Source organism: Amborella trichopoda, chromosome 3 (genome assembly GCF_054954075.1).
Source record: "Amborella trichopoda isolate Santa Cruz 75 chromosome 3, AtrichopodaSantaCruz75HAP2 v2.0, whole genome shotgun sequence".
NCBI lineage: Eukaryota > Viridiplantae > Streptophyta > Magnoliopsida > Amborellales > Amborellaceae > Amborella > Amborella trichopoda.
Window position 1 is genome coordinate 809,699 of NC_142338.1, and position 50,880 is coordinate 860,578.

General features: G+C 35.3%; 2 protein-coding genes and 1 non-coding gene across 3 annotated transcripts; 2 read left to right on the plus strand and 1 right to left on the minus strand.

Annotated features, from left to right (window-relative positions):
- Positions 1-417: 417 nt before the first annotated feature.
- On the plus strand, positions 418-22,950 carry LOC18439648 (Insulinase (Peptidase family M16) family protein). Its single transcript, XM_006849808.4, has 25 exons — positions 418-818; positions 3,277-3,535; positions 4,710-4,954; positions 5,135-5,333; positions 5,567-5,614; positions 5,823-5,930; positions 6,097-6,285; positions 6,520-6,822; positions 7,256-7,357; positions 8,525-8,659; positions 9,262-9,486; positions 9,947-10,150; positions 10,802-10,972; positions 11,777-11,926; positions 13,162-13,299; positions 15,452-15,679; positions 15,816-15,968; positions 16,267-16,396; positions 17,122-17,242; positions 17,917-18,037; positions 18,150-18,230; positions 20,381-20,482; positions 21,372-21,525; positions 21,956-22,108; positions 22,555-22,950. The coding sequence occupies exons 1-24, from the start codon at positions 652-654 to the stop codon at positions 22,045-22,047; spliced, it is 3,825 nt and encodes a 1,274-aa protein (XP_006849871.1). The 5' UTR covers positions 418-651; the 3' UTR covers positions 22,048-22,108; positions 22,555-22,950.
- Positions 22,951-29,229: 6,279 nt separating this feature from the next.
- LOC148782665 (small nucleolar RNA Z157/R69/R10) lies at positions 29,230-29,326 on the minus strand. Its single transcript, XR_016053164.1, has one exon. It is a non-coding gene; the product is annotated as a small nucleolar RNA Z157/R69/R10 (small nucleolar RNA).
- A 6,599-nt stretch (positions 29,327-35,925) lies between these two features.
- Positions 35,926-39,155, plus strand: ANT1 (aromatic and neutral transporter 1). The gene is made up of 2 exons (XM_006849810.4): positions 35,926-36,618; positions 37,990-39,155. Exons 1-2 carry the CDS (start codon positions 36,397-36,399, stop codon positions 39,010-39,012), a joined length of 1,245 nt encoding a protein of 414 aa, XP_006849873.2. The 5' UTR covers positions 35,926-36,396; the 3' UTR covers positions 39,013-39,155.
- Positions 39,156-50,880: the final 11,725 nt, after the last annotated feature.

Consider the following 50,880-nt stretch of genomic DNA (forward strand, 5'->3'; position numbering starts at 1 on the left):
GCCTAAACCACAAAATATGGTCCTCGCTAGCCAAAAAAGGCTCGGCCCGGTTTGGCCTGGCTTTTTCATCTTTTTTACATTATTTTCCTTTTAATTTTACCAGCACGACTTTGGCCTCACCCGGCCATGATAGTGCCCTGGCCTGGCCGTGCTAGGACAAAAGCCGGGTTTGCACGGGCCTTAGGAGAATAGGGTCGGGTTAGTTTTTGACCCGGCCCATTGCCAGCCTTACATGAGCTACATTTTTTTTGGTTACTACTACTACTCGCTCTCTCTAACCACATATGTGAATACGAGGAGGAGCGTGGTACAAAATTACGATAAATTTCGGAATTTCTCAATAACCATTATATTTTTTTCGCTCTATTCTCTATCGCTCGCCATAAAACCAGTCTGGAACGTTAGTGGGAGAGCCCCGTGAGAACAGGGGATGGAGTTTTAGAGAGAGAAAGAGGAGACGATAGAGAGAGAAGGCTGCATAGTTGGTGAGAGAAAGAGGGACTTCGCCTCTGCGAAGGGCGGCGCCTTTGTGCAGGGTGAAAGTTGGAATTGAGAGAGAGAGAGAGAGAGAGAGAGAGCGGCGCCACATGAGAGATTAGAGAGAGAGGGTGGGAACTTTTAGAGAGAGGGAGTTTTTGACAATTGTCTGAAATGGCGGGCTCTTTAATGGCGGCTGCTTCTACTGTCTGTCCTCCGAGCACTAGGTCACTTGAGGATTACAGTTTCGGGGGCAGATTAAACCTAATCCCCTTTCAGTTCTCGGCCAGTTGCAGCCGCAAAACTAGAGTGAGAAGCCAATCCATTTGCGATATACAAAGGTGTGATTTTCTCCCTCGTCAAAGCAAAACATGAAATCCCAAAGTTCTTTATGTTACTCCGAGTGTGTGACCGCAACATTTGTGAAATTTTTGTTTATTAACGAATTTTGAATTATCAGATTTTTTGGAGAAATTGAATGGTAATATGTTGATTTATGTGACTTACTTCCTTTTGGTGAGTTTAATGGTATACTGTTTTCGATTGTATGCGACTTGTACGTTGTACCGTGTTTACTTGTAGCTGGAATTGAATGATTATTTGTTAAGGAATTTTGAATTATCGGGTTTTCTGTAGAAATTGAATGGTAATATGTTTATTTATGTAATTTACTTCTTTTTGGTGAGTTAATGGGACACTTTTCTCAATTGTATGCAACTTGTAGCGTGTTTACTTGTAGCTGGAATTGAATGATATAAATGGTGCAGCAGTTATATTTCATTTATTTTTTTCAATTGAAACATCAATTGTTTCGATTTTTATTTTGATTGTTAAGGTTTTCCCACCGAAGCAATCCATTTGCATCTTGTGGTCAATGGGTAAGTTTGCTGGTTTCTTTGGTTTTAGTTATTTATTTTTGGGAGCTTTCATATTTTAGGCTGTGAATTTATGGTATTGCAGAGTATTTGAATAGTTAAATTGTTTTATTGCATTTGTAGGAATTAAAATTATCTGCAGGGTTTGCATCCATAGTGTTTTCGTGCAAATTCTCAATTTGCATCGTTGATGTAATGGTTCGCCCAAAACTAATCCTTCTTCGAAAAATCGTAGTAATTGGATTAGACATTAATAAAGAAACATCTCAAGTGTGCCATTGATTAAATTGTTTGAATTTGATTTGAAAAAGCCTGATACCAACTGTTCTCATGCCTGAGCTGAAATTTAAGTAATAGCCATGGTTATGAAATCATCGGTCCACCATTTGAGGAATTATAGGAGTAGAACTATGACTGAGAATGTCTGATGTGGACATGATCATGTTTGAGCCAATGGTGGTGGGCTTGAATCAAAGAGCCCTTAGTCTCCACCCTCTATTACCAAGTATGGATGTTGGGGAGTGCATTTCAAACTTTTGATACATGTGCCATCGCATACTTCCCCATGTATTAGTGTTGTAAAACCTGCTACCCCTGTATTTCGTTGCTCCATTCCTTCTCTTTGCTTATTGTTCTTCCACACGACTCTTTCCTTGGTTATTCTTCTTCAGTATTTTTCTGCATAACTTTCTCTTCTTCATGACTCTTTTGACGTTGCTCTCCACCTTTTTTCTTGTATTTTGGTTGTGTAGTGTACTTCACAAATTTATTCTTTATTCCACCTCTTCTGATTGTCATTAATGTTTCTCCCATTGTGTTTTGTCCTTTCGCAGATTACACCATCTATCTTTCCTATTACCCCTTTTGTGTATTTGATTATTCTTTAATTCCCCCTCCCCACCTTTGTATTGCTCCTTCTCTATTGTTTGGTGATCACCTAGTGGGTACCTTGAGAAACACATGTGTGACATAATTCATACTCTCTCAAAGAAGAAGATTGGGGAAAGAGCAAGGCAACGAGGCTCAAGATTTGATCATTCTTTAATAATAACAATAATAATAATATAAAAAAAAAAAAAAACGAGGCTAAAGATTTTTTTTTTCTCTCATACTTGAGTGGGACACTTTATTGAACTTGAAAATGACATATTCTTTATTATTGGTGTTTGAAGTCGAGTCATCCTCATATGAGGTTCATCCACTTTCTATATCTGCTCCACTCGGGGATCTTTGCGTAGTTGGTTTTGTTTCAACATTATTTCAGGATGCAGGTCTCCTAGCCACAGGGTTTTCCTCCCCATTTCCAAGCCATTTTGGATACTTAAGTGAGGGATAAGCAATAAGATTTGCTTCATTGGAACACTTTTTTTTGGTGCCTTCAGTTATCTTCCCATTCTTGGCGTTTTCTTTTTCCAAAGAACTACTTTCCTACTGCCAGAACCTTTTCTTTTTATCTAATTAGAGAGGAGAGAAGAACTATGAAATGAAAAGATAGAGTTAGAGATAGGGGGCAGCAAGATATATGTGAGAGAGAAGGCTTTGCACCAGAACGGAGGGAAGTAGAGAGAGAAAGTGTCCCATAAGACAAAATACAGAGAGAAAGGGAACTAAAATGTAAAATATATCTGACATCTCTTTGACAAGTGATTACATCTTCTTGGTTGTAGTTTATAGGGAACACTTTATATATATATATATATATATATATATATATATATATCATATATATATATATCATATCTGATAGTAATATTTGTCGCTTATTCATTGCTTTTCTTGATTAAGTTGTTTGCATTATTGTTGCATTATTGTTTATACTTTAGACTGCTCAATAATTATTGTAGATTCAGTAGCTAAGAAAGTGTTTTGGCTCTCCCTTTCTCAATGTGCCTGGCCTTAGCTTGTGTCAAATTTGTGGATGAAGGTGGCCTCATGAAGGTGGAAGATGGAGAATTCGCAAGGGAAGCAGTAGTGCACGGAGACAACTAAGTCCTGTCCTTGATGAATCAACACTCATGTCATGTTCATATGAACGACACAATCATTCTTCATGCTTTCGGAAAAATCATAGACGCGGACATTACACAAAAGGATATGTGCAGAAGGGTGCATTTTCATCAAGAAACATCTTAGTTGACAAGTCAACTTTCTCTCTATCAAAATTCTCTGTTAAACTTCTCCCGGTTTGTGCAATATTTTGAATTGCTTAACTGTAGTTGCTTTCATGTTTAAATCTATATCAAACTATAAAGGGTGAGGTTAGTATAAGGGTGCCTCCTTATACTGTAGAAGTAAGGCGCACCTATAAAATTTACTTAGAGATGTCGTTTCGGTGTCAAAAACCTTATGATGGCTTCAAAATCTCTTTTTATCCGAAGTTATTAAATTTAAAATTTAAAAAATGGTACAGATCGAGCAGATCAAGAAATACTTGAAAATCTTGAAAATAGATGGTCCAGATAACTTGTTACAAGATGCATTTGTTTTCTTCATGTCCATTCATCTCAAGGTCGAGATGATCCGTTGGAGGGTTCTCCTACTTCAACAGTATAATGCAACCTTATATAAACTTTTTCCAACTATAAATTGCATGATTGTTGTATCTGTTTGATCTCTTGCATTTTTCCTTTCCTGTTTTCAAGTTCAATCATTATTAATAAGTAAATGAAAATATGGTCCTTTTGAATTTCGATCCTTTAAAATCTTGATTAAAAGTATCACATATTATGCGAACTTATCAACCCTATTGAGAAATTTAAGTACTTAACTCCATGCCTTAGCATCAGAACAACACCTTGGGTCCTTAAATTAATGCTAGTAAACTATGAGATTGGATGCATCACATATAAGATTCGGAAAAGTGAGCCAGTAGAAGCAAGGTATTGGTTCGACCTTGTCCTCCCTTATAAGTCTATTAGAAGACAGTGAATGAAAGTCTCTAGGTTGCTTTTTGGAGGTATCCTTGGACCAGCTCGTATGCTCATTAGTCATTACTCTCAAATAGTCTCTTCCAAAGTTTGAACGGCTGTCTAAATTGTTTTTCTTCAGTTCAAAAATTGACATCTTCAGTCTCTTTTTTCTTTTTTTCTTTTGAACACGTTAACTTATCGACATCTTTGGTCTCTTTTTTTTTTTTCTTTTGAACATGTTAACCTATCGACATCTTCGGTCTTATGGCTCTCTAGATGATTTTTCTTCAGGTGCCTTCTTGGCGTCTGGAGATTGTTGATCCTTTGTGATACAGTAATACTTAGAGCACTTATCTGTTCTATTTAATACATTCTTGTGACCAAGAAAAAGAAACTGAGCTCATGGTGCATCTTCATTTCTTTGATCCTATTGTTTGAACACTTCCAGGTGAGACGATCCTTTACTCCATCTGCAACAATAGGCCCAGATGAGCCACGTGTGGCAAGTACAACCTGGCCTGAGGATGCTGTCATAGAGAAACAAGGCTTGGAGTTATGGGATCCTGAGATCGAAAATGCAGAGCTAGAAAGGTTTCTGAGTTCTCCACTTCCACCTCATCCAAAGTTGTATCGTGGACAACTGAAAAATGGACTTCGCTACTTGATTTTGCCTAACAAAATTCCCGCAAATAGGTATGCCTTTCCCTGGATACACTTCTTTATGATTGTATTGCAGACTTTAATGTTACCCATGTATTCCCAAATAGTGAAATATCTGCCCAACTCTCTGGTTATATATTTCTTATGTGTAGATGAATTTACGATTTTCAACCATTTTATTCATTGTTTCCTTCGGTGTTTTTGGCTTTGCAGGTTTGAAGCTCACATGGAAATTCATGTAGGATCCATAGATGAGGAAGATGATGAGCAAGGAATTGCACATATGATTGAGCATGTGGCATTTCTGGGAAGTAAGAAACGCGAAAAACTTCTCGGGACCGGTGCTCGCTCTAATGCATACACAGATTTCCATCATACGGTGTTCCATATTCATGCCCCTACTTCAACTAAGGTTTGCTCTTCTTTTTTAGATACTCCTTGTGACAATTTACAATGCATGTTTTATGAGCCTTGCACAACTCGGATTTCACCAACAACTCTTTTGAACTGGTGGCCTACTGGCTCATAGTTGTCTACGAGTTCTCCTCAATGTTTAGTTGACATATTTTACTGAGGGTTTGGCTAATAACCTATCAACTGCATATGATATATGATGTGACAATGGTGGAAATATTGCTATTTCAGGATTCTGATGGTGATCTACTGCCATTCGTTCTGGATGCTTTGAATGAGGTACCTTGCTTCTTATCAAAAATAAAATATGGACTCTTTCCTCTCCTAATGTTGTCACCTGCGCATTCCTTGCTGTGCATTTATCTTTTAAAGATCCTCCAACAATTTTTGTGGATACTTGCTTTGACTGTCGCATAAGGATTCTTTCATCACTTAGGATATATATAAATGTAAGTTAGATTTCACTAGTCATTTTATTTGCTTCCAGATAGCTTTCCACCCCAAGTTCCTTCCATCCCGAATTGAGAAAGAAAGACGGGCAATCCTTTCAGAGTTACAGATGATGAACACAATTGAATACCGTGTTGATTGCCAGGCACGTTCCATTGTCCCTCTCTATAGTGGTTATTTTCCATTTTACCATTTATACATCGTTGCAATGCATATTGATATTATACTGTGGAAGAAGGTCATTGGTGCATTATGGTAAATTCTTTATTGCTGTGTGATGACACATTCTTTGTGCTGTTCCTTGCACCCAGCTTTTGCAATATCTCCATTCAGAGAACAAGCTGAGTAGGAGATTCCCAATTGGATTAGAGGAGCAAATTAAAAAGTGGGATGCCGATAAAATCAGGTCATTTCATGAGCGGTGGTACTTCCCTGCAAATGCTACTTTATACATAGTGGGGGATATTGATAACATTGCCAAGACAGTTTACCAAATTGAAGTATGTTTCGAACAAATATTTTTCTTATGTGCTACTAGATTTTTTACACGCCATAGTTCACATTTGTAGTATGAAAAATTCCGTATGCATATTCTCAACTAGGTCCTTTGTAATGTTTTTTATTTCATTGCTAGAAACTCTTTAAGGATATTATTTTATGGACATTTATTTGCAGTTTAAAACTTCTGATAATCATGATGAAATTATGAACAATATCATATAAATCATTTTCAGGCTATGTTTGGGAAAACTTATGTTGAGAATGAGACAACCCCAACACGTACACCCAGTAATGCATTTGGTGCAATGGCAAGTTTTCTTGTCCCAAAGCTACCAAGTGGTTTGGCTGGCAGTTTATCTAGTGAAAGGTCGGCTACTTCAGCAGAGCAAGTAAAACCTTCTCAAAAGGAAAGACATGCCATAAGACCTCCCGTCAAGCATAGATGGTGTCTACCTGGGACTGGGCAGGAGATAGAGCCTCCACAAATTTTTCAGCATGAGTTACTACAGAACTTCTCCATCAATCTGTTCTGCAAGGTAAGGCATCAAAGGATGGATTTCAATATGAAAACTAAGTTACATTTCTTGTCAAACTTGAACTTGGATCCTAAAGTTCAAATAATGAAAACCTTGAAATGAAGTTGGGCTTTCTGGTTCTTGACAAATGCTAAATTGCACTTCTGTTGTGCTGGCTTATGGGTTTTGGGATGAGTGATTCTAGTGGGTCTCTGAGATTACCGCACTTGTGTTACTGTTTGAGATTGTTTGAGTTTCATGACCTCGGTATATTTTCTTCATTTTCTCTTAATAAATGATGCATACCAACTGACAGTGCCATTTGCCAATCTTTTCAGTATTGATTTAGCTTATGTGATTTTTATTTTCTGTTGGAAATTATTGAAACAATTATAGTTGAATTTATGAACTCCTTATGCTTCAGTACTTACTTCTGCTTTAAATTGTTATCCAGATTCCTGTAAACAAAGTTCAGACTTTTGGAGATCTGCGAAATGTTCTGATGAAGAGAATTTTTCTATCAGCATTGCATTTTCGAATCAATACGAGATATAAGGTGTGTTCTTTATCATGTTCCATATTATTCTTATTGGTAAGATGTCCGATTTTCTTAGCTGATTCCATCTTTAACTGTTTAACATGTTACGACCATTTCTGTGCTAAATATAATGTACTATTTGAATTTCTCAGACATCTTTAAAGGAACATTTGACCGTAGTTCCATATGATAATTTCTTTTTAGTTAACGGTGTGGTCCTGACGACCCTTGGTGGTTCAAAAAACCATAATAAAATGCAGATTGTTTCTTGTAATGTTACTTTTTCTATAGTCGGTTCCTTCATATATGATCTGCGTGTTTAGATCTGGCTTACATTGCTTGGGTCTAATTTCTATTTGAGAATTGACTAGGATGACCAATTTATTTTGAAGAAGTCGCCACAACTAGATGGAAATCTTTTCAAAGATATATAGTTTTTTCTATTTCTTTGATAGAGGAATGTGTTTTTAACACATTGAAATTTTACAACTAGAAGTTAAAATGTAGTTTTCTTGGGTCACTTTGCAACTCGTTCAAAGGCAAAGAATATATTGTCGAATGTTTTACAAAATTCTTCTAGAGTTAAATGTTAGTAGTTTTTCAAAATCTGATATATGTGCAATAACTTTCTGGTGTATATTTTACAAATTATAGGGTGAGTTCCACATGTACCCATCGTTTAGCGGTTGCTTCTTTCATTCCAAGACTTCATACAAATCTCCATGCATTCAAAGCTGAATATTTGTGCTTGACTTGAATAAAGCAACAATTCTAGCGTACTTTATGATAAAGTTACGATTGCGAAAATATAGTAGCAGTAAATTGTAAAGTAGTTCACTTTTATATAAGTAAAGAATCAAAATAAAACCCCATGATTCATGCTGACATGGGTGGTTTAACACATGTCATCACTTTGTTAATTGGATTGACTATCTTGAGAGTGTTTGATTCATTGCATGAGTTATAAGAAAATCTTTGACTTTTCATTCTTTTACCATTACACAAGTCTATTGATCTATAATATATTATGACTACCCTCTAGACTTACTATAACTTATCAACCTGTTTAGTCTTTGATACTTTTTTTTTTCTTCTCTTGGGTTCTGATCATGAATTATTTTGACAGGTTCACTCTGTGTTCTTAATTTTATTTAATCTTTTACTTATTCGTTTTACTTTTTGCAGAGTTCAAATCCTCCATTCACATCAATTGAATTGGACCATAGTGACTCGGGTCGTGAGGGATGTACAGTTACCACTCTTACTGTCACTGCAGAACCCAAGAACTGGCACTGTGCAGTTAATATTGCTGTTCAGGAGGTCTGGATTGTGATCACTAAACGTTTTACTGATTATTCAACAAAAGAAAAAAAAGAAAGAGGGCCTATGGCTCTAGATAGTTTATTTTTAGCCCCATTTTGATTTATAGATTGTTTCATCTAGTGTTCTAGTTTCAAATTTTTTCTTTCTCACGATTGAAACCTCTCATGTTCCACTTTCACATTGAAGATCACTTTCTGGTTCTCTTATAGCACCTTATATAGTCTGTTTCAGTTGGGCTTAATATTGGAGAAATTTACTTTAATCCATCCTTATAAAAAAAGAGTATACCGTAATATAGTGGAGTATGGAAAATTCATTGCCCATTGTATTATCGAGCCCAGTGGCATGATGAAAAATGATGGAAAGAGAGTGTGTTTATATATATATATATATATATTATATGTATCTGCATATAAAATCACCATCCATTTTGACTGGTTGCTTTTCCAATGTCCATTGGATTAATAATTTTCTGCCTTTAAAATGGGATTCATTCCATGCCAATCTCTATGATCTTTAATTTTTTGTTGTTTTTGTGATCCACTTAGTGCAAAGTAAAAACATGTCTAAGCTGAATATGACATGCTTGGTAACCATAGGTACGGAGGCTCAAGGAGTTCGGTGTCACAAAAGGCGAATTGACGCGTTACATGGATGCTCTTTTAAAGGACAGTGAGCACTTAGCAGCAATGATCGATAATGTTCCTTCTGTTGATAATTTGGACTTTATAATGGAGAGTGATGCCCTTGGTCACACTGTGATGGATCAAAGACAAGGACATGATTGTTTGGTTTCAGTTGCAGAAACTGTTACACTTGAAGAAGTAAGCTCTCGCTGGAAAGGAAAAATATGATTTCACCAATTTCACTCGTTCCTCATTTCCTTTACTACTTGTAGATGTGCAGGCTTCTCTGAGTTGTTATTGTTGTTGTGCTTTGTGAAATACAATGCATCCAATTGAAGAACTGATTTTGGCTTATATCGTGAGGGAAGGTGAAAAATCTTCCCTTTTCAGCGCACAAAACAAGCTTATCATAATTGATGATCTGCTGGTTGTGTAATACTGTAATACACGTGCTAATTTACTGAGGTATAATCTGCATTAATCTGCATATTATATTGAATTTGTATTAGAAATTTGTAGTGTTTTTTTTTTGGTTTGTTTCAGGGTCAGCAAATTTTGTTTCCTGAATTTTATCTTGCTCAATTTTGTTTTACAGTGACATGACTGGGAAATCTCATATACTGGTGAATATACTAAAAAAGAATGATTTGTGTTGCAGGTCAATTCTGCTGGTGCAAAGGTCTTGGAGTACATCTCTGATTTTGGAAATCCCACAGCATCTCCCCCTGCGGCAATTGTTGCATGTGTTCCAAAAACAGTTCATGTAGATGGAGTGGGTGAAGTTGAATTCAGGATTGATCCAAATGAGATAACAGAGGCTATAAGAGAAGGTTTAAATGAACCCATAGAGGCTGAACCAGAGGTTTGCTTTCTTTAGAATTATGGGCATAAGTCTAAGTCCCTTAGCATGTTTCTTGAGAATGGGATGTTTAAGAAACATGTCCTTTTCTGGCTTTCGAGACCTATATGATGCAATTTTTCTCATAGCTCTTATCTATTGTGTTATTTGGGAATGTATTCTATAGTTTAATGGACTAGGGAAAAACCATACTTAATTGGGCTATCACCCACTGAAATAAAGTGATTGAATGAGCATCAGGCCCACTCACTCCGAGATGGGTCCCTCTCACTCCAATGCTGTCGCTTTCAATGGATATTATGATGCAAATGCACTATGGCTTTTTCATTGTCTATTGGGTTATAGTACAAATCCCCTACTTTTACCCCGTGTTGGTTTTCAGTTTTTTTTTGGCTTTATGGTGCTCTTGACAACAATATGATCCTTTCTTCATCATTTTTTGGAAGGATTGTGATGGTTTCTCTTGTTTTTTTAGTGTTGTTCTTCCACAAACTTGTGATAGATAATTTGGAAGCTCTTCTACAATTTCCAATTTATTGTACGTGCAGCTCTATTATTAAAGATTCATCGATGGCCTTGTTCTCATGAATTATGAAATGTAGTTATACTTTTTTTTTGGCTTCCAAGTGTTCACTAGGTTTATTGTTGATGCAGTTGGAGGTTCCTAAGGAACTTATATCATCTTCACACCTTTCTGAACTGAAGTCATTGTGCAAACCAGCATTTGTGCCGCTAAACCCAGATGTTAATGCAACAAGAATATTTGATGAGGAAACTGGCATCACTCAGTGTCGCCTTTCAAATGGAATTCCTGTAAACTACAAGGTGCTAAATTATCATAGTGTTTACGCCACCTGACCTGTTTTTTTGAAAAACGGTTAACTTACACCACCTGATCTTTTCTCAACAGCTCCTCCGAACAATCCTGCTATTACTGCGAAGCGATATACTTTATGTTGCATTAGTTTGTAAACTATATGGTTGTAAAATGTGGGAGGTAGGGGGCTTCCTGTGATATTCTTAACTTAACCCTAAACCTGCCGGAGCTGTGCTGTAACCATATCTAATTGTTATATTATTTTCAGATTTGCTCTAGTTTCCAATTTACTTCTTTCTTTTGGTGGAAAAACAAGTATTCTGGTCATTTTTTATGGAAGTAATGGGAAATTCTGGTGATGCACTTTGAATAATTTATAATGACCGATCCTCTTTGGGAGCATGGGTTGTGTTCGTTTTTTTTCCCATGTCGCAACTTTACCATTTAATAACTTACGATGTTTATCATACAACAATGTGAGGCATGTTTGTAACACATTTGCAAATTAAGATGTAGAGCGTACCTAGTCATTGTGAATTTGAGATGGCCAAGCTTGTAGAGTCTTTTCTAAAGATACATTCTTGATGTACTGGTTGTTTTTTTTCTGTTGACCCTTTCCAACTGTTCAAACTTTTGTAACACTGGCAATATTAAGTGATTGCTATTGCCTATGTGTGCCACTGCCACTTCATAATCTTCATCCATGCTAAGCAAAAGTTGTTTCATCTATCAAGTGTAGTGTGCTTTCTCTTACTCTCGCTCTGTAATTATTTTTAGTTTCTTAATTTGTTTCTATTACTTCATGTTTACAGATCACGCAGAATGAAGCTAAGGGGGGTGTTATGCGGTTGATTGTTGGAGGTGGAAGAGCAAATGAAACCTCAGAGTCGAGGGGATCGGTTGTAGTTGGTGTTCGTACTCTGAGTGAGGGAGGAAGAGTAGGCAACTTCTCAAGGGAACAGGTACTACTCTATGTTATCACAAAGAATATTACAAAGAAACTCCAGAAGAATGTGAGGTTACAAAGAGACCTTTGAGAGATTGTGAGGTCTTCTTATAAATGTCTATATGAACAACCCCCCCCCCCCCCCCCCCCCCCCCCCCAAAAAAAAAAAAGGGGTATAATTCTTGTTATTAATGTACCAAAAGCAGTGAAGTTGATCTGACTGGTCTTTTTGCGGTTGCAAGACAAACCAAGGCTGGTATCATCCGAATAAAACGAGGTCACATACAGAGTCATATAACATGTCTTTATTTTTGTTACATAGACACATCTCTTTATTTATGTTACTCGCTGAAGTGGTCAGGACTTCCAAAATCAAATTTGAAAATTGCACATTTAAATGAAATTTCCCCGTAATCCGTTGGGGTAATGATCTGAAGGGGCATTCCATTTTCCATACGTGGTGATAGAGAGACAGAAATTGACAGTGCCTTGTGAAGGGCCAATCACTGTTAATCTCCACCATCCATCATCAGGAAGATACTCGATTGCCACTGGATTGAATTATGGTACACCAACCCTTATATTAACAGATATAGGATGAGATGGAAAAATTTTGAGGTGCATTTGCAAGCGCAGTGGGTGAAAATCTGTTTTGCCATATACAAGACTACATGTGAGCCATTGTTGTGTACAAGTACATTGGGCTGAACGTACATTTTGCCCTTCTCTGAGCAAATCCATGTGAAAATTTTTAGCTGCCCTTGGAATGCATACATAAATTTGATTTATTGCCATCAATCATCGGAAATTGAAGAGGAAATGACAAATAGTCCTTCGAATCATTTATCTTTTTACAAGTTAAATGGGGTGAAAATATGAGACTGTGTCCCTAATGGACAAGTGCAGAAATATACACTTAAGCTAGCATAATTTATTTAAGGAAACAATCATGTAATTACATTGACACAGGAACATCAAAATGAATTTCTCTATGTTGCTCTATAAGAATGTGTTTTCATATTTGTGTATCAAGAGTAGTTCGTACTATTGTTATCTATAGCACTGTTTGTTATATACTTGATACTTTCTGTGCCTCAACTTATGCTGCTATAATGCGGAGCTTTCCGAAAATGTTAGAAATCAGATTGATGTTTGTTATTCCCTTTTTCTCAGCTTAATTTTGTCATTAGTGGCATCTCCATCCTAAGGATAATGCATTTTATCCTATATGATTCTTATCGTTTGCTGCAGGTAGAGCTTTTCTGTGTGAATCACCTTATAAACTGCTCCCTGGAGTCCACTGAGGAGTTTGTTTGCATGGAATTCCGGTTCACTTTAAGAGATGGTGGTATGCGTGCAGCTTTTCAACTTCTCCATATGGTTCTTGAGGTGAGTTCATTTTATTACCAATCAGATTGTCATTGTTGTCTCATTCCCTTTTATTTCTGTTTTTATGTAAGTTTGGCTGTGTTCAAGTTCCTTTATGTAAGTTTGGCCGTGTTCAAGTTCCCTATAATCAAAGGCAAATGTAGGGAACATAGCTAAGTAGACTCTAAACCACAATTGCCCTAAGTTGAGATGGGGTGACAACCTAGTTTTGGAAATCATTAAAGAGGCATTATCTGGAAGTTGGAAATGCTGGTTAAACCATAGTTGCTGGAACCTTGTAGGCAAGGTCATGGACCCGCTCCGGAACCTTGATCCCACAATTCCAGCTAGGGGTCTTTGATGGAATGCGGATCCCTATATTGTGTTCCTCATTCCTAGTAGGTTTGAACTGCGGTTCTCAAGTGTATGATGCAATGGATATGATCATTTCTCTATTCGGCACTAATTCATATGCAGTTATTCAGGTTTGTGCCCAATGGTATTGTGAACCCACACATCATCCGTGATCCCTGAAACTTACTATTCTGATTGCTACCTCATGGAATCATGCTTCCCTGTGACAAGGATCATGTTTCCTTGATAGACGATTGTATGGAAGACGATCCTAAACACAAGAAGCTTCGCGCAATCCACGGTTCTGCGAACCCAAGCGAGCTCCCGCTCCCTGGAACGCACCCTCAACCAAAAACTATGGGCTACACATTAGGGGAAATATTGGGAAGGAAGCATATGGGAAACACACAAATAGCACCATATGGTGCTCTCTTTTAAATTGTGACTTCTTAGTTCTTATACAACTTGAGTTCCTGTAAAACACATTGGTAAGGTAGAATAATTAATTTGGAATTGGTGGAGAACATCAGGGAGGTTCTAGAGGAAGTACAAGCTAGGCACTGCGGAAATCCTTTTCTACACTAGGGAAATATGAAAGTTTGAGCCATTGAAGATGCGCTTTTAGTCCAGTTTTGAGTTTATGTATTAAAACTCTTGCATATATAAAGTCAATAGTATATAGTCCTGTCAAGCTGCAATCTTGAGACTAAGGGTATTTTCATTGAGATGATCACAAATTTAAGCCTTATTGATTTGAGCTGTCAGTACTGTTTTCTACTGCCTTCTATGGCTGTTGTTTTTTTTTCAATCTGTTTAACTTTTTGTATTAAGGGTGTAAGAGAGTTACAAGAAGCAACTGAAAACCAAAAAAAATAGGCCACCCATGAAGAGGGGGCTCTATACAAAGCACATTAGGGGCCCAAAAAACCCCAAAGGATCTTTACAATTAATCACAAAAGGGGGTGCAAGCTGGTGGGAATCAGTAGCTCAAAAAATAGCTGGAGGATCCCACTGAGTGTTGATCGAGGCCCCTTCCTTGACCAGGATATCAGCTTCAGCATTTGCGTCCCTCCAGACGTGCCTCCAAGAGATGGAAATGGAGTCAGAGATGTCGTGTATTTCATCTAAAATGTGGGCCATACGCCGGGCAGGGGAGGAGTTGGAAGCCCAGGATATTCATGGAATCTCCTTCGACAACCAAGTCTTTTCCCCAGATGTGATTGAGTTTCCTCAGACCGGCAAGTGGGCCAAAGGCTTCTGCGAGGCCAAAGGCTTCTGCGAAGGCAAAATCTTCGTGGCCATTAGGGAAGGAGAAAAAAAGGAGGACAGAGCCACTGTGATCATGAAAAAGGCCTCCAATGCCAGAGCGCCCTGGGTTGGCAAGAGAGCAGCCATCAAAATTTAGCTTGATAGTACCCACTTCAGGAGGTCGCCAAAAGGAAGGCCGAGAGATGCTGCTAGGATGAAAGGCTGTTGTTTTGTTGTTTAATTTGTTTTCTAACACCTTTCCTTTTTGTATTGTTCAAATAATCGTTTCAACCAGTGCCTCTTTTAATGCAGTTCCAACAATCATATGCAAGTAGATGCTATATTTTCATAAAGTATTTTCTTTTCATAATTTTTACTGGTCTTTACTTTTTGTCAGTTTATTTTGATAGTATTTACTGGTGCTCTTGATATTTTCCTCTTCTTGATACTACTCCACCTTGCATTGACAATATGCTCCTGGCCATCTAATTTACTAAATTTGAATGAATTATGAGCTTTCTGGATTGCAATGTCTTTCATCTAAAATTTTTTGAGTTTTGCTAATGTGCAGCATAGTGTATGGCTGGAAGATGCTTTCGATAGAGCAAGACAGCTTTATTTGCAATATTACCGTGCCATTCCAAAAAGCTTAGAGCGTGCGACTGCTCACAAGCTCATGATAGCTATGTTGAATGGTGATGAGCGGTTTTTTGAGCCTACACCAGAGTCACTACAACAGTTAACTCTGCCTATTGTAAAGAATGCAGTTATGAATCAGTTTAGAGGTGATAATATGGAGGTGGGTTGCCACTTTAGCTACTTTGTCTGTAAGTTCTTCATTGAGGATTATTTTCCTAAAAAATGTAAAGATACAGATTATGAGTGTTCTTCATCACCTATATTGCTTCCACCTTATGCATTGATTGCTTCTGCAGGTCAGTATAGTTGGTGACTTCACAGAGGATGAGATCGAGTCTTGTATTCTTGATTATCTAGGCACGGTCACGGCAACAGGAAGTACTGAGAAAGGGAACGAATATGAACCAATCTTCTTTCGACCATCTCCTTCTGATCTGCAATCTCAACAAGTGAGGAACTGGAAATAGTAAAAATGCAATTGTGTATATTGTAGAATGGCATGCATACCCCCAAAGTGGATGAACTGGCATGAACTTACACATTTCCGCTTACTTTGAGCTTAATTGATGTATACTATGTATATGTCGTTAGTTTGGTAGATGCTTCTTTTTCTATTTAGTGCTTGTAATGCGTAAACCTATCTTACTTGATTTGGTCATATTTTGGCTTTGATTGAGTTGCAACTGCTTTAAGGTTGATTTGTGATTCTTTCTAGTGAATGGGCAGTACATATGTTTATTATGCCAGGTTTTCTTAAAGGACACAGATGAGAGAGCATGTGCATATATTGCGGGCCCTGCACCAAACCGCTGGGGATTGACTATTGAAGGACAAGATCTTTTTGAGCTTGTAAAGAAAGGCTCACTTGTTTCGGATGGTAAGCTTTTTACCCATATCGTATGACTTAAAAAGAGCTGGATATGTGTCCCTACCTAGAATGCTCTTGAGATTGCACTGTAAATTTCCGAGACAACGGATGCATACACTGTAAATTGATCCGTGCATTTTGTTTAGTGTACAGTAATTTCTAAAACATTACCAAGCTTACATATGCTTGCTTGTATCTTCCCATTGGGAGTTGATTTTGTGTTTCCATATATATACATTTGCATTGGGAGTTGACTTTGTTCAAATAACTACTAAAATATTAATTACTGTATTGTGTGCTACAATAGCAACTAAAATTTAATTGAATACTGGAAAACCATAGTCCATTCAGTCATCAATGTCCACTGAAATAATCGATGGAGAGAGAGTGGATCCTACCAGGTCATGGCATGGCTGCAGTGGTAGGTTTAATTTATGTCCATCCATCGTTTTTATGTTGATTCTGTAGTCAAAGTCCGAGTTGTTGGGGAGATTTGGTTTTTACCAAAAACTATCATTTTGTACTTTAGCCGCATTCTGGAATAGTATTTTGCTTTTTGAACAAAATATTCCACCATATGAAGGAGTCCACATCGTGAGTTGGGATGTGGGTTATTGTTTTTCCTTTTCCAACAAAACATCCCATGGCATAGTTAAATATATTCCTTTTCAATATTTTGAAATAGGGGTTTCAATTCTCTGCCCCGAGATTTACTTCAACTATGACTCCTGCAGATGAGCAACGTAAACCTGTGGAATCAAAAGATGGAGAGGCCAACCTTTCAGGGAAGATTCAGCAGCTTCCACTATTTTTTGCAATCACCATGGGATTGTTAGCTGAGATTATAAATTCCAGGTAAAACTATATTTTGACATGATCAAGTCAAACATGAGAGATAAAAAGAGTTGATTAAAGAACTAGTTTCTTGACACTCATATTATGAGATAATCATTGGGATCGGTAATTGTAGACTGTCATTTGGTGATATTTACTTCCATGGATGAAATTTACCACCTTGCTCCGATGACTAGGGAAAACATCTAGGATTATCAAATGACAGAATATCTTACTATTTCTGAATCTATTGGACATATTGTGGATATTGGTGTAACACTATTTAGATCGCATAGTAATACGGGTCTAAGAGGATGGTTGGAATTTTGACTTGCCTGCTAAACAATGTGAAATGGATGCTTGAGACTTTGCATGCTTACATTGAGTTTCTTGATTATTTTTGTGTCTTAGAGTTTGGGTTGTTATACACATATTCTCTGCTAGATTATTCAAGGAGTCATTTATCAGTCTAATTCTATTAAGCATTCATAATATCTGTAAGCAATCCGTATACTTTGTACACGTTGCTGTCATAATAGTTGCTTTACTTCAAGCAATCAATTTCTGCATGGTGATTGATCTTTGGAATTGTTTATGAATACTGGAGTGATTTAGTAGCAAGTTTTTCTGGTTGTCGTAAAGAATTTATTTAGTACCACCAGTTGTCTCATTTTCATCCTGCTTCTGATGTCCAGGTTGTTCACGACGGTTAGAGATTCTTTAGGCTTAACATATGATGTTTCATTTGAGTTAAGCCTTTTTGATCGACTGAAATTTGGATGGTATGTGATCTCGGTCACGTCAACTCCGAGCAAGGTATGCTCTTGTGAAGATTTTATGTAAATGTGTCTTACTGCTGTGCCTTGTCAAGAATGATTGAACTTTCTCATTTTCTTCTCTTCTTTTTTTCCTTTTGTTCCAACCGCAGGTCTACAAAGCTGTGGATGCATGTAAGGATGTACTTCGGGGTTTACATAACAGCAAGATAACCCAAAGGGAGCTCGATAGGGTTCGTAAATGTTTGATCTTTGGTTTCACATAAATGAATTTGTAAACCATTAAAAAGCAGGAGCTCCATGATATTCTATAGGAAGTGCTTGCATTTAGAATGCCATTAATTTCTTCTACAGTTTGCTCCCTGTGATGAACTCTCCATACCTAGTTAACTCTTCATACTTTGGGAAGATGTTATAATCCAATGGGCGTGGATAGTCCAGTGGGCATCACTGTCCATTGAAATACACTTGGCAATGCTGGAGAGAGAATCATATCCAACATTGGAGTGAAGTCTTAATCTGGTGGGTCTTACTGCCTCCATCGTCTTCCATCATTCCAATGGACATTGATGACCCATTTCACTAAGGTTTTTCTGTAGTCAGGTGGATTATAGTATATTTTTCACATACTTTATTGGCAAGCGGTTTTACATTTTTCAAGAATCCCTCGTCGAATTGATGACTTGAACTTTTATCATCTACAAAATCAAATTGTGGGAAATTGGACATCCCCTTGCTGCACCATGGTCCTTGATTATGCCTCTGCAAGACATCGTTCACAAGCATTGACTGAAGTCTAAAAACTTTCATCAGCTACTGAGTTAAAGTTTTGGAGAGAAAGGCCCCCTTTTCAGAAAGTAGGTGTTAAAAGCCATATCAAGTAATGATAATAAAACTTTTCATCAATATGACCAAAAGCCTTGGACTAGTGTAAAGTTGCCACCAGATGTCTTACTATTAAGCTCACAAAAAAGCATGTGGTGACTTTGAAAAAAGAACTTTAGTTCCTGTGCATCTTAGGAACGAATCCAAGCAATCTGCTTGCTTGTTTTTATTTTCTATTTATTATCAGGAGATTTTTCCATTTTTTAATCATATCAAAGAGAAGTTACCTTAGCTTCCTGGTCTTCCATAAATCTCAGCAATATGCCCTTCTTTAAGCTTTTATTTAGTCTCATACTCTCATTGGATTGATTTTCTGGTTTGAAAATTTCTTATGCATATTAACCAAATCTCTCTTCGATTCAACTTTTTCAAGGGCCCCTTGAAATTGCTGCAATATGGCAAAAAAAGTTTCAAAGTGACCTTATACCCTTTTTGTTCTATTCAATTTCTCCATTTTGGTTCTGTTCTGTACAGTGATCCTGACCTCTCTCAGAGATAAGTTGCATATATATATATATATATATATATATATATATATATATATATATATATATATATATATATAGATATATATATATATATACATATGTATATATATGGTTGCGGTTTGTATAGAGCCGAGGCTCTAAACAATCAAAGTAAAATGCACCTTCAAATAGTGTCGAGAAATGCGGTTTCAATACTGGAAATCTTTGTGATAGTTTCATCTCTTAATTATAAAATTTCAAGCTTAAAAAATAGTGTAGATCGAGTAGATCTATGAAAACTTGAAAATCCTGAAAATTGACAGTCCAAAAATGCATTACAAGATGCACTATTTCGAAAACTTGAAAGCCATTTTTTTCTTATGTCCATGTATCTTGATGTCGAGATGATCAATTTGAGGATATTTGGGTGTCAAAACAACTTATTCTAGTGAAATTTTTGAGATGCACTCTAATTTGATTGTTTAGAGCCTTGGCTCTATATAAACTTTTCCCTATATATATATATATATGAAAAGCCCTAAAAATTCCCATGGGTGAAATTCTACAGTAATTTTACCCATGAGCCCAAGGGCTATCAGTCATTCGATAAAAGATTAGATGGTTGAGGGCATGTTAACTTTTTTTCTTTTCTTTTTTTTGTATACAAATTGGATTGGCATGAAATTGGGGCTTGTGTAAATCACATTAACTTGCACCCATTAAAAATATTAGAAAATGTTTTGCATATTTCAATATCAAGAAACTATCCCTGGATGTTACAAGGGCAGTTTGGTCATTTTTAATTATATGAAACCTTTTTTTATATTTTTGTTCGGTGTTGCATCATACGGATTTTTTGTAGATAAAAATTAAAATTCGTAGACCCAAATAGATTGATCTGATAGCCCATAGACCCATGGTCAAAATTCTACAGTTTTTCCTGTGAGGTTTATATATATATATATAGATATATGCTGATTTATTGATAATTAGATAATAAACCTAAAGTCCGTATGTTCTTTTTCTCTCAGGCGAGAAGGACACTGCTGATGAGACATGAAGCAGAAATGAAATCTAATGTCTATTGGCTTGGATTACTGGCACACCTACAGGCCTCTTCTATTCCAAGAAAGGTTGGGTCTAAACTATTCTTAGAATGAAATAAAGAGCTATTCTACTTGATCAAATGGAGAATAGACCATAGTTCATTGGCTTCATCAACCATTCAGTGGAATGATGGATGGCAATAGAGAGTGAGCCTGAGATTGGCTGCGATGTCCTGTTGTTAAGGGTCCCACTGTTTCTCTATGTCACCATCCATCATTTGGCTAAACGTTTGCCACCTTGTTGGACTTTGGTATTCGATAGCCCATTGAATGATGGGAAAATATCTCCATACACCCTATTTTAACATTTCATTTCCCAATGTTTGAAAATATTTTTTACGGCATAGATATCCCACATAGTATATCTTCTAACCTCCTATACTAACTTTACCTACCTGTTTTAGCCCAAACAAAAGTAAGAAAGACGCCCATGTCTATTCTTTTCTAAACCCCTCTCTCTCTCTATAATGAGTTTCTCTCTCTCCCTCTCTTTCTCCCCCGAACCTCTCTTTATCTCTCCAATCTCTCTTTCAGTCCTTTTTTAGAGAGAGAAACTCGTTATAGTGAGAGAGGGGTTTAGAAAGGAATAGACATGGGTGTCTTTTTTACTTTTGTTTGGGTTAAAAAGTGGTGGACAAAAAGGGTAAAGTTGCTCTAGAAGGTTAGAAGACATACTATGTAGAATCTCCATAGCACAAGAAATGTTTTCAAATCCTGGGTCTGTTGGGAAATGAAATTTTAAAATAGAGTGTACGGAGATTGCTTTTTTGATTTTCCATGACTTTCTTTGGTAAAACTTAATCAATGCATTTACATGAGCTAGGCTTCTTAATTCGACATATTTCCTGCTTAGCTTATTTCAGATGCATATTTGGCCTTGTGGCTTCTGAAATGTAGCTGACATTGCTTGATTCAGGACATATCATGCATTAAGGATCTCACCTCTCTATATGAGGCTGCAACAATTGAGGATGTATACGTTGCCTATAACCATTTGAAGGTTGGAGAGGATTCTTTATATTCCTGCATTGGAGTTGCAGGCTCACAAGCCAGGGTTGAAGCGGACTCTGGTAAGATCTTGTTTAGACTTCCTGCATGCTCATTGCGTTCTGTGTTTGTTACTTGTGTGATAGCTGTTATGTACTTAGCTTCCTTATTTTGTTTTTGTTCTTGTGTGATACCATTTGTCTTTATATCTTAATGCATTCATGCGTTAGCCCTGTTTAGATCTGGCCCTTTATTTTCATACGCTGAGAAGCTGTCTCTCTCTCTCTCTCTCTCTCTCTCTCTCTCTCTCTCTCTCTCTCTCTCTCTCTCTTGTTCTTCTGTTTGTTCTTTATTAGTAATGGCATCTGTTGTGTTCCAATCTTTTATGATAGAGAGGATGTTTTGCTTGTTTGAGTTCTACTACCTCCCTGCCTATCAAATAGGCCAAGCAAGATATGCCTATGCTTTGTTGTGATATGTCTTAGTTCATTGTGTTGTTTTGCATTTGTATAGCATCTGTGGTCAGTGAAGAATCAGATGGAAGTGCCGCTGGTCTTATCCCCATTGGTCGTGGCCTTGCAACAATGACTCGTCCCACAACATGATCAATGTCCCTGCGCTGCAGCACGGTTAGCCATCATGTTTTACTTCAAGCATTCAGGAAAGGTAAGAACTTTATTAATTAGTATCAATGTGCATAAATCAGCAGACCCCAAATAATTGGGGTAACGCTTGGATGATGATGATGATCAGTGTGCATAAACTAGGAAAGGGAAGTATAGGACCTGTTCAGGGTGTGTTCAGGGTGTATAGTGTAGGCAGCTTGATTATCCACCATCCATTCTTGATGATGGATTTTGGAGATTAACTATCGTTTAGTTATGATGCTTACCTGGTATAGTTAATCTTTACTGTCGATGGTTAAAATGGAGGGGGATGCTTGTGTCTGTATAGGTCATTTGTGCTATCTTTCCCCATGAGAAACTGAATGTAGTCAAAATCTCCAAGTATCTGCATGAATGGGGATTTTCGTTTCTTTCCTTTTCATAATTTTTTGTAGTTCAGGATTATCAAAATAGGACTTTTAACTCCACAAAATTGCCTATTGATAGTTTGGAGGAGCCCCATATCACAGATCGCATCTTTCAAAGTACAGGCCGAGGAGATTCCAAAGTTCTTTCGAAGAAAAAATAATATTTGCCTTTGGGTGCATTTGCAAGCCGTTGAATGTATTTGTACTTTAGTCTCTCCATTCAATTCCTGTTTGAGGTACTATATAAGCAGCCAGAAATTTGGCCCATGGTGGGTCACTGTCATAGATATCAGGCATAAAATGATCAATAATAACTGGGTTTGGAAATCCCTGATTCTTCTGTAACATAGAGGTGGTTTAACCACCCGCTCATCTTATGTGATCCATGGTCCTGATTTAATGTAATGGGCATAACCCTTGTTGTAAGTCTGTATTTTGCGTTTGTATCTGGCTAAATCATATTCATTGCAACGCATCGCTGATGTTCAATTTATATTGCAAGTTTTCTTTTGAATGTTATTTTATTATTTTGCTCTTTTAGGTTGGACGCTTAATTCATTGTGACCTGCCTGGTCTGAAGGGGCAACCCCTCATGACCATCATAATTTCACCATCCTCTCATAGCGGTGGCAATGAGTCAAGTCGGGTCAGTCCGGGTCCCGGTCCAGGTTGGCCAGAGCCAAAAAAAATTTATGGGATCTAGACCAAGACCCGACCCAAAAATAAAAAAAAAAACATATATTTCAATATATTTAAATATTATGTTAAATATATACATGTATGATTTAAATATTATTTATATACTTCTAAAATATTATATTTTAATTATTGAAAATAATAACACTATTGGGTCATGGACCTGGACCCGAATAGTGCTTGGGTCCAATTTCTGGTCCCATACTTGGACCCAGGCCGGGCCTGGTCATGGGGTCCCCAGTTGGGTCTGGGTCTGGGTCCATTGCCAACCCTAATCTTTTAAGACCTTTTATTTGGCCAAAGACTACCCTAACACATTTAAAAGGATTATTTTGCCCCTGTACCTAGCTCTTCCTCTAAATGTCACTCACCTCTCCTTTTCTCTCTCTCTATGACCAAGATCAAAATACAGGCTCCCCAATAACCTACCCCACCTTGAATTCCCTGCTCCTTGAAATCTCTAAAAATCTTCGGCTTCGAAAATTTCAGCTAAAAATGATGGATATTTTTGGGGCTTAAGAAACTTTTGATCCTCTGGATCATCAAAGAGAAACGAGAAGATTACATGAAAAATTGGAACCCAGGAAAATATTGCCTGTTATCTAATTGTGGGGGCTTGTTAGTTATAAACTGGGTTCTTGTAATCATCTGCTTTTAGTTGGATATGTAGGTTTTTTTTGTACTCATAATATAGATTTGGGAAATTTATCTCTTATAATTAGTGGTTTTCAGAAAATGTTATTTTTACTGACCATGTAAATTTGGGAAATTTCTCTCTTATAATTAGTGGTTTTCAGAAAATGTTCCACGTAAAATCTTTTTTTCCTTTTTCTTTTGTGTTGTCTTAGTTTTAGGCAAAATACTCCTGATTGATAACTATCAGTTCCAAATCACTCATTGGGATTTTAGTGACCGGTTTGGAGCCAATAATTATAGACTGCTTTGTATCTATTCTTCACTCATTTGTAATGATTTAAAAGTAGTCGAATTAAATGGTTCCAAATCACATGTTCTGTGGAATGAGGAAAATGGAACTAATAACTCTGAGCCATCATTACAATGAGCATTCCAGAACTTTCTCTACAATGAGCATTCCAGCACTAATTGTTACGAGCGATTTTGATTCCATATACTGAGTTAGTCCAGATTCTCTAATGAACCTATTTACTTTTTTTATTTTAATTTTTAGTCTTCAAACATAGACCATTTCTGTTTGATATTAGGTCATCATTTTATAAATATGCCTCTCTTTTTTCTTTTTTTTTGAGCTTTCTCATTAGGTCAAAGATATTATTGCATCACCAAATTTTAGGTCGTAGAAATATTCCTAGTTGGATTTTACTTGGGGAAGTCAACTCTTAATGGTGCTTCTTATATTTGCTTCATGTTCAGCAACTTATTAGTTTACATGGAGAAGATTTGAACAATTATATATGGAAAAGATAAAGTTTATCGGCAACCTCATACTATACAAGTTATGTGCAACTTAAAATTAAATTAAAAAGAGTGTTTCAAAATTGGAAACCCTTCCAATTGATTATCTCGACTTCGATATATATTTATATATATATATATATATATATATATATATATATATATATATATATATATATATATATATAATTTTAAGTCATTCATTTTCATTAGTTTCAAGTGTTTATGAATTTGCTTCTTTTATACCAATTTTATAATTTTAAGATTTATAGTTAGGATTAAATATTGACTTTCAAACCATCGTAAGACTTCCGACCCCGACAAAATTTATAGGTTCGCCTTAGTTGCATAGTATAAGTTGCGCACCTTTTCCAAACCTCACCGATATGGAAAAAGTTTATATGGTGGCAACCTTATACTATAGAAGTAATGCATGCCTAAAAACATCAGGTAGAAAAGAAACTTTCTCTAGTTGAAAAATGTTAAAATGGATCATCTTGATCTCGAGATGTACGAATATAAATAAATAAAAGAATTTTCAAATCCTAAAAATAATGCATCTTATAAAAAGTTATTTAGTATGTCTATTTTCAAGTGTTTATAGATCCACTTTTTTCAAGATTTATAAAAATCAACTCAATGTTATGTTAAGAGTATATATTATTACTCAAACAGTGTATTGGTAAAAGCATATGGTTTTTTTCCATGAGGTTTTACTTGTCAAAAAAAAAAAAAGCGAGAGTATATATCGAATCTCCTTATACTTTTTATATAGCATAATAGAATATCCCTTTAACAAAAAAATTTAAATAATAAAAAATCACGGGAATTAAAGCTGGTTAACATAGCATAATGGAATTTCATTTTAATAATAAAATTCCATTAAATAATAAAAAAATCACGAGAGTTAAAGGAAAAGTATATAAAAACATCAATTACCCCTTTGTTGGATCTCAGTTCGGGTAAGTCATTATTAGGTTCAAAGTACAATTTTTTTTTTTTTTTAACTTCTGTACAAATCCTAAGCAATCCAATTTAAAATCGGATGAATATGAGTTATAACGGAAGTAAATTGTTTTATAGTATACCATCACTAAGTTAAATCAGCTTAAAACGTGCACCACACTACTTACGGCTAGTAACTCATAATCTCACAATGAACTTTCAAATTTGGATGAGGTTTCGCTTAGGTTTTATGGAAACAAAATAAAACCTCACTTCAAATCTTCGTTCGGAAAATACTTTCGGTAACACAAATCTGTATGATGACTCTGAAATTAATTTTCAATTTTGACCATAAAATTTGAAATACAAAAAATAATACAAATCTTACAGATCTGTGAAGAGTTATTTTTAAGCCAAATTTGATGGTCTAGATACTTTGTTATAATATAAACTATTTTTAGAACTTGAAATTTTTTTTTTTTTTTTTCCTTCTCAACTTCAAGTCAAGATAAACAATGTAAAGGTTTTTCAAATGGTTAACTTGTAATTTTTTATGACTTATAAAGTGAGGATTTACATTGTATATAATGAGACCATTTACTTTTGGAATAGAGAAGTCCCCGTTACTGATAACCATTCGATGTGAAATCTAGTATGTGTCATAAAATTCAAAAAAATTTATTTTGAACTTTGAGCTTGACCAATAAAATAAATACAGCTACCTAATTTCACATATTAGACCACCTCGTAGAAATAGTTCACATATTAGACCACCTCGTAGAAATAGTAAATTGTCTCGTTACAAGCTTTCCCTTGGTTACAGCGCTATCAACATTTTCTTTCAGATTTTACCAAATATCGCGCTATAAAAAAACAGCAAAAAAATCCATTACGAAAAAAAAAAAAAAAGGAGAGAAAAGTAAAAAAGAGAAAAACTGAGAAGGAAGCAGAGATCATCAATGGCGACTGAAGAGGCACAAGGGAAAGCCCAAACCTTCACGAGGAGCAGGAACTTCCTCTTTGTTACAAACCCTTGGGTCTCCATTGTTGGCACCGGAGTTCTCGGCCTTCCCTTTGCTTTTAAGGTTGCAGGTTGGCTTCCTACTCACAAGCTAACCTTCCAAAAATACTACCAATTTTGTACTATCTTTCCAATCATTTCCATCTTAATTTATGTTTGTTTTCTGTTACTAATTTGATTTCAATAACCTCTCTTTCAGGCAACACCCACCCACGTTCTTAACTTTCTAAAATTTGAAGAGAGAGCCTCACGCCTTTCTAAAACAAACCTAGAGAGAGAGAGGCCATGGCTATTATTCTTCACACTTCTTTCGTTTCTCTCTTCTGTACATTGCTGTTGCAGTTAGAATCTCTCTCACTCTCTCTCATGTCAAACAAAAGTACTGAATACCCAATATCTATCCCAGTTTGTAAATTCTGATAGAAGTCTCTCTCTTATTTCATACTGTCTTTATGTATTTGACATGTACCATTGGATAAACGATTCTTCTAACTGTGGATGTGATGTGGATTTCAGGTGTGAAGAATGGCAACGTGTCTTGGCTTCCTCAAAAATAAACTGATGAAGCTTTTTTGCCTTAAACCTTCCACTGTATCAAACAGTGACAATTTCAGGATTGTAACTATTTTCGATTTTGCCAAACGTGTTTATCACTTGAAACCTCACTGGTTATCATATTAGCTCTTAGCCTTTGTGACATTAAGAAGAGAAGAGATCGAGTACCCCTAAGACATGTTGTTCGAAGCAAAATCGTGGATGTATTTACATCAAACTACTTTTCCATTATAAAATATAGATAAAAGTCCATCAACTCTTATTATTATGATAAACACTCAGAAAAACTCCTATTAATATGTCATCTTATTTGAATTAAAGTTATCGATTACCCTTCAAAGAGTTATCATATGGTTTCTTGTTATTGGCCCCATTTTACTTCATTTCTATAGAATGAGGTGGATGAGGACTTAAAGACAGAAAATAAAGTTCTACAAGAGAAGTTGATCCTCAGAGAAGTCGAATTACAACAAACTATAGATGAGCATCTAAGAGAAGTCAAGAGATTCTCAAGTGCAAAGTTCAAAATGTTCAAGATTTACTCTTTTCTTTAACCCATGAGAAGAAAGATCTCAAAGTTCAGGTAAACTTCAAGTCTTTAAATAACATATTTGTTGGTTTCATTGCTCTTTATTTTTGGATGTTAAATAGATTTTTTCAACTCTCTCTCTCTCTCTCTCTATCTTTCTCTCATCTTTCTTTGTGAACACTTTAACTAGATGGAGAGAAAAGATGAGGAGACAAGTCAAATACGTTTCAAGCTTCAAGATTCATTGAAAGAATTGTATATTGTCAATGAAAAACTGTCCAAGGTCATGAAAGAGAGAGACGTGATGCACGAAGAAGTGAAGCAATACAGTGAGAAGAACAAGGTGTAAACTATTGTACGAGTTCATTGATAACCAGGATCCTAGATCTCAAAGAGGATTTACTAATCAAGGAGGGTTTCGTCAAGCCTCAACTGAATATATGAATTCTCAGTCGCATGAGCTTTTCATTCTCCATGGGTTACATTTGAGTTTTGAACTTTGATCTTCATGCTCACGTCTTTGTTGTCTATAGCTCTTCCTTTCCTTAACATTCTTTTTGTTACCTTCTCGTTATGTTTTTCTCATGAATTGGTATATACAATGTATATTTGATTCTTTCATTAATAAACCCAAGTTATTTTGTGTTCTCCAAGTGATGGTTAGGTTTGAGAGCTTTTTTGTTCTCTTTGTTTTTCTTATCTTTTAAAGCTTATCAAAACTTCTCTCTCTCTCTCTCTGTACAAATCTGAGCTTGAATATCACAAAAGCAGCATAAAAATCACACATTAATAGGAGGAAAATAGCGAGCCAGCAATAGTTTTTCCTTAAGAAACAGTCGTATAAAGCACATAGTGCAAGTATATAATTCTCTTATGGTTACATGAACATTTGGTACATGTGATCATAAGGGTCATCAGTCTGTGAGATGGATTGTGATAGAGAGTAGGAAATTTGGAATTTCTTAGCGTCACATGTCATTTGTACGTGACACTTCTCCCATCACCGTCCAATGGATGGGTTCAACTGTGATTACCATTACGACCACATATGTATATCATATGGATAATATAAGGGAAAGTCTCCATCCACCGATATGCGAACGGTGGAAGGGTGCACAATGGTTCAGTTAGAAATAAAATTTTGAAGCATGAATGCAGATCCTAGACCGTCATGAGTCTATAAAAAATGAATATTCCTTCCTGATAAGGTCTTTCTAATTTATTTTGAGGCTCACCTCCTTTGGTTACTTCAAAGTGCTCAGATTATTTTCGCTGTGGATTTACAATTATAAGACTAAATGACTAAAGAAATTGACATTTAAAATCAAGGTATATTTTCCCGAAAGCTAAATGTCATTGTCGGTTTTTATGTAACTCTTACAGCGCCAGATTTCACAAAAGATGACAGATGAAATATGGTTATCGCATATGTTTTCAAAAAATCTTACTCTCTATAATGTTAATGAAAAAAACTTCTTATTTGATCCATGTAAACTTATGATTACAACACAAATATTTTTTTTTTTTGAGAAATCTGAAAGGCAAAATCTTAAGCTAAAAAAAATATACTATACATAGGTAGTCAAACAGCCAAGGGTTTGTCTTCAAGTTCTGGATAATACCAGATGAGAAACTCTATTCCTCAATTAGCTTCATCATCGCGCCAACAAACAAAAATTTAAATTAAAAAGAAAAAAAAAAAGCAAGATAAGGTCAAGAGAAAAAGGGCGAAAATAAACCACAAAATGTGAATCAAATAAATAAAACAGAAGACATTACTAAGTTGAATGGAAAATGCTGAGATTAAGCCACTAGTTCATATGAACATATGCGTTCATATGAGCCCAATGGACCAGATTGAACCTCAACCGATCTGACGGTCACGACCTCATTTGGTATTTGAATTTTAATATTTTTTTATACGAATCTAAATAATTTGAAATTTTAAACGTGTATTCTTAAAAAATAGGAGAAACTAATAAAAATATTAAAAAAATAATTTATAAAAAATAAATTAACCAAAATACCCTTAAAATATTTTGGAGATCTTTTGATCAATTTACTTTTTACGAATTATTTTTAAAATATTTTTATTAGGTACGCCTTGATGAGTAGAATATACACCTCAAAATTCAAATTATTTGGGATAATAGGAAAGATAGATGGTGTAATAAGAGAAAGGAGAACACCCATACTGAGAGAAACATTAATGACAATAAGAAGCGGGGATTAAAGGCTCAAAAATTTGAAAAACATAAACCATCTAAATACACCGCATAAAAGAAATACCATAAATTCAGAGTCTAAAATCCGAAACCCCCAAAAATAAATAAATAAGAATAAACAAACTAGCCAACTGGACCATTGACCACAAGATGCAAATGGATTGCTCCAGTGAGGAAACTTAAAAATTAATCAAAATGAAAATGAAGCAAGTAATGTTTCATTTATCCAGAAAACCCAATAACTCAAAATTGGTTAATAAATATAAAATTCACAGATATTGCGGTCAAATATTCGTAGTAACATAAAGAACTTCGAGATTTCATTTTTGCTTTGATGAGAGATAAAACCACACCTCAGTTTATAACAAATGGAGTGGCTTCTAACTCTAGTTTTGCCACTGCAAGTGACCGAGGACAAAGGGAATTAGGATTAATGTGCTCCTGAAACTGTAGTCCTCCAGTGACCTAGGCCTTGGAGAAGAGACAATAAGAGCAGTCGCCACTAAAGAGCCCAGCTTTGCGGACAATTGTCGAGAACTCTCTCTCTAAAAGTTTTCCCCCCATCTTTCTCTAACCTCCGCTTTCTCACTCTAAATTCCCCCGCCCTTTCTCTCTCTAAATTCCTCCGCCCTCTCACTGCATCACCCGTCCACCTCTCCCAAAGGCTACGTTCCCCCGTTCTCTCACCAACTATGCGGCTTTCTCTCTCTATCTCGCCACCATCTCTCTCTCTCTCTCTAAAACCCGATCTTCTTATTTCACGGCTCTCTCTGTCTCCATTAAGTATTGGTTTTCTTATTGGGAATGATGGAATAAAAGACCCGGTTTCCAGCACAAGCCCATTTGAGGTTTCCAGCCCAAGCTGGGGCGGCTCTGACACAGCCATAGCCTGGGGTGTTCCCAGCCCAAGCCCATTTGGGGGAGCTTGGTTCAGTTGGGGGTTCTGAGGCCAATTTTCATGAACAAATGCCTGGACCTTCGTCCAAGCCTTCATGCCTGCATCTCACAGCAACGGCATGTAAAGCCCACTCGATTTCCAGAGCATGAGCAATGAAAAAGCAAGCCAATCAGCACACCGAACATGGTCCGACATGCTAACCCACATAAGGCAAGTGAAGGCCACGACAATGGACAAAGCTGGCGCTCCCCCTCCCCTCTAATGAAAGCAGCGGAATTGAAGAAAGCCACCACAGTGGCTACTTGACAGAGGGCATAGAGGTGAGAGTGAGGGGTGCCATCCCAGTCATTGGAATTGCAATTGCAAATGCAAATGCAAATAAACCCATCCCAAAACTAAGGCCCAAGCCCATAATGAACTGGGATGTCTTGTGAGCGAGCCATGAATGAGTGAAATAGAGACTCGGGTAACTTGCAGAGAGTGGAGTATATATGGGCGTGAGGGTGTGGACAAATGCATGGCTATGTGCGTGAAGAAACATGCAATGCTTTTTCTATCCGACTTTTCTTTTGATGCCAATCGGGCCAACCGTGACCGGACCAACGGTCCAACGGTGACGCGATGGCTGCTTCCCTATGGTGTTTTGTTTTTTTATTTTGGGTGTTTGGTGGCCTTGACTCTTTATAGTCAGGAGCACCTAGTACAGTTAGGTGGGCCTATGGTCCCTTGGGTAAAACACTTAGCATGGGGGATTTTTTCTTTTTTTTCGTAATTAAATATTTTACAATTTATCTGATTATAGATACTTGATTATTTTTTTAGAAAAAATTTAGATTTTTAGTTAATGTTCAAAAAAAAAAAAATGAATTTTGAGTTTTTGAACATCTACATCGTTCCCTCCAAAGATGTTCCAATGGTCTTAGGATGCCATTCTTTTTATGCACTTTGAGGAGTAAAGAGTTCATTTTATTTTATTTTTTGAAGTTAGTTGCTGGGTTCTAAGGGGCCTAGAAATTTGGATCTAGAAAATAACCTAGCATGAGTTTTTGGCCCAAGGATTAGATGGATAGTATACTTTGGCTATAGTGCTGCCCCTTTGACACTTTCATGATCAACTTTTCTTTCTTTCTTTTTTCTTTTTTTTTTTTTTTTTTTTTTTTTTAAGTTATGCAACTTTCATGACCACTTTAGTTAATTACATAGGTCTATTCATTATTGAATATAATGTAACTAATGCCAACAAGATAACGATCTTACATGTTCAAGGGTGTATGATCATTCACCACAAATTTTTGGGTGTATGATCATTCACGACAAATTTTTGCCTAAGAACTCAAAATTTAAATTTCTTTTTTTTAAAATACACTTTTAAAACTAGAAAATTTTTTTGTCAAAGTTTGATGAGTTTGGCTACTCAGTAAGTGATCACTGTGTTTCGATTAGAAAGAAAAAGGGCCCACTGAACTAGCCAGAGGAAGAGCTTAATCCTTGTTTTAATTGATTGGAATGTCATGAGCTTTTAACCGAAAGAGAGAGAGATATCAATATTTATGAGAGAGAATGAGAGAAAGAGCCCCAGCCCCTTTTAAAACCCACATCCTACTCTTATACACTTTTAAATAAATATTATTGTAAAAGGATTTTACATGAAGTGTAAGAAGGATGTTTAATTGCTAGCTTCAAACGTCCACATGTGATGTGAAAGATGGTGTTAACTTGGTCTCAGACCCTTTTAAAACTCACATTCTACTCTTTTACACTTTAAAAAAAAATATTATTGTAAAAGGATTTTATGTGAGGAGCAAGGAGGGTGTTAAATTGCTAGCTTCAAAAGTCGACATCTTAAACGATGTGAAAGATGGTGTTAAACAGCCCCTTTTAAAACCGACATCCTACTTTTTTACACTTTTAAATAAATATTATACGTGAGGTGCGCCTGTACTATGATCCCTTCGGTGAAACACTTGCTTGGGAGATTTTTATTTTTTTTAATTATAAATTTTAGAATTTATCTGATTATACATACTTGATTATTTTCTTAAAAAAAAATTGGATTTTGAGTTAATGTGAAAAAAAAAAAAAAAAATTGGATTTTTGATTTTTAAACATCTAGATCATTCCCTCCAAAAAATGAATGGTTCCAATGCAATCTGAGGATGCCATTCTTTTTAGGCACATTGAAGCGTGAGAGTTTTTTTTTTTTTCTTTGAAGTTAGTTGCTGGGTTCTAAGGGTCTCATCCCTAGAAATTTGGATCTAAAAAATACCCCCCGTCAATTCCTGGTCTGCATTGTAAATAAGAAAAAATACTATTGAGTTACAATCTTATCTCTTGATCCACCAATGGTGAGAGTGTAAAGTTTGTTCGGTCGCGTTCTTTTCTCTTCACCAAAAGTGGCAGCAAATCATCATTAATTCCTAATGTTCATGCCACTAGGTATCAATCAAAAAACATAAGTTCATTATTGTATATAAATGTAACTAATGTTAACAAAATAACGTAGAAACCGACCTTATATGTATGATCTCTCACCACAAATTTTTACTAAAAACTTAAATTTTAAATTTCTTGCTTTTAAAATACACTTTTAAAAATAAATCCCTGTAATTAGTATATATAAAATACTATTAATACATATTTTTATTGATGGATCAAGTATACAATGTATTCTCGTAGATGCATTTTACAGAATATACTTTTACATCTTATGGCTCAATGTTGGGGGAGTGATGTACAAACAATAAGTGAACTACAAAAGTCGATTTTTATTCTTTCAAACTAACCAACTTTTATTGTAAAAGACAATACTCTCATTGTCTTTAATAATATAGTAATATATAATTTTTAAAATTTTGTATTCTATTGTTATCATCAAATTGATTCATTAATAATTTTTACATAAAAATTAAAATCAGTGAATATAACATACACTTAAAAATTTTATGCAATAAAATTAAGACACGTTACATCTATTATACTTTTGAAATTCAAAATTTTACTTAAAAACTAAAATAAATTAAAATTCAAAATTATACTCTCACTTTGATAAAATGTTTCAAAAAATTAAAATAAAACAACAAATTTGATTTTAAAAAATTATGCACTCATCTTATAAATTTTACATTCACGTTGTTTCCCACTAATTCACATGTTAGCACAAGTCATCCTAACTCACAAAAAGAACAAGCTCGAGGTTCCCTATATTGCCCTATTATTTATTGTGACACCTAGAGATGAAAATAGGTTTTCAGGTAGGTCTCCGATAATAGAGCATCACCTCCAAGCACATTTTAGAGGTCTGCCTTACTTCCATATTATAATAATGTAGTATATTCAATGAAAAAATATTAAAAGTATAGTTTGAATATAATATATAATCCTAAATTATTTTTAAAGTGCGGAGGGTCCTATAAGATCATTACTCTTATTTTTAATATCGACAAGTATTTCTGCGTCCTAGCTCCTAAAATTTGGAGAGAATGCTAATGGATAAAAATGCATAAAGCATTAATATGGCTAAAATAAAAGTACAGAGTTAAATTGCCTCTGAAGTGCAAAGCATAATTTTTTAACCATTCAATAAATTTTTTTAATAATGCTGATAATCACCTATAAAGTAATTTTAATGATACAAATTTAATGAAAGCATAGCAATAAAATTTTCCAATATTTAAAAAAATAGAAAAATTGCTTATAAACATCATAAAAAACCATTGAAAATTCAGAATTTCAGGAAATAAAAGATATTAGGCTTCATATTCCTTTCGGTACATCATATCATATTTTAAATATGGAAAAAGTTTATATAAGATTTGTGAATTAAAGGTGTACCTAAAAAATTACTCATAAAAGGTCGTTTGGATGTTGGAAAACCCTTTAATTGATCATCTCGACATCGCGATGTATGAATTTGAAAACAAAAAATAAATAAATAAGATTTCAAGTTTGTTAAATAGCATATCTTGCAACACATTATCTAGACCATCATTTTTCAAGATTTTCATGTATTTATATATCTACTTGAGTTGTACTATTTTTAGAGTTTAAAATTTTATAATTAAATATACAAATATCTTCTCAAGTCAATCCCAATAAATTTTTATAAAAATGACATTTATGATAAAATTTAAAGATGTACCTTAATTAAATTGTTTAAGGTTGAAACCTTATACAAACCACACCCTTTAAATATTTAATAAGGCACAAAGAACTTTGTTGTATTTTAAGATAACATTGAATTATAGATACTGTTCAGAAGCACGAAAACTCATTGAAATGAGAAATCGAAAAAGGAAAGAAATTATGATTTCATATTTCATATTTCATATTTGACAAAGGAAAATTGTTTCGTACCGGCAAGACCGCATTTCCACAATATATGGTCCAAAGATATAAAACATCTATCTTAAAGATGATGCAAATAGGTGGTCCATTTTAAAACAAAAATAACTAACGATTCAAATGTTTTTTTAATATAACTATTATTTATAATTTTCATTTTTTCCATTAAGATCAACTTTATTCAAAAAATAGATTTATTGTCAAGCCCGCATTTTTTCGCTATGCGGGCTGGAACCGTGTCCTTTTAAAAAAACCATATAATTTATATTGAGCATTTAAAACTTCATTCTGAGGATGGTATAGCGTATTCATTATTATGTCGACGCTTGGTTCATATTGAAGTAGGAAAACAATAAACAAGTGTTGCGACAGAGTAAAATATATAATATGCTCCCGAGGGAGCATAGCATAGACGCACCTGAAATTTTATCAAATCGCAGTCCTCAGTCACCCTTTGGTTTATAAAAAAAGTACAAAAAAAACCACCTTACGGCGAGCTATCTATGCAACTTTTTCTCACATTTTTTTGTCTAAGACAAATATTCCTCACAAAAACCTTCCAAAATAAAAAATTATTATTTTTTGAACCGAAATGTCTTTTCCTTACAAATCAAATCAATTCATGGATCCAAATAACGTAAATTTTTGTACTGCCGAAGCACGTTTGACAGAGCACTGTAGCTCATACCCTACATTGCCGGAGCACACATTCAAAATACCGAAATGCTTCTTTATATTGCTGGAGCGCGGTCCTCCATTATCGAAGTGTTGTAGCTCTAGAGACTTTATTGCCGAAACGTGTTTTTGTACTATAGGAGCGGGTTCTCATCACGTCGGAGTGCTGTGGCTTAGATCTGTATTGCCAAAGCGTGTATTTATACTACCGAGAGCGAAGATGGTGTGAAAACAAATAAAGATAATTTATTTTTATTTAATGCTACTTTTAGATTGGGGGTTATTTGCTAGACAAGGTTTAAAGTGGGTGTTATTTGCTAGCAAATGTTGTTCAAAAAAAAAAAAAAAAAAAAAAAGTGAGAGAAAAGGTTCCGTGGGGGTAAGTTGTACAGACGAAACCCCTTAAGGTGCTTTTTGTAATTTTGGCCTATTTTATCCGATTGTTTGCTTGGTCACCCCCTTACCACCCTCCAGGCCCCTTGTCTCTCGTCTCTCGCCTCTCTCTCACCTTCCTATCTTTCTAGCGCTATCAGAAAACCAATCCATTACAAAAAAACCACGAGGAGAAAAGAGAAAAACTGAGAAGAAAACAGAGCTCATCAATGGCGACTGGTGAAGAAGCACAAGGGAAAGCCCCACTTCTTGAACCTTCACAAGGAGCAGGAACTTCCTCTTCATTACAAACCCTAGGAAACATCGTGGTCTCCATCGTTGGCACCGGAATTCTCGGCCTTCCCTTTGCTTTCAAGGTTGCAGGTTGGCTGCCTGGTTCACTGGGGGTCGCCATTGTTGGCCTCTCAATGCACTACACCATGAATCTCCTGGTGCGTCCCTCAAACCCTAAAAGTTTCTTACCCAAAAAATTAAAATCCTGGAAACTTAAAAACCCTAAAACTCCCAGTGCAACAGGAAGCCCTGCACACCTCACCGTATTCTCAAAAATGAAAAACGATAATTGAAAAGGAAGTAGTTAACTTTTTTTGTGAATGGTTGCTGTTTCTTTGTCTATATGAAAAGAAAGAACATTTTTTTTGTTTGTCGCAAAAATAAAACCCTTAAACTTCGATTGCTTTGGAATTTTTTTATGTATAATGTGTTTTCTATGTTGGTCCTATGTTAAAAGAAAAACCCTTTTTTGTTTATCTAAGAGAATTATAAAACTTCCATTGTAATAGGCTGTTTTCGTGAATGAATGTTGGTCTTATATGAAAAAAAAAACAAACCCTTTCTTTGGTTTATTTAGTTGTCACTAACTCATTATTAGTACTTCACTAAGAATGAAAATGGAATGTTGGATTTGTTCTTGAAAACCACATTTTGCATATTTGATTTTGCGAGTCATGTGAGATTTTATCTTTTCATGAGAAAGCGGTTTCGTTGTTTTTCTCCTTTAAGTCTTCTTCCTTGATTATAGTAAAGGAGAACAGGTAAAATTACTTTTTAGATAAAGAAAATTGCGTGTCGGATTTGTTCGTAAATATTCTTGCAAAAAAAAAAAGAAAGAAGAAGAACCTTTATTCCATTACCATTTGTTTGTTATGAGAGAACAGTTTAGTTTGTTTCTCCAAATACAATGTTTCTTCTTTAACATTCAAAAGAAAAGAAAAAAACCATCTTTACTTGGTTTTTGTTTTTCCAAACCATATTGAATGTTAAGTTCCTTCCTAGAACCCCACTTTTTATTCTTTGGACGATGAATGCCATGATATTTCCTTGTTAGCAAAAGAATATGACATGTTGGTTTTGCTCTGATCAAACAAATAAGTGGATATTTGCTTTGCAAATTGTAGAATATAGAATTCCTGGTTCTGGTTTCTCATATGTTAAATTGTTTGCCGCTCTACATAACGATGGTAATCTTTTTATCCAGTAAACTCCACCCAAAATCTGATTTATCAGCGAGGCCTCCTATGCTTGCTCTGTAGAAAGCAATAACCAGTTTGGAATTCATTATCTGCTCATGTTAATTGATCAAAAGAAGCATCCGGTTCCCATGCATAGTTGAAATTACTCAGAACTTTTATCCTGGTTCACTCCTTTCTCTGTTTATTTCTTTTTCTCCTTCACCCCAAGTAACTTATTTGCCCATCAAAACCTGTTTAGCTTTCCTATCTTTCCCGAGTCCTTCGTGTTTGAAGTTTTTGCCTCGTTCTCTGTGTAATTGATGATCTTTCCTGGTTTGCTTTCTTTTTTAGGTGAGATGCAGAAGCAGGTTAGAGGCAGATGGATCCATGGATGTCCTTACTTTTGGAGACCTTGCTGAAAAAGCCTTAGGAATGCCTGGTCGATACCTAACTGAGACACTGGTTCTAATTTCTCAGTCGGGTGGTTCTGTTGCTTATCTAATATTCATCGGCCAGAATCTCTCCTCTTTGTTCAAATTTTACAGTCTTGATTTCTCTCTCTTCATCTTCCTCTTGGTACCAATAGAGATCGCCCTCTCATGGATTCGTTCCCTCTCTTCCCTTGCTCCCTTCAGTGCATTCGCTGACTTATGCAATGTTCTAGCCATGGCCATTGTAGTGAGAGAAGACCTCCAACTGTTCAGTGGCTTCTCAAACGCTAAAGCCATAACAACACTCAAAGCCCTGCCTTTTACTGGGGGAGTTGCAGTGTTTTGCTTTGAAGGATTCAGCATGACTTTAGCGTTGGAAGCTTCCATGGTTCAGAGAGAGAATTTCTATAGGATTCTCTCCCTGGCCTTCTCAGGCATCACACTGGTTTATATAATTTTTGGGTTCTTTGGATACTTGGCTTATGGTGACCAAACAAGAGATATAATCACCCTTAATCTCACTAATAGTTGGTCAGCCATGGCTGTTAAGATTGGTTTATGTGTTGGCCTTACTTTTACGTTCCCAATTATGATGCACCCAATACACGAGATCCTCGAGAAGAAGATGAGAGAGGTTGGGTGGGTTAAGAAGGTCTGTAATGATGTGGACAGGGGAGAGAGAATTGGGGTTTATATGTTAAGGTCAGTTATGGTGTTGGTCTTGGCCATTATAGCCTCTTTCGTTCCTGGTTTTGGGGCATTTATCTCTCTTGTTGGGAGCACAGTTTGTGCACTGCTATCTTATGTTCTTCCTTCTCTTTTTCACATGAGATTGTTGGGCTCTGATTTGAGTTTGAGGAGAAAGGTTTTGGATGGATTTATACTGGTTTTGGGGCTGGTTTTTGCTGGGTATGGGACTCTCTCTGCTCTTTCAACATCATGAACATTAACGACGGCTGATAATATTGTTCAACAAATTTTTTTTTGCTTTAAAGGTGCAAATTATATACATCAATAACAGTTATGTATATGTAGCCACTTTTTCTTATCATGAGGACTTTTTATAGGGGCTGATGTTCGTTAGCATCTTCTTCTTTTTTCTTTAAAGGCTTATTTTTTTTATTAACAGTTTTTTATTAACAGTTATGTACAATGTTAGTAGATTCAGAACGACCTCCAAAATAATGACGTTTCGGTGCAGTCAAAACCGATTTGGCCACTGGTCAAACTACTAGACCATTATGAGTATGATGAAAGTATATATCAAGCTTTACAAATGATGTTTCTTGCGACATATTATGTGGACCATTTATTTTTAAGTATTCGAAGATCTAGTAGATGCTCACTATTTCTTAAGCTTCAAAGCTTTTTAATCTCATGAGGAAATAGATCTTCAAGCTACCATATTTTTTACACCAATAGGCATTCTTTGCTCAAAGCTTTTTAATCACATGAGGAAATAGATCTTCAAGCTACCATATGGGGTTTTGACACCGCTGTGGTTTTGAGTTGTGGGTTTAGTTGTGGATGAAGTTTCCATAAGGCCTAGGCTTTATGAAAACTTCAAAGCCTCCTCATCCGAAAAGTACTTTCGACATCGGAAATATTTATGATGGCTCTAAAATTAATTTCCAACATCGACAATAAAATTTGAAACTAAAAAAAGGGCACAGATCTTGTAAATGTGTGAACACTTATTTTTAGGATGAAATAGATGGTCTAGATGATTTTTTGCAAGATACATTATTTTTAGAATTTGAAATCCTATTTTTTTTGTACTAACTATAATATTCAAGCTGAGATGATTTAAAGGTTTTTCAACACGAATTGCAATTTTTGATGAATTGAGGTGAGGTTTACTTATTTTGATAGGGCTGCAGCCCTATCAAACCATTGTCCTTTAGTTTTTATCGTGGAGCCTAGGCCCAGTATTAACCTTATCCTTCATAGAATTATAACAGTGTAATTCTTCTCCTTTTTCTTTAGTCCTAATTTTATTTTTAAATTTGATATTTCATGTCAAGATTATGCCGTGTAGTGTATATTCTTCTAATACAGGGTGATCAGCGAATTATTTCCCTCTCTTTTCGCAATTTTTCTTTTTTTTGTAATGTTTGCTTATGCCCCTACAATTTTGTGATCTTGGCAGCCTTTGATTCTTCTTGACTTGATGCAAAAATTTCATATAATTTATTTCATTATCATCTAAGCTTTATCCCAATCATTTGGAGTTAGCTACACGAATTTGGTTCCACCATGCTACTCTATCAAGAGTTATACCTTCAGATAAAAAGTCACTTTATCTCTTCTCACTACGTCCATTCATATCCTTTTTGACTTTCCATTTGTTATTTTAGAGCTTTTTACTTGAACTAAATCGCCTTATTACTTGGTAGTTTCTTGGTCAAAGCTATACATGGTCGACTTAAATCCACTTGTCTTATTGGGGCCATTATTAAGTTCCATTGGATATATTCATTTCGAAGTTTATCTTTTCTTGTTCTGTTATTCATCCATCTCAACATCTTTATTTCAGCTACACTTATTCTACGAATATATTGTTTCTTGGCTGCCCTATATCCCATCCGATAAATCATGGCTTGTCTTATAGTATATAAAAAAAATTTCATATGGAATTTTTAAGTCCATTTCTTGCTTTATGTGCTAGATGATACAAAGTCATTCAAGCACCTTCCCACCTTCAAGATACTTAAAAGTCTTATTCAACCTTACAAAGTCTATATTCCCACAGGCAAACAAGAACCTTACAAAGTTTATATTCCCACAGGCATACAACCATTTACATCCATTTCAGCCTTAGAAAAACCGATTTTGAATGGTGCAAAACTGACTGTCTTGGGCTCATTAGAATGGACGACTTAGATGACGTGTTCAGTTCGACATTTAATATAGGGCTTTTTTAGCTATTCAAATCTATTTTATGAAAATCTCAGGGGCCAAGAAAAGAAGAGGAATTTGAAATGACATCCTCCATCATCTAAAATAGGGGAATTTATTAAAGGGAAAAGTTTATATAGAGCCGAGGCTCTAAACAATCAAATTTGAGCCTACCTCAAAAATTTCACTAGAAGAGGTTGTTTTGATGCTCAAATATCTTCAAATTGATCATCTCGACATCAAGATGCATGGACATGAGAAAAAAAATGAATTTCAAATTTTGGAAAAAGTTTATTTTGTAGCGTATTTTTAGACAGTCAATTTAAGTTTTTATAGATATGCCGATCTGCACTATTTTTGAAGCTTTAAACTTTATAAACAAATATACAAAATATATTTTAAGTCTATCACAAAGATTTTCGATATTGAAACCATATTTCTCGACACTATTTGAAGGTAGGCTCTAGTTTGATTGTTTAGAGCCCAGGCTCTAGACAAACCGCACCCTTTATTAAAATATAGGTCACTTTTGAGCTATTTAGTATTTTATCCTTTTTGTTTTTGTTTTTTTTTCTACCATTCCAACTCAAAATCATTTGGTAGATATTTTGAACTTAAAATAAAACATAGATAAAATGTTAAAGGAAAAAGTTTATATAAGGTTGCAACCTTAAAATGTAGAACTACGGATGCACCTAAAAAATCTATAAAAAAAAGTTGTTTTAATATTGAAAAACCACCCTGTGATTGATCATCTCGACATCGAAATGTATGACTATGAAAAATAAAAAGATTTTGAGTCTCATAAATAATGCATCTTAACATATTATCTACACCGTCCATTTTCAAGATTTTTATATGTTTATAGATCTACTTTGACTTTAATTATTTTTGAAATTTAAAATTTTATAATTAGATATAAAAATAGATTTTGAGATAATCTTAAAAATAATTTAAATCAAAATTATATGTTATGATAAAATTTGAAGGTATACCTTAATTGGATTGTTTAAAGTTACAACCTTATGGAAACCACCTTAGGTACATTTGGATAAGTACATATGGGACGTGTTTGATAAGTAGAAGATACTTACCATGGTTGTTCTTGTAGCAGTTTCATGCTTTGATAAAAACAAGTAGGTTTAAACGGTAACTTACTAAAAACTTACCGGTTACCTCTTCTTAGGCGTAGAAAAAGTTCCGTGTAAAAGGAGGGTATTTGCTTGTACCCGACCGCCTACAGTAAGTTACCCGCCCCCGACTGCCCTCGCGAAGAAGAGGGTATTTGCTTTCCCCCCACTGCCCTAACCACAGAGCAGAGACCATATAGTCCCTTCTCTTTGCGCCTACGAGCCTCACAAAGGTACATCTCACTTTTTCCTCTCTGGTTTTTCTCTCCCCTGATTTTTCTCTCTGGTTTTTTCTCTATCCCATGGTTTTTTTGTTTTTTTTGCTCTCTTTGATTTTTTCTCTAGGTTTCGAAGTGAAAGTGGATCTAGGGTTTTCTCTGAATATTGTTTTGTGGTAAATTGTTCTCTGCAGGGAAAAAACAATTTGGCTGTTTTTTTTGTTACAGTTCTCTGTAGAAACCTTGCCCCTCATCCCTCCCTTCAAGCCTTTCTTTCTCCACTCCAGCTAAATTTCACAGTTCTCTCATTTTCCAATTCTTCTTTTCACTTCTACTACATAGGTGACAATCATAACCATTTGGTGTGCCCTTTTTTTTTTTTTTTTTTTTTTTTTTGTGACTGTTATCATCTGAAAATGAGATAATCAATAAGATTGCTTAAATTTGATTCATGGTTCGCTTATTTTTTTCTTCATTGATAGTTCTTTTGTTGGGTGTGAAGAAAAGAAAGAAAAAAAAATTGCAGTATTACTTTCCTTTTTGCCATAGGTTTTAGATTAAGCTTACTTTTTATTTTTCAACATCAAGCATAGGGTTTTATCTGACCATTGAGAATGTAGTTACAGAATCAGCAAACAAAAAAAAAAACAACTTGTTATAGATTGACTGGAATTTTTTTGCAAATAACAACATTTCTCAAGGAAATCAGCGGGAAATTTGTTGAGTATGTTGTGGAATTTTAGTTCAGGAAATGGTTGAGGAATCCAATAGTCAATTTAATTAATCTTGACTATTTGATGTATAGAATAGTTTTTCTAGGCAAAAAAGAACAAATCATTGCCATGAAGTTTGAATGAGAGAAAATTGATTATCTTTGATGATTGAGGTGAATTTTAGTTATGATTGTGATTGGGGTAATTGTGAAATATTTAAAGGCTTATTGCTTCTAAACTTTGTATAACTCTTTCATATGATTGAACTATCCAAAAAAGAATGTCAATGTTGCTCGCCATTATAATGTCAATGCTGCCCGTTATTACACAGTTTATAGTATGTTATCGGTTGGAAACTGGCCCTTCATATAGTTGTATTGAAGTTATTTTCCACACGAATGAATATATCAATAGTAACTTAGCTTTAGATGTTTGATGCTCTCTTTTGGTCTTTCTAATGATGTTTGATAAACACACAATAATAATAATATGGTTATTATGTCTGCGTGTAGACTACAGAGTAAGGCCTGTTATGTAATTGATTAAAGAGTATTTTGTCTGTGTGTGTAGATTACATCGTTTTTTTGTATGTGTTTGTAGACTACAATGTAACGCCTGTTATGTAACTTAGAACTTCCTTATATTCCAGCAGATTATCAAAGACAGAGACCCATAACTTCTTTAATGTTCTAGCAGGTTATCAGAAACCCAGAAATTTTTTAACATTTCAACAGGTTATCAAACACATAAACCCATAATTTCTTACAATAACTTCTTTCTTCTCAGCAAAGAAGAAACTTCCAATTTCCAGGGAACATTTACCTTCCAGTTGTCAAACACGCCCATAAGGTTAGTCCACCCCATCCCTTTTATTTGGAGGGTTTAGATTTAATATTATTTTAAAAAATATGCTACTTTTTGACATTGTTTTAAAAAACTTGTCAAATCTACACTGTCTAATTAAAATGAAAGTGATAAAATATTAAGACGTTACTTCTACAAATAAGATTGTAGCGTTATATAAACCCCACCTGATGAATGAAACTTAAAGAAATAAGTGGAGTCTGGGACCTCACCAATGGAGTTCCCTCAATTTTTCTTACCCTTTTGTAGCAAAAATAAGTTTGAGAAAGAATTTGTGTTCCGGTATGGTCAAATTGTACATTCGCTCTGGTACATAAAACATCTGAGAGATTTCTTTAGCCAAATCTCTCATCTCATGTTCTCTTTATGTGATATACATGTTTTTTTTGGAACTCTATACAACGTGGAATAATTGAATGCCGCTTTATGAATAAAACTCTTCATGGAACCAATGAGCAGTTACGGTTTAACACTACTTATTGATATATAAACAGTAGTTTCTTTTGCTGGTTTTGGGCTGCTTTAAGATTAGATGTTCTAAGAAATACTAGAGGAGTTTTATTTTATTTTATTTGATTTTATTTTTTGTGTGAAGCATCAATTGATAATTAGAATTCAGAATTTGTAGCTAAGTGATTGCTATTTCTTGCTATAACTTTCTGCAGGTGTATACCACATATTGTGTAATTTTGGTGGTTTCCACTTAGTTTCTTTGACAATCTTATTTTGCTTAGAACTTACAAACTATTAAGTTGTTCATATATAGCTTAGCAAGCCCAATGGCTAGTAGAATCATAATGGCTGAACTTTCAAGAATAGAAAACCTAAATGGGACCAATTTTGACATGTGGAAAAGTAAAATGGAGTATCTCCTCATCCAAGATAGAATTTTATATGTACTAAAGGAAGATCCACCAGTAGTTGGTGATAAACCAACTGAAGAAGAAAAGAGAAAAAAAAAAGTTTGAAAAATTCTTGGAAGTTGACCTTATTGCTAAAATATCAGTATTAACTTTTATGCAAGATGACCTAATTAAGGCATTCAATTATGAAACATCTAAGAAAATGCTAGATGCAATAAAAGCAAAATATGACAACATATGAAACTCACCTCCAATTGCTATTAGAGCAATGTAACTCATTTAAAATGAAGGAGGTGTTAATGTAGTGGAGCATGTAAACAAAATGTTAATTATGACTAGCCATTGCTGGAACGACATGCAAGTTTCCACAATCTTAAATAGCCTTCCACCTTCATGGAGGATGGTAACAATAGGTTGAATGCCATATCTCTTACATTAGGGGACCTACCTATGCAATTAGCATTAGAGCAAAAACACATGAACAAAGATAAAAAGAGTGAGCTCATGCTTGCTCAAGGAGCTCCCAAATATGGCCAATCCAAGCCTAACAACTAGAAATTTCAAGAAAAATTTAATAAGAAGAACAATAGGTTCAAGAACAAAGGATCCAAGCACTACAACTAAGAGGAGACTAAACAAGGACCACCAAAATGTTTCTTATGTGGTTAGCCAGGTTAAAAAACCGCTGCCCACATAATAAAAATCCGCAAAATCCAAAGCATAGCAGAAATAAGAGCAAGAGGCGTGAAGTTGTTTGTGTGGTCTTAGAGTGCCTACTTGCTGACCACGACATCAAAGGATGGTGGGTAGATTCAGGCGCTAATCGTTATATTGCAAGCTCAAAAATCCTTTTCGAGGACTTCAAAGAAATAAACTCTAGGGAGAAACACACATCTACATGGGGAACAACACCTATTATGATACATTAGGTGTAGGAATATGTGAGTTGTATGTAGGGCCAATTAATCTTGTATTAAATTGATGCATATTTTGTCCGAAATATTGTATTTGTCTTCTTGCTCATTAGAAAGGGCTTTGAAGTCCACTTCCGATCATTGAAAGTATCAATTAGAAAGCGTCGACAAATTTATGATTGGGGACGCTTGGTTGATGATCATAACTTGTTTCTTCTTCATGTAAATGAGAAAGTTGATAATAAAATTTCTACTTATTCTGGTTATGTTGGTGCATACACTTGGCATCTTGGGCTTGGCTTAATAGGTTAATAAAGAAATGTCTTATTCCAAACTTAAATAATGTAGAATTTCTAACTTGTTATCACTACTTGCCAGGAAAAATGACTAGGAAATCATATAAGCAACTTAAAAAGGTGGAGGTCAACAACGCATGTTCTAATTCCATATCAGCAAAGAAATAAGTTAGAAAATAAAACTCTATTTTGTAACTTTGTAGGATACCTCGAAGGTTCAAAGGGCTATAGATTTTATCATAAAGACAAGGGGCTCATTGAAAGTAGAGATGCTTAATTCCTAGAAGATTTTAATGAAGACAACCTACCTGCGGTAGATAGCATGATCTACTTAAGATCATATGTGACTTAGAACCAACCACCACCTACAGTGGATATGGATAACCCTGATTAACATGATGATGTTTAATTACCCACACACCCAATGTTAGTGGTCCAAAGAGGTTTTGAGCTCCTCCATCATACCTTGATGATTTCTATGTCTACATGAGTGAGGAGATAGACAACCTTATTGGCCTAAATGAAATCAATGATCCCTTTGACTTCAATGATGCAATGAAGTCACAAGAATCTCAAGAATGACTTAATGCCATGAGAGAAGAATTAGATTCTATTGAGAAAAATAAAGTTTGGGATCTATGTGATTTACCATCATATAGAAAACCTATATGTTCCAAATGGATACTTAAAAGAAGCTAAAATCTGATGGATGAATTGATAAATTTAAAGCTAGGTTAGTAGCAAAGGATTTTACTCAAAGAATAATCCATTAGAATAATTTTGGCAATCGTTGCTTATTTTGACTTAAAACTTTGCCAAATGGATGTAAAGACGACATTCTTGAATGTCAAACTAAAGGAAACCATCTACATGAAGCAACCTGAGGGCTTCATGATTAAGAGCCAAGGAAACAAAATATATAAATGAAACATATCTTTATGTAATTTAAAACAATATTTAAGACGATGGTACTTAACATTTTTTGATGTTATCCTTCACATGGGGTATAAAGTGAATAGACTGGACCATTGTGTATATGTCTTGAAGAGCAGGAGTAAATTCATGATACTCTCATTATATGTAAATGATATCATATTAGCTGGAAATGATTTAGAAATGATTGATAAGATTAAGTCATAGCTTTTTTCTCGGCTTAGGATGAAAAAAGTGGAAGAAACATCGTATGTCTTAAGTATACAAATAACTAAAGATAAAAAATCTAGAATATTATGTTTGAGCCACTTGACTCTGTTCTTAAAAGATTTAAAATGGAAAATTGTAAATCATTGTCTACCCTTGTTGAAAAGTGAATAAAGTTATCTAGGAAGGATTGTTCTGTAGAAAGACAAAAAAACCTAATGTTCCCTAGGCACAAGCTATTGGTAGCTTAATATATGTAGTACGATGTATAAGGCTAGATTTGAGTTATGATGTAGATCTTATAAGTAGATATCACAATAATCCGAGCATTGCCCATTGGAAAGGAACCAAAAGAATTATGCGGTACATTAAGGGAACAAAGCATCTTAAATTATGTTTTCAAGCAGATAAATTTGAAGTTCTAGGATATTCAGATGCATATTTTGCTGGGGATAAGAATGATAGTAAGTCCACCTCAGGGCATGTTTTCCTCTTTGAGGTGCATCTGTTTCTTAGTCTATCAAGAAACAAGGGTGTGTTGCTAGGTACACATAGGAAGTAGAGTAAATTGCATGTACTTATGTCGTCTGGACAAAACGTTTCATAAATGACTTGAAGCTATAAATAATCGACGAACCAATTAAATGTTTTGTGATAATCAAGCTGCAACTAAATTAATACAAAGTGGAGCAAATAGTTCCAAATGAAGACATATAGATGTACAATATCACAATGTTTTAAAAAATGGTCTGCCTGGCGCCTAGGCGACCTGGACCAAAAATCCACCCGCCTAGACCCAGGCGGCCCTACACGGGCGGATGTACCTGGGTGGGCGCCCTGGAGGGCTAGGCGTTTTTCGTTTTTTTTAAATTGCAAGGCGGTTGAGGTTCTGGGCGCTCGCCTAGGCGTTGGGCGCCAGGCAGGCCGCCTAGGAGTTGGGCGCCAGGCAGTCCGCCAAGCATTTTTTGAAACCTTGCAATATCATTACATTTAGGATGTAGTTGAGAAAAATGAAGTAACTGTTAGTTACTTTCCCTCATCAGATATGATCGCTGACCCATTGACAAAGGATTTAAGCGTCAAACTACTTTTTAAGCACACTAGCTTAATGGGACTTAGAAATGTTTAAGTCAGTCACTTTCCATGAGTGACAAATCCGCATTAGTGTGAAAATTCTCATGATAGAAATTATGGACATTTATTATGAGAGGCATATCCGCAAAAACGTGAGAAAAACCTCTTGATAAAATATTGTCTTAAAGGTCACTCAAAAGCTAGAGTGTGCCTATGACTTATTATTATGCTCAACCGTCATGGCCAAGGGGGAGATATTGAAACGTGTGACCATGAGGCCTCACGTTGCCTACTTATTTCTATGGACCTCTATTTTTATGGGTGGAATTCCATGTATATTTATGCTTAACCATTTGTAAAGGGTTTTTTTTAATGTAATATATATAAATAAATATTTTATTTTCTCAAGGATTTCTAACGTTCATGTGGATAAGCATCCTGAGATCTGGGAGTTTGTTTCTCATAGACCCGTTGAGAAAAAGGATGTTGGGCCCCTATAAGTATGGGAAGTCAAAGAGAGGAAAACATAGCAAAAATACAGAGCCTCATGTAAATAGAAAGCTTCTTTTTTCTCTCTAAGGGTTCCTAATTAAAATCCGGGTTCTGCGATTACCAGCCTCACAGCACACCCATCTTAGATCTCGTGTTTGGCAATCACCCTCGCTCCATTAATTTTGCTTTCTATTCTCATATAATGCAATGCCAATACTAAATTTATTTCCATTTACTTATATTTAAACACCGACTCTCCTATTTCAACGACCCCAACTTTTATAAACGAAGATGGGCCAAATTGGATTCTCTCTCTCTCTAACTTGATCCCCCACCCCCACCCCCACCCCCACCCCCACCCCTACCCCTCTCTCTCTCTCACGTGTGAACTAGTGTTGCAGTTGTGAGCACCGCAAGTCCGCAACCATTTAAATTATAACTCTCTCTCTACTTTTCGGTGCGCAAGTATTCGAAGCCTCTTATTTCTCAAATTTAATCAAGTTATTTCATTATTGGGTACCAAAGCTGTGTTCTTTAAAGTTTTTTGTGGCCTCAAACTCCTAATTGACGAGTTTTGTTCACCCCAATTCTTTCTCATGTCCAGCAAATTGTAAGTTTTTATTTATTTATTTAGTGTATTAATGTGTGCGGTATGAGGTTTTGATTTAATCACCTCTGTCTTTCTCATTGTTCTAAAGGTGATCATGCCCAGACTGTCGAGGGGTTTTGATTTAATCGCCTCTGTTGCATAGGCTGTCGAGGGGCCAAGGCGCTTGGGCATCCACCTACGGGTGCCTAGCCTAGCTCTGGGGCCTTATAAAAATAAGAAACGTATACCATTATGGCTCATTTTAGAAAGATAGAAACTCAAAAAACTAGATTTTTGTGATTTTCATATGATTGAAGGGATCTAGATGCCACCCATTAAGATTAGATTTGGTTTTTGAGATTTCATAGGTCTATTAGAGAGGTTTTTTAGAAGATTTTGAGATTAGAAAACATCTCAGGTGGAAGTTTGGTGATCCAGCAATCAAATTTAGTGAATTTTTTATTTTATTTTGAGATGTATTCTTTGGGATCTAAGTTGCTATTTTGATGATTCGATGTCTTGCTGTCTTGGATTATATTTTTTTATTTTTAGTTTTTACTATGTGTATGGACTATGGAGTTCATGGAGTTTGGATTATGGTATGAACTATGGATATGGTATGGTCTAATACTCTAATGCCTGATGGTTTGAAGTTTGAACTTCAAAGTTTGATTTTTTGAATTTGAAATGTATGGAATTATTGACTAAAATATGTCTCAATATGTATTTTTGTAATTTTTTACACTACTGGGCTGCCTAGGTGGGCGTGATTGGGTGGCTTGACCCCTCGGCCACGAGGCACTGCCCGATGTTTTTTGGAACACTGGTTTTTCTCATTCTCATGGACTTTTTTCTTTTTTTTGACTTGGTTTTGGGATTTTAAGTAAGTTTATGATTCGTGTTTTTGTATTTATCGTTATTGGTTAGTAAAAGAGTGTTTTTGGTGTTTTTGTAGAGGAGCTAGGGGCTTTCCTTATGTGAATGGATTTGATGAATTAATTTTAAAGGAAAAAATTGTTGTTTGTAAATGTTTTTAATGAATAGAAATTTTTGCACTTATTATGTTTGATGAAATACTCAGAAAAAGCTTTTCTTACTGGATCTCATATTTTTTTCTGTTTTATATTTTTTTTCTTATTTGATCTTGTTAATTGCTGGGTAGTATGCCTTAGTTCATATCAACTTTTCTGATCAATAATTGAGTATGCATAATTCTGCACTCTCCATTGATGATCTATATTCATGAGTTTTTTACTAGTTTAGCTTGTATAATAGATTGTTTAATGGTGTTTTGTAGAATGAGCTTTTTCCTTGCACCGTAAAGCTGTGTACTAAGTGTTGGCATGTTCTTCCCTCTCTTTTTTATGGTTCTATGAGCAAAATTTTCATTCATTACCAAAGGGAACATGTATATAAATTTGTATTGGGATGGTGTACCCTTGGCCTCTATGTATATATATGTATATACGCACACACTCATACATATACATATATGGCCCCCAATGTATAGGTATGTATATACACACACGCACACATATACGTATATGTATGTATATGTATATGTATAAAGGGAGCCAGCCATCTTGTTCATATTTCCATGATCATTCATGGCCAAGATAC

What these genes read in the sequence shown, in the direction of transcription:
- LOC18439648 (XM_006849808.4), top strand. Translation starts at nt 652, where the DNA reads ATGGCGGGCTCTTTAATGGCGGCTGCTTCTACTGTCTGTCCTCCGAGC. An exon ending in TTCTCCATATGGTTCTTGAG is followed by an intron (nt 13,300 to 15,451) that starts GTGAGTTCATTT and finishes GCTAATGTGCAG; the next exon opens with CATAGTGTATGGCTGGAAGA. An exon ending in CAGGGTTGAAGCGGACTCTG is followed by an intron (nt 21,526 to 21,955) that starts GTAAGATCTTGT and finishes GCATTTGTATAG; the next exon opens with CATCTGTGGTCAGTGAAGAA.
- ANT1 (XM_006849810.4), top strand. Translation starts at nt 36,397, where the DNA reads ATGGCGACTGGTGAAGAAGCACAAGGGAAAGCCCCACTTCTTGAACCT. An exon ending in ACTACACCATGAATCTCCTG is followed by an intron (nt 36,619 to 37,989) that starts GTGCGTCCCTCA and finishes TTTCTTTTTTAG; the next exon opens with GTGAGATGCAGAAGCAGGTT.